The 66,192-nt window shown below is 45.1% G+C and overlaps 1 protein-coding gene across 1 annotated transcript; it reads left to right on the plus strand.

Annotated features, from left to right (window-relative positions):
• The first annotated feature begins 11,270 nt into the window (after positions 1-11,270).
• Positions 11,271-60,355, plus strand: LOC119166853 (dihydrolipoyllysine-residue succinyltransferase component of 2-oxoglutarate dehydrogenase complex, mitochondrial). Its single transcript, XM_037418226.2, has 18 exons — positions 11,271-11,376; positions 14,379-14,412; positions 21,632-21,674; positions 34,419-34,486; positions 34,603-34,677; positions 35,639-35,694; positions 36,029-36,140; positions 37,401-37,565; positions 39,383-39,438; positions 42,450-42,558; positions 44,064-44,213; positions 45,593-45,702; positions 51,426-51,523; positions 52,815-52,945; positions 55,156-55,223; positions 55,815-56,066; positions 58,609-58,805; positions 59,913-60,355. Exons 1-17 carry the CDS (start codon positions 11,287-11,289, stop codon positions 58,741-58,743), a joined length of 1,752 nt encoding a protein of 583 aa, XP_037274123.2. The 5' UTR covers positions 11,271-11,286; the 3' UTR covers positions 58,744-58,805; positions 59,913-60,355.
• Positions 60,356-66,192: the final 5,837 nt, after the last annotated feature.

Consider the following 66,192-nt stretch of genomic DNA (forward strand, 5'->3'; position numbering starts at 1 on the left):
TGAGAAAAAAAAAAGGCGGGGGGGGGGGGGGGGTTGATTCAGGTGGTGGTGAGGTAAAGAAGACATTGATTATGCAAACCGGTTACACCTCCTTCTCCCTTTACCTCTACCGCGAAAGCGTACAAAAGCATTCCTACCAGAACCAGTGAAGTCAGCGCAAGCCAGGTCGGAACAGTGTATTGTGACGGCTGCTAATTGCGAACAATGACAGTAAAAAAAAAACAGAAACGTACCTACTAAATTTTCTGCTCTCTTTCTTACTGTATTTCAGTCTCTCCTTGCCAATCTGATTTGTGAGGACAACCACGTGACTCACTCGCTACGTGTGCCTACGGCGTCACGCACTCTCAAGCTGTCCATACGCATTCCTGACCCACCCCACCCCCTTGTCTCACTCAGGCTGCGTTGACTACGCTGGGACCTCGAGACAATGCGAGGCGGGGAGGGGGAGCTGCACCGCTCACGAAACAACGACGTGACGTCCGCATCCCACGAGTTGCGTGCAGTGCAGGTGGAAGAGGCTGTGTGCCTGAGGCCCTCCTGATCGTCAAGGTCGATAAGCGATGGCCAGCTGCCGACCAAGGTTGCTGTTAGGGCCTGTTGGTTTGCCATCAGCGAGTATGACGTTGCGCATAAAGGACACAAGAAGGATCGACGTAACACACAGGGCACAAACTTTCAACCATTTATTTCGGAGCAGAGAGGCCCTTCTTATATATACTTGACGTACATAAATGCGCATCTTCCAAAGAACACCATCAAATACGTGCACAGGCACTCAAAAAAAGCAATTTCTTTCACTGACAAAGCTGCGGAAGTCTCCAAGCGCGCCTATCTTCCAGTTTCGAGTTAATATGCGCTTCTATAATCAATCGCGTCGTGTCATTTCTGCTTCTTGCGATTATGATGCACTCTTCGAACATAGGTGCACGCCCGCAATCTCTGCAATGGAAGTTTGCGCGCTCTGCGTTGCATCGCCTCGTCTTGGGTCCGTATCTTTTATGGGCAATGTTATGCCCACTTACTTAAGCAAAATGCGCAACTATCGTGCCTATAACCACGTGCACTCGACACATGGACTGTGGCGAAAGCAAGGAGCTTCATCAAGGGGTAAAATAGTCATCTATATTCGTTTTCACCACAAAGATACATAGTGAAAGTCCGGGAAGATTTTGTGGTGTAGAAGCAGCTCAGTTGAATACATATTCTTCCAGCTCCAGGGTCCGAACGCAACGTATTTCTGAAGTGACCACCGACAGAAACAAGCGGTAGCAGCTCTACTTAGTAACAAGTTTAGTTCCAGTGAGATTTCCTAGATACGAACCATGCGTTCTAATCAGTATCACTTCATTGCGTTTCCATTATTTATTAAACCAGCGCGAACAACACAGACGAAGAAGGACAAACACAACAAGCACTTGTTGTGCGCGTCTTTCTTGTTTGGGCTGCTTCAATCAATATAAGAGCTTTACAAACAATCCATTGTCGACCTTGCTGCTCAACCACATTCTTTCCTTCAGTTTTTTTTTAGCATAATACACCAATTCACCTAACAGAACGTCTTGTCATTACGATCTTCTCCCATTTTCGCTTACGTACGCCGGTACAGCAGACTGAATTGAATAGCTTCGTATGCAACCTAAGCAGTAATAACGTTGCACAACTCTAGCAATAAAAAAAAAAGCGCCCTTTAATGCACGGAACTAGAGGGAGTCGCGTGATACTCGATGCGAGTCGGCAAGGTCCCCTTCCGCCCACCATCATTCCAGTTTCGAGGTAGGCATCCCGCTTCTGGAGTCTTTCGGTGGCATCGTCGTTCGGGACGTTGAAGAATAAAAGTGCAGTGATGGTGGGTAACTAGATGGGAGACAGGGGGTTGCCAACGAGAAAAGAAAGGGGAAAAAGGTTAACCCCTCCTTCTACCCGTCGTTCCGTTCATGAGGGGTTGTAGGGGGCAAACGAACAAAAAGGGGCCGTCCCACTGCGTTGCGCTGCCACAGGAGAGATTCACTTACAGTTTTTCTCTTTGTATCTCAACCCCCCACCCCCCTGGTCCTATATTCGTATTCGTGACTAAGAAGACTGAGAGAAAAAAACAGGGGTTCACCCCCCACCCCCTCCCCCTCACCAACAACCCCGTTCCTTTTCTTCGAAAAGCGTGCTTCCCCTCTGAGCAGATGTACATCCCCCGATGCCGAACCTCCGGGGTCCTCGCAGGCTCCGCATCTCGGGTCCCTATCTTGCCGTTGTTCCGGCCGTTAGAGAAAGTATATGAAGGAGGACGCCGTGTAATCACTCACTCTGAGGACGCCGTGAGTTCGCCCTCAGAGTGGGTGCTCGGGTCAGTTCGGATAGGCGTCGTCATATACGGGACGTCCTGCGACGAGCACACGCACTGGAGGCGGCGTTGGCTTTACTACTGCAGTGATCAGAACAGCTCGGTGGCCGTTTTCCCAAGCCTCCGTTTCTTCTCGTTTATGCTCGTATGATGTACAGTGGCAAGGTGCGTGGTATGGAAGCCAAGCTCCGTCACCTGTATTCAAGACCAACGATAGGAATGGAGATCCTGACACCTTGGCGTGTGGCCTCGCATATGCGCAAGGCCACGAAAGCTCTCTCGTGCTTCTTGAGCACCACCGGACTTCAGGAGCGCTTGTGAACAAACAATGTGAGACCGTGTTGTGTAGCTTCAAGCTGTTTATCCATCTATTTATTACTCTCTTCTATCTTTTCCTTCTCCATTATTCCCCTTTTCCCCACCCCGAGTGTAGGGTAACCAACCGAGCGAAAGCTTGGTTAATCTGCCTGCCCTAGCTCTCCACTTATCTCACTCAGTTTTTTTTTTCTCTTCTTTTTCTATTTCACAAGTCCCATGCGCTGCTCCTCGCCTCTTTTGTAAGTTATCATAAAGCAAGTTTTCTTTCATGCAAGCGATACTGAGCTTCTTGCTTTTTTATTGATAAAGCCTAGTAAAATAGAAATATGCACGTAGGACGGGCAACCAATCAGCATTACGCTGTTTCGACACGACATCCGAGTGGTGGTAAACTGCAGGCGGTGGTAAACGCAATGAACTAATAGATAGCCAAAAAAAGCATGCATTTGGTACAAATTGAATTTCTTCGAAAATTGTTGTCAGAGTCATCATATTCCTTTATGGAAAGTAAGCCACGCTTTCAAAGAGAAAAAAATGTATTAGTAGACTACAAGAAATGTTATAAGGAGGGCGTAATTCTAACGTTTATGTGATTTAAAATGTTGCGATTTCAAAATATGATAAGGGCTATTCTACCCGGCGAAGACTGAGGACTAGGGAAACGGTACACATGCGAACGATGAAACAGACGTTGTACAGAATTAAGGAGTGCACACAGAGAGTATTCGTCTGGCTGCATAACCACAGCCCCGAGCTGTTCGTTTGCTTCCATCGCGCACCTAGCGACATCTCATGACGGAAGGCGGCAACACTCGCGGAGCGGGCCCACGTGTGCCACCTGTCGAACTGGCGCCCGCGGAATCAAAGAGGAAATATGCGTGGGTGCAGTGGAAAGAGATTGAGTGATTGAGATATTGGTTTTAACGTCCCAAAACTACCATATGATTATGAGACCTTACTAGATCTGTTTATATAAATGTATTAGAACTACTCTTGTTTGTATATTACAGTAGCTCGTTTTACTAAAGTGATTGTAACTTAAACATACATTGATGTTTTTTTTTTCTTTTTTCATTAGAACACCGTAGTCTACATAACTACTTTTGGTAATCGCATTGTATATACTGTGGCTATATAGACTTGTTAGATGTTTTGCCCTGTCACTACTGCTGTACGGGTGACCAGAGCTTAGTCAAACTGCGCAAGCGGAGCTTTTTTCTCTGGTCCCCTATTTTCGCAGTGACAATGCGCTGCATTGTCTGAAGCGAAAATAAAATTTGATTTGATGATGATGATGATGACGTAGTGGAGGGCTCCGGAAATTTAGACCTCCTGGGGGTTCTCTAACGTGCAGCCAAATCTGAGCGCACAAGCCTACAACATTATCGCTTCTATCGAAAAATGCAGCCGCCGCAGCTGAGATCCGATCCCGCAACCTGCGGGTCAGCAGACGATTACCTTAAGTCACTTGACCACCGTGGCGGGGCCAGTGGAAAAAGAAAGAAGGGAGTGTTAAGGAACTGCTCCCAGAGACATGATCCACCTTCGACAACATTTTAGCGAACTTTCATGCTTTATCTGGACATTTCGATTGCGTGAGTACGTGTGTTTTTTTATGTATTGTGTGGACAGATTTTCGTATGAAAAGTTGAATTCAGTGCGTAAGTGTTGTGCTATGTACATTTGTATAGCCTTGTGTTTGTTACCTAATATGCAATGGCGACTGTTGTGCGAGAGAAGAGGAGTAGCCGGCGCCACGCGTTAGCAGGAACCTCTCGTTATATACATTTAATATTAAAAAAAAAAAAGCAGTAGAGCGGCGTCGCGATCAGCGCGTGGCTCCGGGAGGCGACAACACGGTGATGAAAAGCCATAAATTCCGACCTGTTTGGCTGACAATCGTTGATGGGAGGAAGGGAAGGTCGGGAGAGGCTGAGGCGCGGGTCCTCTGTCGAAGCCACCCGCTGGTTGTTCCTCCGGCCCCATTTGTATGACAATAGGGCCACCGCGACAAGCTTTTCCCCTGCCTAGGCATGGCAAGCGTGCCGTGCGCAACAACCTCTCTCTTTTTCTTTTTCCGTTTCACTCCATTCCAGGCCAGCCCCGCGGTACCTTACTTCTAGAATCTGAGCGCCAGAACAGTTTACGTACGTAAAGTATCTTCTCTTGTTTTACAGGGAAGCTGTCCTTGTCAACCCTGTGCCGCCGTCGTAGTGGTAGTTCTCACGCAGGTCACGTGGTGACAGGAATGGAGGCAATTAATGGTAATAATAACAACACTTTGTGGCGTTTTACGTTACAAAACCACCATATGATTATGAGAGTGGAGGGCTCCGGAAATTTCGACCATCCGGTGTTCTCTAACGCGTGCACTGACGTCACACAGTACATGGACCTCTACCATTACGCCTCCATCGAAACGCGACCGGAATCGAACCCACGACCAACGGGTCAGCGGCTGAACACCACAGCCCCTGATCCACCGAGGCGGACGGAGGAAACGAAATCATGACGATGATCATATTCGGCATCAAGATGGTGGTCACTTTGGTTGCAAGATGTCATTAAAGCAATTACTAACTTTAACTGAATACGTTTATTCGAGACACCAATTGCAAAAAAAAAAACAACTCGTGTGCTCACAGCTACCCTATTCGACGAGTGGTTGGGTTTTTTTTTTTTTTTTTTTTTACCACGAGACAAAACAAATGGCGAGACTTCGAATCGTCCCGAATTAGCAATAAATAGGTACACAATCGATAATCGCTGGATTTAGATCGAAAAATAAACGTTTCGGTTATAACAGTATGCAGCCGTTAAAAGAAGCGAGCATTAGACAGAGCGATCATATCTTCGCTTGTACACTTTATTGCACACGGCGGCAATCAAAATATTTATGTGGAGAACAGACCTGTAGCCGGTTGTTGTTGTTGTTGTTGTTGTTGTTGTTGTTGTTGTTGTTGTTGTTGTTGTTGTTGTTGTTGTTGTTGTTGTTGTTGTTGTTGTTGTTGTTGTTGTTGTTGTTGTTGTTGTTGTTGTTGTTGTTGTTGTTGTTGTTGTTGTTGTTGTTGTTGGAGGTGTAGAGAAGTGTCAGAAAAAAGGGCTCTGCACACACCCCCCTCACCTTTGGCTACGGGCCCGGTGGGAGAAAATACATGGAAATAATACATTTTGTGGGTAATGCACAACTGGTTGATGATTTATATGCTTTAGGGTCTGGAGAAAGAGGTATTTATGGCTACGTGAGATGATACTGGTGAACAAGGACACAGACAAGAGAAAGACGCTAACACCACCAGATGGTGTCATGCGTTATAAGTATTTCGATTATATTATTATTATTATTATTATTATTATTATTATTATTATTATTATTATTATTATTATTATTATTATTATTATTATTATTATTATTATTATTATTATTATTATTATTATTATTATTATTATTATTATTATTATTCACGTAAAATTGACATCGCTATAGCTGTGTGCGACTGTTGATGTCTGTTGCATATACCACAAAGTAAAAACTGAGTGCTTCTGAAAAATCAGTAGCAGTAATAAAAGAAGTGAGAAGAGAGGATAAAATGTGAAGCGTCAAAACCAAGCAAGCGTCACGTGTTGCTCTCTGTATGGTCCTTCAACGAGTGTGGTCTCTCGGCAATCGCACGATGCCAAATCACTCCCCAAACGGGTGAACTGCGAGTCCGAACTCGGCTTTAGTGCGACTTCAACTAAAATGTAGCCGTATGTGTTCTCGAAGCATATACCACTAGTTGACACATGTCAAGTAATATCGATTCTAGACAGATTTCGATCCGAAAACGAGTAGAGGATGCGCTTCGGAAACCCGCGTAAACACTGCCAACTACGGACACACAAAAAAAAAAGACGTGCTATAGGCCGCAAAAGCTTTCTGGACGTTGGATCCTCAAGAAACGTGAATTCATGCTATATCAGTGCCTAATGCTTGTAATCAATCGGGTGACTTTACACGCTGGAATGCCAAGTGCGATATGGGACATTTATTTTCGAAATTACATTCGCAGACAGATCGGGAATCTAGCTTTATCGAACATTTCGCGTCCCGCAAACTTTTACTGTTGATAGTACGTCACTCAACGTTTTCGCTAACTGGGCCCTGCACTTCGCAGAAACTAACAGCCCCTCTTTGTCTCCTCGACTTCCCTACGAACCTCCCGTTGCGAAGGGGGAAAAAAGAAAAAAAAAGCACGGCTCCCGCTTTCCCACAACGTCGTCTGGGGAAACGTCCCACGCCAGACCCTCTAGCTGTCTCGTGCCTACCGCCGCCACCAGGGGGCAGGGAGGACACCGTGCGACAAAGAACACCTCCTCCCGTATGGGGAAGCGAACCTTCACGGCGTCCCCCCACCTAAACCCACGCGAACCTCCCTCTTCCCCCACGTTCAGAGTCCCCATCTCACGGAGCCTGTATCCCGACTTCCCTTCGGAGCGACCCCTCAACCCACCGGGTGCGCATCTGTTCTCCTACGGCTAAAAAAAGGAGCCGCCTTTCACCTCTGCGCTGCACTTAGGGAAGCACGTGGCGGTTGCTCGCCTGGAGCTCCGAGAACGGCCCGTGTGTCAAGGAAGCCAGCCGCGGGACGTTTGGATCATCGCGCCATCACAGCGTTCCCGACCACCCTCCTTTCCCAATGTTCCCCAACTTATCACCCCCCCCCCCCCCCAATTCCTTTCCCCGCGAGATCTTCGGCACCCGGCGTCCCACCGTTGTTGGGCTTCGCCGCGTCGCCTCGATGAGTCACGACGGGAAGACCGACTTACAGGAATACGGCGGTTGGTGGATGCGTCAGAAGGAGGTGCTGGAAGCGGCCCATTCGTTGTTCCTGCTCTATGATGTGCACGAGCTGGGAGGTATTGGAGGGCACGTCATTGTATTTTTTTGGTAAGAATGAAAAAAAGAAAACATAATGAAATCAGGTTCTCTCAGATTTCGTTCCGTGCGCATAAGCAGTTGTAGAATTTGTAGAACGGGGTTATGCGATGTACATAAACTGATTGCTACGTTTTTTCTCTTTTTTTTAGGTGACCACCGAAAGTGCCCGCATGATCAGAGAATATGCCACATCCGATAACAACTGCATTAAACCAGCCTGAAACGAGGAGATTCACGTTTCAATGCAGAACTGCCGGAATAACCTGCAAAATGGATTGCAGAGTAAGAGAGAAGGAAATGATGCCGCGTTTAAGTGAGACTAATTTGAATAACAAACTATGGTGAAAACTGAATGAGCCAGGACTCAGCGTCGTATGAACCCGATTTAACGGGACCTTTGGGGTGGCGTTTGTAAGTGATGGCGGGGTGGCGTTTAAGCACGGTGTAAGCTTTTATCGGGTTTTTAAGATGGCGTGAAAACGCAACAGCTGCGTAAAGGTGACATAGAATTCCAAGTACATCAACGGAAGCACTTCGTGGGTGCTATTCGTCACATGTTGCTCGTGTCGTGGTGAAGCTAATAATAATGTAGGTATTATATCCAACATATGTACAGAGGGGTTATGTACAGAGGGTGCTACTATAGGGTACCTATAGGGTTTATGGCTCATATAAACATAGTAGCTTATATTTTCATCAGGCTACTTCTGGTTGACTGTTCTGACTTCTTTTGATGGACCAGGGCTGTGCACGAACAATTTTTCTACGTCTACCAACAGTTATGGGGCATTTATTGTGACATGTGCTTGTTAGAGTGTTCCCTTTAACAGTGGACGGTACTGTACGTCACCCTCGGAAGGGAACATTTTCCACCAGCGTTATAAAACTTTCCCACGCGGCGTAATTGACGTAATCTTTTTTGCACATGTCACATAGGAGACAGCAGTGCTCTTTAAATCCAGTTTATCTTTGAATATGTGTGTCGCTTCTGAAAAAAATTATTACAGAGATAAGAAATTGGTATGTCCAACTCGTTCGGACTCTTCCTTTCAGCAGTTTCTATCTTTACTGGGAATCCATCACAGCGTAAATACTGTTGTGTTCCTCAGGGGTGTCACTAATTTGCAAATGAGTTCTGCAGAAACCCGCAAGATGGCGGAAGGGTTAAGAAAGGGAAAGAAGACAACCATTCCATTTGTAGCACGAAGCCAAAAAGAAATCCATACTGATTTCCGTCAGTCAGATGGGAAAAGGTTCTTTGTTGCCGAAAAATTCGTCCTGGTCCGGGGTTCGACAACCACCCGTTTGTATAGCACGGAGCCACAAGAAAATCTATGCGGATTTCCGTCCGAAAGAAAAGCTTCTTTGTTGCCGAAAAATTTGTCCTGGATTTTCTTGCGGCTTCGTGCCACAAATTGGTTGGCTGTATTCTTTCCCTTTGTCTGTGCCACTAATTTGTTATTCAGCAGTTTTACAATCGCGATAAATTGGAAGAATTAAAAAAAAATGTACTCGCTACCACACATCTGTTTTAGGTGCATTTTGCTGCGCTAAGCTTTTGAAAGAAAAGGCTTGAGTGGCTGGTGCGTACTCGGCTTAAGCCCTGAAAAGGAGGGGAGGGGGGGGGGGGGGAGGTTGACACACGCTTTGGAGCGACTCGATCGCCCCTACAGCTCCCTGGATAAGCCGCTGACAGCAGTTTCGATAGGGTGGCTACTGCATGGTATGCGTGAACGCACACAGTTGACTGGGACAATTGCCGATACTCACAACCACGTTGATTAATTCGTCGACTACAAAATTATGTAGAAAATACACACCTCGCAATTGCTTCGTTAAAAACGCCTAAATGATGTCATCAAATCATTATCGAGAACGCATCACTTGTAACACACTTCACTGCTTCTTATACGTAAGAAAAATGGCCACCAGCAAGTTTCAAACACACAAAAAAAAACCTGCGCTTAAAATTGCTATTATATGTGCACCTGGATGCATCTAGTGAGGGGGTGACGCACAATAAATGTAGCGTATATATTACTCAGAAAAGATATTGTTAATAAATATATAACTTCTATTACTTAGTGTCATCAAACTAAAATAAATTAAGAAATATGGAAAGGCATGAAGTGGCACATACATGCAAAATAGTGACCAAGTGTTGTCACTCGCAACTATTGGTCTAAATTATTCAGGCGAGCAGAAATGATATCGTGTGTGCCCCTCTCTAGGGAGAGCCTTGCCCCACTGACCACCCCCACCCCTACCACACGGCTATGTCGGATACAGAAATACGTAAAGCCGCACGATCAGCTGAATGTACTAGTGCGTGGCCTCAATGGTCTAAACATAGCCTCAGAGATGTTTTAACCATGACCTACTACACTCCTGACCTGTTCAGATAGCGGGGTTCCTATGGGAGCGCGTGTCCCCGCTCTCGTTCAATCGCTCGCCGTAGGTGGCGCTACCTATAACCTGTTCGTCTGCTACTTTACGGCTGTTTGGACGGCGCTAGAGTAAGAACGGCTGCATTCCGTGATGAACAGCCGGCATATATGTGACTATTTTTTCACTTAGATGACTGGTCAAGTAAGCTGTTCAGTGTGACGAAAAATTTATTGCACACTGGTGGACAAATGCGAGAATCCGTAGACTTACATAGTGTAGGACAGCATATGTGATGTTGCGTCCATTTAATTGCAAAGAATTTGTGAATGACTTTTGAAATATTTGTTTCAAAATTATTTTTCATTAGTGCATAATAATTACGCAATATGAGTGCTCTGTTGGCCGAAATATGACCACGAACACTCAAGCTGACGTCAGCGAACAGGTGCTGACTAGCGCCACAGTGCTCCTAAGTTACGGCCCTAGCGGCAGAAGGTATGAACTAGAACGTGGGCGCTGGAAGAGGTGCTCTCTGGGCAGGTCAGGAGTGTAGTAGGTCATGGTTTTAACAACCCGTGCCGCGGCGCTAGCGGCGTTGAATCGCCAATTTCGGATACTGTGCAACAGTTTCAGTTGAACTGCTTCTGGTGCTTCCTACAAACTGGACTGATTCAATGCTACCAGTGATTATGAAAGCGTGTCAGCGTCGTGGTGAATAGAGAGGTTCAGCTACAATTCAATAGTTGCCAGCTAGAACCACTGAAGCGTATTTCAGCGAAGGTAGCAAGCGCACACGACACTTCTCGCTACTCTCTGTGCTACGCAGATGGATCAAGTTTGATTACCTTCCTTGCAAAGATGTTTTTTTTTAATGGTGCGTGTTAACGTGCGCATCTCTACCTGTTACTGTTCTCATTTATCTACACATTGTATCGAAATGAGTGGTGGTATCGTTACAAAATTATGAAAATTAGGATTGTGGTTTAGGTATATATTTATGACTGCTGCCACCAGTGGAAAATATCAGTCAAATCTGACACATACCTCAGCGTGCCGCAGTGCCAGTATTGTTAGGAACGGACAAATTCAATCACACCAAACACCTACTGTACTGTTGCGATGGTAAGTACCAGACGACAATTTCTGAATCTCATGTTGCTTTTAAGTTCAAATAAATAATATTCTTACTCTATTATTTTAGATTGCATACAATAATAATAGATATAAATTTGCTTATTTAAAGGTTTATTTTGATTTTTGAAAAAGTAGGAGCATGCGTTTACGCAAATGCGGCTAGCACTAAACCGTAACCTTTAGCAACATGGCGGCGTTCTTGGCCTTTCTGAACAGAAACCCTCTGCGGGTTATTTATCGGTTAAAAGTTGTGAACGATTGTCACGACGCTTTAAAGGTAAGAAACGGCGATGTCCTATCTCTAACCTCTTGTACCAGCACTTCCATTGCGACTGCGTAATCTCCTTCAAGCAGCTGTAACGGCGCGGTGCCCTCCTATGCCGCAATGACCTTAGATGCTCGCTTCAGGTGTCCTACTTGGCTGTTTTTCGTCAAACCCCGGAAAAAATTAGCGTAAGCCTCGATTTGACTGCTGAAATTTACGACTGGCTTATACTGCGTGCACTGACTCTAAGTATTTTACAGGTAATTTGACTCGGTTTTGAGCATAAAAATGTAGAGATGCCGCTTTGGAAACTCGACGCCCATGCTCCCACTTTCACCGCAATGCTGGGCGATCGTGTATGTTGTCCGAAAGCAATGCAGGGCTTGGTGTTCAACGTATAAGCTATTCGATAATGTGCACACGTATAAAATATAACGTAGCTTGGCTTGTGCGCGACACTATCGAGCTGAACCAATCAATACTCCCACCTGCTGTCGGTTCCAGTCCGCTGCTCGCCAGATGCCCGACGTTTTTAAAGTGTCTTTGCCCATTTCTGTCACTAAACAACGCTGCATTCACGAGCCACATTTTATTTAACCGCGTTCTGACACTGCTGCGCGCCTTGATATCGCGGTTCCGCAGTTACCGAATTGAATCAAAATACCCGCATTCTCCTACGAAACGGAAGGGGGCAACCTAGTTATTTTCTGAATTTATAACTGTAGAACTCCGCGTTATTTCGCACAAGCTGTCCCAACTTCTTAAGCACGATCATCTCGCTACGAGTGTATACAACTAATCCTTTTTCATTTTTTCCCCACTTTAATAAATGTGTCGAAACTAACTTTCGTAAACTTTTCTCTTTCTTTTTTAATTACGAAATAGCTAAATAAGACTGCTGTGACTGGTTTTACGCACGTACCGCAGTGTACGCAATGTTAAATATGCTGACATGAACTTTCGGCAAATGTAACCCTTCAAATAACTGTTCCCTGACAGCGGTATGTGTCATTGAAATGCGGCGATCTGTTTTTCTCTCTCTCTCTTTTTGCATTCTTTCCAAACCATTGTTCGCGGCAACAGGCCGCCACTTGTGTACAAAGTCTGCGTTCAAACGGCTTAAGTTATATGTTTTTATAGATATCTAGTACGATCCTAGATATCTGGTACAATTCGGTGCAGAGTGCAAGGTCACCGGTTCGATTCCGACTTGCAGCGATACTGTTATGAGACCATAAGGCAAAAACGCCTGCCTAATCTGCATTGTGACAGACATAACGAAATGCCTTTGGCAACACAAGTATGAATTTTTCACTTCCAAACATCCCGGCGCAGCACGGCTCACGGCCCAGCTGTTCATGAGGTTAAAATCCCAACACACAAAACTGAATTTCTATCTAACAGCAGGTGCTTCAGTGTATGGGCTAGCCTTTTTTCAACTCCTCTTTTGGACCTCCTAGAGCCACAACTAAGCTCACTGTATTGTTCTAAGAGCTCTGGGAAAGCACACACGTTTCAGGTCTCAACACGACCTGCTGTCTTTTAAGCACGTGTCTCGCATTCTATAGTTGGTTAAAACCTAAATTAAGACACAATCTGAGCTCTGCCCAATAAACCGGGTTTGTAAAGTAGTGAGATATGATCTGGCAAAAAAAAAATATCTAGAGCCCATTTATGAGCCTGGCACACTTATTCCCATTCCCAAAGCTCGACAGAATCATGAAAGGTCACTGTTTGAACGGTGTTTGACCGTTAGACAGGCTGTTGCAGTCTCTGAGAGAGGTCTTCGAAGCCAACTTTGCCTAAGTGGTTTATAGACAGCCAGGGAAATTATGCAAAAGAATTTTAATAGCATGTACTGATAGACCAATACATCATTTTTCCTAGGCCCAGTGTCTCTATTTTGCCGACAGACCTTGTACATAATGAGGGTTTGTCGGTCAGAGGGCTACAACAAACATTTCAAGTGCTTTATCGCAGGTACCAATAGCACACTTGTGAACAAAATGTTGCACAACAAGCAGGAGACGTGTGTTCCATAGCTCATACAATGTATGTGTTGTAGGTTCCTCAGAAAGGCCCGGTATTGTTGAGTGAACCTTCAGAGAGAGACTCGATATTTACCTTACTATGTATATTTCGAACACCACGAAATTTTTTTCCTCAATGGCAGACTCCCCTACGGGTGTGTATTCCAGAATGACGTCATGAGCTGTATTGTTTGTACGGTCTTTGGAAAGAATTGCCGAGGGCATGAGCAGAACTCGTTTCTCAGTCGCAGAGCCAGTTGGTGGCCACGCTTTGGCCGCGTAGGCAAAGGAGCCTCTTCGGATGTCTCAAGTTATAACCAACTATAATGACGAGCATGTTCACCTTCGCTCGTGACGGTGCTCTTGGGGAAGTTCCAAATCTGTAGTTGCCGAGCAGTGTCGTAAAAGGCATCGCCCATAGATGTTGACATGCCCTTTGCTTGTACCACAATTTCTTGTGGTAGTGGCTTCTAAAATGATTCGTGAGAAGTACCTCTACTCGTATGTTGATTTTTTTTTGTTCCTTGCATAGCTTGCATAGTTTTGCCTTGAATGAAGTACCTGTAAATGTTAAGAGACTTCACACCGGTACCTATCGATACAACACTGCCAGGACATTCTCACGCTACCAGGGGCGTAGCTTTAGTTGTAAGAACACCCCGCACTTCAACCCCTGAAACTTTTGGAGCGCTTCATACCTCCATATCCCCCTTCTTTCCATTCATATATTTAGGTAGATATTACTGTGAACGAAGAAACTGACCTTTCAGCTTCTTGAAGCAGAAAAAATGATTAAGATATTGTCAGGGTGCAGGCTCTATTTTTCTTTTTCGGTGAATACCAGCGTGTTTAACTACCGCCTAATATCTCTGCCAACGACCACTCTGCTAACACTGTGCTAACATTCTTGGATTGCATGCTCACCTGTATCTGCAGTGATTGATCTGTATTGTAAGAACTTTTCATTTCCTCCATCTCTCACAGATTCAACAACTGCGATATTTGACCTCATGTACAAGTAAGGCTTTTTCTTGTAGTATATTTAGAACTCTTTATTTAGCAGGGTTATTTACAGTGGCAGCTCAATGCTTAAGGTATTGTACTGCTAAGTTTATGAACGCAGTTTCACTTCCTGGCCATGGTGGCCACGCTTTCAGCAGGAGCGAAACGTGAGAATATCAGTGTAATTATATGTAGCTGGATCTTAAGGAACTCCAAGTGGTTGAAATTAAGCCAGAGATCCCCCTATCATGTGCCTCATAGCCATATCATGTTTCGGAATGTAAAAACATCGTAAGTTACTATTATTAGTATGTTTAAAGATTGCAATTAAAACTAGTTGATGTCACATGTGAGTAGTGTTGTAATTCAAAAAACTTAACGATAAAGAATTGAAAATGAAGAGATTTGTGTCACTTGCTGCTACCACGTGTAATGTCGCGCAGTTTTTTCTGACGTCACTTTGTTGAATTTATTTGGCATAGCTTCGCTTGTGGGGGAACGTATGAGCTAAAGCTTACCTAGTGCTCTATTACTAGTCAAAATGGTGGCAGATATAAGTCTGGATAAGTGTACCGCAACAACTTTTCTCAAAGTTAATCATCAAGTTGTACTATGAAAAGAGTCTGTCTACTTTAGGGCTGCTGGAGCCATGCAAGTAATTAGTGGGCAGCTTTCTTTTGACGGTATCTGTTGTAGATTGATATGTTGCTTTGCTGTGGAACCTGATCTTATTTATGAAAGACAAAACACAGTTTGAGGAAAACTGAGTGACCATTGTTCACTGAGAACTGCATGCACATTGAAGAACCTGTTACTGTCAGGATTAATCGAGAAGCAGCTACTGCAGTGTCCCTTATAGCACAAATGTTCGCATCGACCTGTACAGCACACGTAAGGTAATTGTTTCATTGTAATGTCTTTGATGAACAGAGTCTAACATAGAGGCATAAAACCTGCAGTATCATTGCAGCCTGCTACAGAGTTGATGCTATATATGTCATAGAAATGCTGATGGAGGTTTTCTTACTTTTGCTTGGAAGATTAATGGTGGAATTTTTGGACCTTGTGGATGCTGTAAGATTTTTACCGAATCACTTGTAATTTGGGGTACTGTAGACTTTCTGATGCAGTTTACTCAGCAGGTTGCCTCAGACCCCAACACAAGTCCAGCATTCTTGAAGGCTGCAGCAAACATGTGATATTCTGTCTTTTGAGAAAGCTTATTGTTTGACAAAAATTGCAAGGTTTTTTTTTCCTTTCAAATGAATAATGAATCATTTTGCTTATATGAGTTATTATTTGTCAGAAACTCTATCGAATAATGCCCAAACAACATTCAAACGTGAGCATTAAATGAAGCTAGGTGTGGAAGCGGGACAGTTAGTTTGTGCTTGTCCTCATTGTCCCTTTCGTCCGTTGTCCACATTTTTTCGTGCTTCAGCTGTAAAAAAAATGAACATTAACACCACTTCATCACATTGTGTTGTTTATTCACAGTAAAGAGCCCTAATATTGTGTCCTGTAGAACAGATGAGACTCGTGAGCTGAAATGATCAAGAATGTTGCACACAAAGGAAAGTGAGGAGATTTGTGCAACTACATATAAAGTATAGGATATGGAGTGCGTGGTGACTGTGTGATATATTAGGAGCGTTTCTATTGACTTCAGTGTGGTTGTCATGACAACAAATTCACATAGTGACCCTCGCCATCTCAGGTCCTTGTCGCACATTTTAGAAGTTGTGTTTCGTGGACGCCTTTAGTATCTCCTGTCCTGGCACTTGTGTGTTTTTACATGAGCTGCTACTGTGATGTACAATGGTAGGTAGAAATATTGGATATTCTGCCAGTAGTTTTTACTGGCACTAGCACAGAATCGCGCACTTGTTTCTCTTCTATGCACTTTGGGTAAGGCACATACTTCCGTTTTTCTGCATATTCAGTAAAATGTCGTCTACAAAAAAAAATCGATGGTTCTGGTCCAAGCTAACCGTTACATTGGATACATATTACGTGTGACCATGACTTTACTTCAGATGATAACCAATAAACTGTCAGGATAATTTAAGAAATTTAGTTGACTCAATTCCTTGAAAGAATGTGAGCAGCTGTGATTGTTGCAGCACTTGGAGAAGCAAATCTCAAGCACGATGCCCAAGTCAATTACCAGGCAACTACCAGATGCCCAAGTCAATTAATAAGCTCGCCTAATTTTTTTTTGCTTTGGATGACTAAGGTTTGGCCATTGTTTATACCACTGGCACATCAAACAAGGTTAACAGAACACGTTGGTGGGCTAGTTAGTTTGCATGCATGAAGAGTGAGTTAGCGTGATAGACAAGGACATAAAAGAAAACCGACAAGGGCACAGCGTCGTGACCTTGTCTTCTGCGTGCCTGCCCCGCCGTGGTGGTCTAGTGGCTGAGGTACTCGGCTGCTGACCCGCATGTCGCGGGATCTAATTCCAGCTGCGGCGGCTGCATTTCCGATGGAGGCGGAAATGCTGTAGGCCCGTGTGCTCAGATTTGGGTGCGCGTTAAAGAACCCCAGATGGTCGAAATTTTTGGAGCCTTCCACTACGGCGTCTCTCATAATCATGTGGTGGTTTTGGGACGTTAAACCCCACATATCAATCAATTTGGCTTCGTGCGTCATTGTCTATCGCGCCTCCTCACTCTTCGAGGTTAACAGCCAGTATTCCGTCGATTGCGACGATCAATGCCTAAAATGTAACAGCATTAAAAAAAGTTAAGTATTTCAATGCCTTTGCTCGTGACAGCAGTACGCATGTCTGGCGTTTTACCCTCAACATAAGGTACAAAAGAAACTATAAGCAAGGGTAATAATTTCTACGTCTGGTGTCACAAAAGCGTCACCCCGTGAAAGCGGCAAACTGCCCTGTCGTAAACCAGGTCGTGCCGCTATCAGCGGAGAGCTCCTCCTCGGCCTTTGGTGAACAATAGCAGGGCAGGCCGGACGATAAGGTCTCGGAGGTGTAATTCCTAAACCGTTATCAGTAGTGGTGTGACGTGCATAGGTCGCACGGACCTTTCGTTTCTTTTCTGTGACGCGTCATTCGGGCGAGACACGATGCTGTTGCCACCCTCTCTTTCCACTCCGGAGGCCCATGATTGCGATAACGTTCACCCGGTTATATCGATCCTGTCGATGTAAAAGTCGGGCACGCGTGAGATGATTGGGGCTGATGGCAGGACACTGTTCGACTTCGCTAAAGTAACGATATCTGGGGGGGGGGGGGGTTACTTGCTTCGACCAACATACGATTATGAGCCCGGAAATCTTGGCTGTTTGGTGTTCTTCAACGTGCACTTACATCGCACAGTACTCGGGCCTGTGCCATTTCGTCTCCATCGAAATGGGACCGCCGCGGACACGGGACTCGAACCCGTGACTATACGGAGCTTTAGAATAGCGTACCGCGAGCACTTGCGGTGCGGTCGTTGCCACTGCGCATGCGTCGTAACGCGAGTCGGTGTTCCCGGACCGCACGCAAAACATCAGAAATTGTGTGCGGTGATGGCGGCCCGCATGTGTGTGGCCCGCAAGCGCTGGTTTCGAGGTTACGGTGCCGCTGCGATCGTGCGTTGCGGTTCGCAGCAGGGCAAACGCTATTCTAAAGCTCTTTACGGCGCCCTTAACGTCCGCAGCGCTTGCAAACGGTATTCTAAAACTCCCTTATATCGGATCAGCAGCCGAGCACCGCGACTATGCACGGATTCATTACGGCGAATGACTTCGCTGGAGGATACTGGTAGCCTGAACGTGACGTCACATACACTGCTCCCTGACGTATACCGGTGCTCCAACACGGACCACGTGTCGGCTAAGCCGCTTCAGTGTGATAACGGCGCCGCTGGAAAGTGGCCGGCGTCTCTGCGTGAATAATTAAAGAATGCACGTGCCACGTACTGACGACATTCGCCGTTAATATCAGAATACTTCGCATTCAAGACCGCGAGACCTTCTTTGACGTATAACGTCAGCTTCGCACGTTACGCGTATAGCGTAATCTGTAGACGAGTGGCGCAGGCCAAATGTTAGCAATTCGCAGTGAACCGCGCGCGGCGACCCGTATTTTGTGACCGCGCGTCTAATCTGCCTAATGAGCATATAAAGCATGATTCTGTTATATATTTTTCTCTTCGTCTTCGTTAAGTATATTTTTTTTCCCGTATCTGCTCGTTTTTTGACTGCACGAGGTTACGGATTCACCACGTGAGTGCCTGAGCCTGGTCGTGGGACGGCCATTGTCTGGCGGCCGCGCGGTCCGGTTTCTTCCTCTTCTATCTATCTATCTATCTATCTATCTATCTATCTATCTATCTATCTATCTATCTATCTATCTATATCTATCTACCTATCTATCTGTCTATCTATCTATCTGTCTGTCTATCTATCTATCTATCTGTCTATCTATCTATCTGTCTATCTATCTACCTATCTATCTGTCTATCTATCTATCTGTCTATCTATCTATCTGCCTATCTATCTATCTGTCTGTCTCTCTGTCTATCTATCTATCTATCTATCTATCTATCTATCTATCTATCTGTCTCTCTATCTTTTCGCACTTGCAACGAACACTTGCGACGTGACGTTAGCGAAGAATTAAGGCTTAGTCGGGCAACTTTTTGCGCCTAGATTGATGAGGGTAAAAGGTGCGACGACGACACTTTCTCAAGAAGCCACGCGTGCGTATGCAGACCCCGCGCGGCGCACAACTTTGTGTCGAGCTCGCGAGTTGCTCGGACTCGGTGCGATGGTGGTCGCGAGGGGAAGGAAGTTTACTCTGCGTCGGTCAGCGCGTAGCTATAGGGTTTCTTCTGTTTAGCTTCGGGGCGTAGCAGAATAAGGGAAGGGGCTCGGTTTTTGTTGTTCTAATTACCGCGGCGACGCTAATTTGAAAGGATGATGCAGCGTCGCCTCTCTCTCTCTTTCGTCTGCATGCCTAGCGCGCGCCGCCGCCCTGGGGTGGGCAAGCTGCGCCCCCTAACGAGAATGAATCGCGTCACACCGATTGCAGCGCCGCTAGGCGGCTGGTGTGGCGCATCCTGTGTCAGTATACGAAAAAATATGTATATAAGGAAGGATGGCACCGCAAGAAAGTTTCGTGTGTGTGCGTGTCGTGCGGGTAGGAAAACGGCAGTTGCTTCTTGCGTGATTACACTTCTCGAGTCATCGCATCTGCACTTTTTAACTTCGTTCGTATATTTTGATAGCTTTTTTTTTTTCGCTGATACGTGTCGCTTCATTTTTTTTCTTCGAAAGCTTCTTCTTCTTCCCCGCCCCTTTGACGTCATATTCCTTTCCAATCCGTCGTCTCGGTCCTTTGCCCATCCGTCATCGTTAGCAGCGTTCGCGGTCATTTCGCGACTTCGTTTTCTCCTCCTCTCTCTTTTGTTTGCTTGTTTGTTTTCACATTCGAGTCCTTGCCTGCACGTTCGTGCCGTTCCGCGTCGTGCCTCGTTATAAGTGACGAAAAAAAGCGCGTTGGGTGTAAGTATGTCACGGCAGAATCGCGAAGTGCGCTACCAGTTCCGCAGCTTCCAGTATATACCGAGCTTTGTTGCTGCGCTTCTTGAGATAACAGACCTCCATGGTCCACCCCTAAGCAGGACCCAGAATTAATTCTGGGGGACGTGGACGGCTCCAAATAAGTATCAGGGACTTAACCCAATTAAATATCTGAGACTTGTACCCTCCCTTTTCTGTTCTCTCCTTGCTGTTTTACTACCGGCTCGCACTACCACTGCCAGCGCTCGTCGTGCTTGTACAAAAGTTGTACTTGAAGAACAGCAGAGCTGGCACAAACCAGGATTTACAATGAACTAGAACGGCAGGAGCGTCTTTCTTTGTCACTTTTGATTCTCCTCGGTGTGACGCGCTAACTTAAACTAAATAATAATAATAATAATAATAGTAATAAACGCTGTGTGCATCATAACGTATGCTGAACGCTGTAGCTGTCGAAATCAAAGCTATATGTTACACCATTTTGCGTGTTTCGCAACAATGAATGTTGGTGTGAGTCATCAAAAGAGGTATCCTATTATCAGTCGCAAGCTGTTGTAGCCAGGAAACTTCTGAGGCGGAGGCTCGTTGACGTTGTCGGTCTCGCGTAATTCCGACTCGTTTCTGTTTTGTTTTTTTATTGAAGCGCAAGCGTTCGTGACTACCCTAAAAGCTGTTACCGCGTTTAGTGAATCCCAGCGAACACGCACTGCAGAATACGCAGAACCGCACTGGGCGACCGCTGCGTAGTCTATCTTCGCTGTAGCCACGACGGCCAGTGCAACCAAACTACAGTGTACTAGAAGACTCTTCTAGTACACTGTAACCAAACCAAGCGAGAAAAGAAAGTACACTACACAGGCGGTGTGTCAGCGCCCGTGTCGTGCGCGGTTTTCCGTCGTTATCGTTATTAATGCATTAATTGTAACGCATTTCACGACGTGCTCTCAGTTATTTTAGTACGTACATAGGCTCTATGGTGGTTATATACAAAACACCCAGATTTACGAGTGCCCAGCCAAAGCTACGAGACCCACTGATGGTTAAGAAACCGATATGTATTGATGAATTGACGATTACGATGACTACGATGAAAAGTACTGAGTGGTTATGATTGATATGTGGGGTTTAACGTCCCAAAACCACCATATGATTACGAGAGACGCCGTAGTGGAGGGCTCTGGAGATTTCGACCACCTGGGGTTCTTTAACGTGCACCCAAATCTGAGCACACGGGCCTACAACATTTACGCCTCCATCGGAAATGCAGCCGCCGCAGCCGGGATTTGAACCCGCGACCTGCGGGTCAGCAGCCGAGTACCTTAGCCACTAGACCACCGCGGCGGGGCTACTGAGTGGTTATGTGGGTCCGATTTGCGCCGATAGTAGATCGAGGAAAAGTGCTAAAGAGACATATCGACGAGTGTGTTGTCTGATCGAGTTTGGTGGTAAGGTTGATAAAGTTCGATAACCGTTGCACAACGGGTCCGACGAAGGGCCGATAGCCATCGGATTCGTCCGATGAAGTTCGTGTCGAGCTCGGGTTTTATTCGGTGAATGTGCGATTGCGTCCAATAAGACTTGAGAAAGGTGTACTACTTCCTCAGTTGCATTGCGTAGAAAGTAAGAATGGTTGCGCAAATTTAGACAACTGCTCTGGAAGTTCTGTGTGTGTATGCTTTTTTTTTTCTTTGTAATTACAGCTGCAAGAACGCCGAAGAGGCAAGTTCACAAGCACACGTCACGGTGAGTGACCTTTTGACTGATTCGTCCACATGTTTTTTTTTTTTTTTCTCGGGAACTTCGCCGCGTTCCCGACGTCAGAATAATCTGCTGCGCTTGGACGGTTCTGGCATAATAGTGGCTTGTTGCTACCTCCACCCTCCCACCCCGCGCGCGCTATCATCACCCAAGTTTTTTTTAGTGAGATAAATAGAATAAATAAAGCGCTAGTTCCTCTACACGACGCTATTCGCAACAACGATTCTTCCGCTACGCTCTAAGCACAGTCTTTGCAGTTCTCATAATCGCCTACCTAACGCGTAGGCTATGCAGCAGAACAATAAGGTTTGTGGTGAAGCCTGCTCTACATGTTTGCAACTGTTCTGACTTATCTCTATTACTTTAGCGTTACTTTTACTTTTTAACGTTTACCGAAGCGCCGAAATGGCGCGGCTATACTTGTCATTTTCTCAATTCTGTCGTCGTTTTCGTTACATCTTTTGGTATCCTCTCTTTTTTTTTTTTTTTTTTCGCCTTTATGACGTTGTGCAGACTTTGCCGCATGGCTTACATGCGTTTGGTGAAGCAAGCTTTACAGGGTCCTGGAAACTCTTCAAAGGCGGCGGCTTTAGACGAGCTCCGAACTCCGCCGCGTTCTCCTCTCCTACGTAGACGGTCGCGTACGGCGGGCGCGTGGGGGCGCTTTGTACTCACGCTGTTCGAATTGATGAAAGGTGTGCCGTTGGATGACAAAAGAAAAAAATCGAACTTGCTAGGTGTATCCGAATGGCCGCGACCAATCTCCGCACTTGTCGTCCGAGGAACGCATTTGTCATTGCTCGCCAAGAATTTCACTCCAGTCTACCTCACCCTTCAGTTTTGTTTCTTTGTCGTGCCTCGTCGCTGCTGCTGCTTCCGTTCGACCGCGGGTTTCCGAAGAATGCCACGGAATGAAATCTATCGAGGAAATAGTAACCTGTACGCTTTTCTACCTGACGCTCGTACCATCCGTCTCCTTCCATCCATCCATCTATATACCTCTCCCTGTCACTGCCCGCGATGTCATCGTCGTCTTCTGTGTGTTTACAGTTCCGTATTCTTTCGCACCTACTTCGCCTCGGTGCGTTGTGTCGGGTCTGGAGAAGAAAAAAAAAATTCAGGACTTGAGGCATCCCAAAGTCCTGAGCGCTTTTTAAATGTTAGCTGTCGTTTTACGAAAGCGACTACTTTCGCGCCATATATATATATATATATATATATATATATATATATATATATATATATATATATATATATATACGTGTTATGAAACCTTGTCACCGACCCGGCGCGTATGAATGAACGAAGTCGTCGAACAATGCATGGACAAAATATATAAAGGTGGACAACTGGAAGATTCGCGCGGGGAAGGGGGGATTTTTTAGGTTGGAATTCGAAGAGTTCGCCCCGTGTGCCGGGGTGTTTCGTCCACGAAGGTGCTATAGAAAAGAAGAGGAGATAGGTCTTACAACAGCCGATGTAGTCGCCGTTCTCGTTTCTTTCTTTCTTTCTTTCTTTCTTTCTTTCTTTCTTTCTTTCTTTCTTTCTTTCTTTCTTTCCGAAATCTGTAACTCTGGAAATAAGTACCAAGCAAAAAAAAATTATTTCCTTACCAAAAAAAAAAAAAGAAAATGACAAAGCTAGCAAACAGAGATTGAAAGTGGACCTTTTTATTTATTTCCGTTTCTCCGCGGATATCATATTTTAAGGGAAAAGTATCAAAGAAAGCGTCGTCCGGTGGAACGACTCTCAGTGGCGGTGACTCGGTTACAAAATGCTTTTTGAAATATTGCGCCGTTGTCTCCACATATAGAGGGCGTTTCTTTATTATTTTTTCCTATACGTTTTCAGCCAGCGTTGTCATTTAGCTTCGCTCGCGAACCACTTTAAAGTGGAATGTCGCCATTTCTTTTTTTTTCTCCTTCTTAGAAGCGCTTTCAGCGCACGCCCACCAACTTCCGCGTATACCGTCTATAACATTATGTTGTTTACGTTTACTTCTTTTTTTTTTTAAACTCCTCTCGGAGAAAGCATTCTCCTTCTTGCCAGGTATACGCGATACGAGCTTCGGCATCCCAGCTTTCTCGGTTCTAGGGAAAAGCGGGCAAAAAAAAAGAAGAAAAGATGAAGTCGAGTCTGTGTACATGCTTCAGAGTAAGAACGAGTGAAAGAAAATAGACAGAACTGCTTGGAGAACGTGTTCAACTGGAAGATGTTGAATAATCGGGAGGGAGTGGGGACGGAAAGAAAGAAAAAAAATAAAGGAAGAAGGTTGTCTCATCTCGCGGCCGCCACGTCGCTTCTGCATAGTCGTTTACAAACTCTATACGAAGGCAGGGGCACAACTTGTTCGCAAGGTGGAATGCAGCGCCCTCTCGCGTGCTCTCCGGGCGCGATGTAATGCCAGCCTCGCTCGCAAGGCGCAAGAATCTTTTGGGAGTGAGCGAGCGCGTTTGTCGTATCATATAGCTGCTGGCGGTATTGACAATTTTGCCTTCGAGAGGTGGCATTTTTCTGAGAGGGGGGGGGGATGGGAACGCATGTGTTTTGATGGGAACACTCGCGTCATATAGGGAACACTTTCGCGCACGGTATGTGTCTCGATTTTGTTCTCTTGTAGAAAAGTCAAATCGCCTATAGGCAGGTGACTTGCGATTGGTTGTACCGACTCCGTTTTGACAAAAGGAGTCAGAACAGCCGTCCGTCTCGGTCACGGCGTTCGGCCCTCGACCAGGGGTGGCACCAGCGCAAAGTTCGTCTTGGTTGCACAGTGCGCATGAGACGACGACGAAGTGAAAGAACACAGACGGGCGTAAGGCGTGAAGGGCAGCTCTTAAGATTTGGTCTGGTTAAACTCCCTGGCTTTTTCCTTTATCTCTCTCTTTCTCTCTCTCTCACACACACACAGCTCCGCCGCGGTGGTCAAGTGCCTAAGGTACTCGGCTGCTGACCCGCAGGTCGCGGGATCGAATCCCGGCTGCGGCAGCTGCATTTTCGATGGATGCAAAAAGGCTGTAAACCTGCGTGCTCAGATTTGGGCGCACGTTAAAGGATTCCAGGTGGTCGGCATTTCCGGAGCCCTCTACTACGGCGTCCCTCATAATGATATGCAGGTTTTCGGACATTAAACCCCACATATCTATTTTTCATGCATTTCTCTCTCCCTTTGCCTCTCACCAAAGAGCAAATATATCCAAAGCGCCCCAAAAAACGGAGCGTGCAAACACAAGGCCAAGGAAGAAGCCAAAACACCTCAAATGCGGACTGTCAACTGCAAGGGCGCACAACGGCGGAAAAGAAGGCAACATAACTTATCCGCGCTCGCCCATACAATAGGCGAACCTATCGATCCGTCGCGCCTGGGGGTCCACACGAAATATAACTGTTAAGGCATCTGATTTCATGCTTAGGCGGGTTAATTAATCTACGGTTGGGTCACGGATGCGCTATACCACTGTTATCGATATGCCATGCCTCAAAATCATCAGACGCGTTTCCTCACTACCGTGCCGGTACAAAAGTGCGCGTTCATCGGATTGCGGCGTGTTCTTGCATTCTCGACCATGTGAAGATAGATAAGAAGATATTCAAAACGCAGCGCAGAATTTCCCGGCTCCTCCCCACCCCCAACCTCTCCCCATCTCGTGTAGGGAAAAAGTTGTGGTTTGGCTCCTGCTGACGACCCTATAGTCAATCAATAAATCAATCAATCAATCAATGTTTTTATATTAGCGTCAGAAATGTACATTGTGAGTAAGTATGCAGGAGGAGGTCCCAAGGTAGCAAACCGCAGGCGGGACCTCCTATGTTAATACGAAGAAAAAAAGCTAAAATACAAATAACGAATCGTCGCGGCTTCGATGATCGATCCCGGCCTTGACGACCGCACTTCACGGGGAGGCGAAATGCTGTAGACGCACGAGTGTGCGTGCACGTTAAGCTGTATTCACTCTACGGACGGGATCGCGGACGGATCAGCCACGTGATCAATCACGTGACGTGATTCTGATCCCTCCGCGACCAGCATTCACACAACGGGGGAGAATTCGTGGAACACACAAGTGTTTCGTTGTTGCCTCCCCGAGGATCCAAAGTGGTTCTGAGAGAGAAAGGAAGAGAAAAGTGAGACCCGTAACTGTCTGCTTCAGTGAGCGACACTTCAACAGTAGCTCACAAGGGATGGGGGTGAAGAGGGATAAGAAAGGGGTAGGAACAAAGGTGTAGAGAGAGAGAGAGAAAGAGGCGTGAGGTGGTAAGCCAGAGAGCGACGACATATCGAGGGGATATGTCGGTCACACGGTCACAGGAGTCCGAGGACGGGGCACCACTTGGACCCCCCCGAGGATCCCAACTGCAGTGATTTGGGCTTGCGTCGTGTTTCACGAACCGCTCCTTCGCGCGCACCGAAGCGGCGACGCGGGAACGGGTGACGTATGTGGTGACGTGGCACGCGAACCGTGGGGTCGAGTCGCGATTTTCGTCCGTCGTGTGAATACAGCTCTAACAAAAACACTATGTGCTCGAAATTTCTGGAGCCCTGCACTACGGCGTCCCTCATAATCAAATCGTGGTTCTGGCTCTTTAACACCTATTATTATTATTATTACCGTTATTATTATTATTATTATTATTATTATTATTATTATTATTATTATTATTATTATTATTATTATTATTATTATTATTATTATTATTATTATTATTATTATTACTTGCTCGGGGTTCGCGTTTCGCGACCGTAACAATGATTCTTACTCAAAAGCGCTGCGGTCTCGCGTTTTTACCGTTTCTGAACCCTCCCCCATAAAGGACCTACGCCGTCCCACCCCTTCGCCGTGGTTTCGTCCGTTTGCTCGCGTCACGTGTTTACGCGCTTTCGTCGTTGTGGGGGAAAAATTAAAAAAAAAGGAAATGCCTCATCGGAAACAGGGAATGTTGCGGCGCGCGCGCATGCGCGTAAAGAACAATTTGGGGAAAAAGAAGATACGAACGTGGCTTGCGGGAGGACCGCAACTTCCTTTTCGCGTTCGCGGCGTATCGCCCCGGTTGGTTCGCCGTTTTCCTCGTTAACCAAAAGAAATAGTTTGTTGGAGCGTTAGAGTTCTCCCTTATCCCTGATAGGGCAAATCGTTGCGGTGCGTGAGAGCGAACGAAGATTGCGTTTACTGCGTTTGCTGCCGTACTCTTTGCGTTTCATCGTATACACAGTGTGCACGAAAGCGTTCCGGGCGCCCAGATTCTGTCGCACCGTCGCTGCAGAGATGAGAAAACAGAGAATGGAGGACAATGAGGGGAAGGTGTCCCGCCCGCCGGTTCTGTGAGCTTATTGTTTGTCTTGCGTTTTTCGAAGGAAAACATCCTCGTTCGCCCGCAGCTCGTGCCGGTGTATGGTTTGCCGGCGGCCGTGCGGTTTCTGGTCGTTGTGCCGTACCGCTTAATCGGGCGTGTCGCGGTATACGACGGTCGCCAACTTCCGCGCCTTCTGTGTTTTTTTTTTAACGTGTTTTGGAGGTAAAGCGCCGCGTATTCCGGGAAACGGTAGCACTCGTTCGCGCGTTATGACGAACCTGATGCTTAACGACAGGCCACGGGCGTAGCCAGGGAGATCGCAGCTGAAAGTTGAACCCCCCCTCCCCTCCCCAGCAAACAATTTTTGGCTACGCTACTGTGTCAAATGGAGGATGGGGTATCTGAAGCTTGAGGCCTATTTTCCTCATATTTTCTCTGTTCACGCATTGACTTTTTCTTCTTTTAAGTGAACTTTCATTACTAGAATATCGATGGGGGAGGGGGGTCGAAATCATCAGCCTGACTTCGTCCACTGCAGGACAAAAGCCTCTCCCATGATCCGCCAATCAACCTGGTCTTGTGCTTTTCGTTGCCATGTTATACCTGCGAACTCTTATAGCGATAGCAATTATATGACACTCTCGGCTGGAGTTTGTTGCTGTCACTCAACGTATATATATATATATATATATATATATATATATATATATATAAAGACTCTGGAACACGGAATCAAACGTCGGACCTCTGAATTGTGAATGCGAGGCGTTAGACACAGAACCACGAAGGAGCACCTCCTTCCACGTTCGAACGGCCAGCTATTTATATCTACCACTTACCGCTGGTGACGGGCATCTCGGGGGGAGCTATCGTGTTTTCAGCATTACCATCAAGATGGCGCAGTGAGCGCGCGTCGCCACATCGTAACGACGCGGCGGTGCGCGCTCTTATCAGCCACGCGTACTTCCCCGCGGAGAGGAGGTGGGTTTACGCTCACTCGCACGCCCTTATCTTGCCGTGGGAAGGATCGTACGTCTTTGCTGGCTTTGGACTTTCACCGGAGTGATTCTGTTGTAGTTACCGGGCGCACAAAAGTCACTGCAATCGTTGCACAGTCCGTTTGCGAAGAAGGCGCGCTCTTCAGACCTGGAGAAGTAAAAATGAGACGCTTATTCGCGTTCTTCTGTATTTGTGAGTACGTTTCGTGCGTCATTTGTGCGAGAGAAACGCTGTGCACGTTTCGATCTGCTTGTCATTCCGCGCGTGACCTTCCAATTTGTTGCTATCGCGTTCATTACTCCGCCTTTGCGGCAAAGCTGTGACTTTTGCAATCTGATCGGCCCACCTGACTTTCTGTCTCCCCTTCGTGCGTTTGCCTTCTCTGGGAATCCAATCAGTTACCCTTAATGACCGGCGGTTATCCTGCCTACGTGCCCGGCCCATGTCTTCTTGATTTCGACTATGATATCCTTAACCCCGGTTTGTGCCCTGACCCACTCTGCTCTTTTCTTGTCGTACGCGAAACACCGGCACAGGTGAGCGTTCGCTAAAGGCTGGGGCACACCGGCGACTAGCAGCGGTCGCGCGACCATTTGCGACTGGCGACCAAAAAGCGACTGATGCTCACACCGGCAGAGGCTGCATGCGAGAGACCGGAAGTCGCAAAAGCGGAGAGTCACGTCCGGATCTCGTTATCAGCGAGAACTTTGGAGACCGGCGCCGATGAGCAAACCGAGCTCGCCATATTTCTCTTTTTGATCCATTTTCGCCAGTGCAATGAAAAAAAAAACAAAAAATTGAGCACTGCTGATTGGTTCCAGCAGCTTCGCGACCGCAGTCGCGCGACTGAAATTGGTCAGGAAGCGACTAGCCCACCGTGTGCGACCGTTCGCGACCAGGCACAATTGGTCGCGCCACATTTCTCTTTTTTATCCATTTTCGCCAGTGCAATGAAAAAAACAAACAAAAAATTGAGCACTGCTGATTGGTTCCAGCAGCTTGGCGACCGCAGTCGCGCGACTGAAATTGGTCAGGAAGCGACTAGCCAACCGTGTGCGACCGTTCGCGACCAGGCACAATTGGTCGCGCCACATTTCTCTTTTTTATCCATTTTCGCCAGTGCAATGAAAAAAACAAACAAAAAATTGAGCACTGCTGATTGGTTCCAGCAGCTTGGCGACCGCAGTCGCGCGACTGAAATTGGTCAGGAAGCGACTAGCCAACCGTGTGCGACCGTTCGCGACCAGGCACAATTGGTCGCGCCACATTTCTCTTTTTTATCCATTTTCGCCAGTGCAATGAAAAAAACAAACAAAAAATTGAGCACTGCTGATTGGTTCCAGCAGCTTGGCGACCGCAGTCGCGCGACTGAAATTGGTCAGGAAGCGACTAGCCCACCGTGTGCGACCGTTCGCGACCAGGCACAATTGGTCGCGCCACATTTCTCTTTTTTATCCATTTTCGCCAGTGCAATGAAAAAAACAAACAAAAAATTGAGCACTGCTGATTGGTTCCAGCAGCTTGGCGACCGCAGTCGCGCGACTGAAATTGGTCAGGAAGCGACTAGCCAACCGTGTGCGACCGTTCGCGACCAGGCACAATTGGTCGCGCCACATTTCTCTTTTTTATCCATTTTCGCCAGTGCAATGAAAAAAACAAACAAAAAATTGAGCACTGCTGATTGGTTCCAGCAGCTTGGCGACCGCAGTCGCGCGACTGAAATTGGTCAGGAAGCGACTAGCCCACCGTGTGCGACCGTTCGCGACCAGGCACAATTGGTCGCGCCACATTTCTCTTTTTTATCCATTTTCGCCAGTGCAATCAAAAAAACAAACAAAAAATTGAGCACTGCTGATTGGTTCCAGCAGCTTCGCGACCGCAGTCGCGCGACTGAAATTGGTCAGGAAGCGACTAGCCAACCGTGTGCGACCGTTCGCGACCAGGCAGAATTGGTCGCGCCACATTTCTCTTTTTATCCATTTTCGCCAGTGCAATCAAAAAAACAAACAAAAAATTGAGCACTGCTGATTGGTTCCAGCAGCTTCGCGACCGCAGTCGCGCGACTGAAATTGGTCAGGAAGCGACTAGCCAACCGTGTGCGACCGTTCGCGACCAGGCACAATTGGTCGCGCCACATTTCTCTTTTTTATCCATTTTCGCCAGTGCAATCAAAAAAACAAACAAAAAATTGAGCACTGCTGATTGGTTCCAGCAGCTTCGCGACCGCAGTCGCGCGACTGAAATTGGTCAGGAAGCGACTAGCCAACCGTGTGCGACCGTTCGCGACCAGGCACAATTGGTCGCGCCACATTTCTCTTTTTTATCCATTTTCGCCAGTGCAATCAAAAAAACAAACAAAAAATTGAGCACTGCTGATTGGTTCCAGCAGCTTCGCGACCGCAGTCGCGCGACTGAAATTGGTCAGGAAGCGACTAGCCAACCGTGTGCGACCGTTCGCGACCAGGCACAATTGGTCGCGCCACATTTCTCTTTTTTATCCATTTTCGCCAGTGCAATCAAAAAAACAAACAAAAAATTGAGCACTGCTGATTGGTTCCAGCAGCTTCGCGACCGCAGTCGCGCGACTGAAATTGGTCAGGAAGCGACTAGCCAACCGTGTGCGACCGTTCGCGACCAGGCAGAATTGGTCGCGCCACATTTCTCTTTTTATCCATTTTCGCCAGTGCAATGAAAAAAACAAACAAAAAATTGAGCACTGCTGATTGGTTCCAGCAGCTTCGCGACCGCAGTCGCGCGACTGAAATTGGTCAGGAAGCGACTAGCCAACCGTGTGCGACCGTTCGCGACCAGGCAGAATTGGTCGCGCCACATTTCTCTTTTTTATCCATTTTCGCCAGTGCAATGAAAAAAACAAACAAAAAATTGAGCACTGCTGATTGGTTCCAGCAGCTTGGCGACCGCAGTCGCGCGACTGAAATTGGTGAGAAAGCGACTAGCCAACCGTGTGCGACCGTTCGCGACCAGGCAGAATTGGTCGCGCGACCGCTGCTAGTCGCCGGTGTGCACCAGCCTTATGCGGCCGTCGAGGGAGCGCCGGTCACGCGCATGTTTGTATGCTCGTTTTTCCGATAACTGATGCTCTTTCGATTGTGGGCTTGCCAGCGATCACACGTGTTTGATATGGCAGTTTGATCCTTTATCAAGGTCACGCCATTCCACATTCGCATGTTCCATTGTTGCCTGGGTTTGAGCGCGTGACCGTCGTTTTTCCCTGAGTTGACTGAAGTGTTTCGTTGCCAAGCGCGTGAATGGATGTCCCATTCCCGGCATGGAGAGTAAGGAAAAAGTTGGGAGGGAGCATTGTGCAATTCGACTCGAAGTAGGGAAAGTTGTACGCGACCAGGCACAATTGGTCGCGCGACCGCTGCTAGTCGCCGGTGTGCTTTAGCCTCATGCGGGCGTCGAGGGTGCGCCGGTCACGTGCATGTTTGTATGCGCGTTTTTCCGATAACTGATGCTCTTTCGATTGTGGGCTTGCCAGCGATCACACGTGTTTGATATGGCAGTTTGATCCTTTATCAAGGTCACGCCATTCCACATTCGCATGTTTCATTGTTGCCTGGGTTTGAGCGCGTGACCGTCGTTTTTCCCTGAGTTGACTGAAGTGTTTCGTTGCCAAGCGCGTGAATGGATGTCCCATTCCCGGCATGGAGAGTAAGGAAAAAGTTGGGAGGGAGCATTGTGCAATTCGACTCGAAGTAGGGAAAGTTGTACGCCAGGCATGCACGCACCACGCTTCAACTAGTTCACGTTTTCTGCCTAGTCCAGGAACACCGAATTTATTTCATTTGCAGTGACAACAGTTAAAAGCTCGATTTTCCGCTTACGACTATCTCAACAAGACGGCCAGATGGGCTATAATAAGGGTTGCAGCGCGAGCACGAATGTGCTAGAAAAAACAGACGAAAGTCGAGGTACGGAAGGCAAAGAGGACAACACGAGCGCCTTTCGTCTGTTTCTTTCGACTTTCGTCTGTTTCTTCTAGCACATTCGTGCTCGCGCTGCAACCCTTGTTATCATGAATTCAAACCAACTAGCCCAAATCGCCATTCTTCTCCAGATGGGCTAGTTGGGGGAACATTCATGTTTAAAGCACTGTCCTGTCAATTTCTCAGTTTTTGTGTCCTCGTATTATGTGCGCTAAAGAAGCTTTTGCTTTAAACATGTACGACTATCTCCCGCCCGCGGCGACCGTGAGTGCTTGAATTTAATACGCTGACGTCATGAGAAGCTGCGGTAAGGTGGCTAGTGGCAGTGAGCGGATTCATTGTGGGAGCGATCGCTTTAGCGCGCTTCCTGAACGGTTTACCCGACTTCCGGCGTTACGTGCGGGCGTCCAGGCGCGTCGGAGTTCTCTCCTCCACGAGTGCACGGGATCACAAAGGCGCGCGAGGAGACGCGTTGCTTGTGCGTGCCGCTTCAAACCACCAGTCTTTCCGACTCGTCGCTGCAACCGCTGCACACGACGCTCAAGCCTCTTATTCTAGTCACACTTTGTATTTTTTATGGAACATTACGGCGTCATCGAAATTCACGTTGATTGTCCCGTGCAATTATTATAAAGATGGTGATTACAGAAGACTTGACACATGTGAATCACTTCATCAGAGATAAACAGAGTGCAAGTTTTTGCAACCAGCTGCTGCACCTAATGCAACGAGCGTTAAGGGACCCTGCAACAGTTATCTGAGTTGTAGTAGAATAGCGTCGCTATCAATACATGACGCTTCTCAAATCACACACCATTAAAGTATTTTGATCTGCCAAGTACGAATGGAGTCGCAGGGATTTGTCACACGCTTCAAGGGCTTCTTTTTTTTTTGTTCTTTCGTACCAGTGAGCAGGTTTGTCAGGTTTGGCTACTTTGCACCAATTCAAGCAATTTTCTAGACCTGTGGGGCAGAAAGAATGTCTTCACTACGTAGCTACTTTTTGGTTAGTTGCTAATTGACTCAATTCATCGCGGTGCCCCGCCGCGGTGGTCTAGTGGCTAAGGTACTCGGCTGCTGACCCGCAGGTCGCGGGTTCAAATCCCGGCTGCGGCGGCTGCATTTCCGATGGAGGCGGAAATGTTGTAGGCCCGTGTACTCAGATTTGGGTGCACGTTAAAGAACCCCAGGTGGTCGAAATTTCCGGAGCCCTCCACTACGGCGTCTCTCATAATCATCAGTGGTTTTGGGACGTTAAACCCCACATATCAATCAATCAATCATCAATCAATTCATCGCGGTGGTCTAGTGGCTAAGGTATTTGGCCACTGACCCGCAAGTCACGAGATCGAATGCCGGCTTCGGCAACTGCATTTTCGATAAAGGCGAAAAATGCTGTAGGCCGGTGGGCTCAGATTTGGGCGCCCGTTAAAGCATCCCAGGTGATCAAAATTTCCGGAGCCCTTCACTACGGCATCTTTTATAATCATATGGTGGTTTTGGGGGTGTCAAACCCCACATGTCAATCAATTGATGCAAATCAAACCTAATTTTCATTATCTCGTGGCATCGCCGTCACGGCTGTTCAAGTAGCGGTGAGAAAACATGGCGAGAGAGATGTGTTTCCAGCTACTAAAATTGAATTTGTGTTTGCATTACTGAAAAGAAGACTTTGAATAGGTGGCCGGGAATCGAGGTTGGGGGGGGGGGGGGGACTGCTGCATGGCACATAATTTCGCAGACCACCTAATTTCTGAATGTGACATTGAGCAGTAATTGCAAGTGAACAGGACAACCTTGAGTACTTTGCGTCCGGCACGCTCCCCACTAGCACAAATAGAATATCTGTTGAACTCCTTGTGTCGTTCTTTAAGATGATGCACAAACTGCATTTCGAAAATATTGATAACTCTAACTTCATCATCACGCGAAAAACAATTGTAAAAGTGGCTACAGTTTATGCTTCAATCACAGTAATTATAATGTTGGGCATACTGGTGCAGTACTCATTTGCAGTGTCACTAGTGCTTCTAGCCCTTTTACGAAAAGTCACGCTAGAGGTACGATTGTCATTTCTCCTACAGCTCAATTCATCATCCTGCACAAATTGATTACCAAAGTCAACAATTTATGCTTCAACTTTGAAAATTATAATTTTGAAGAGCTCTTGCATTACTTGTTTAGATTTCCACCAGAAGTCAGAAGGATAAAGCAGGATGAAATCGTTTGCATAAGTGTGTCCAAGAAATCCCTGATTGCAGAACAGCATGACTTGTGCACTTCAATGTGGTAAATTTCGTACAGTCTTTAGAGTATCCTCTTTATAAGTATATTTATCAGGAGAAGAAAAGGTGTTTTTTTTTTTCCTGATCGGTATACTTCAAAAACATTTTCAACCATCTCTTGTTCCCAAATATTGCCTGCTTTGAAAGCAGTGCATACTGTTAATTTTCTCTTTCTGATTCACGAAACCTGTCTGATCTTGTCGCAGATGCCTAACCAGTCCCGGAGCCTGGCATGTGCACTACCTGCGACACATTTCGACAACATCCGTTCTCGGTAAGCAGTTACTTGTACGTCACGTGTGTCGCCAGTTTTTTTTATAAGGAATACCTTTGAACATTGTCAGAGAGCAACGAAAACGGAAACAAGCTATGGCCACTTGTCTCTTTCAGGCGACGACTTTCGAGTCATCAAGTGCCCGCAACTAGCCGAGTCCTTGAGCGAAGGCGACATACGGTGGAACAAAGGTTTGTGGTTTCATTGCATTGCCCTTTTCCCATTGCATTCTCGCCATGGCAAGAAGGCAGGTTAGGTAATGAAAATGTACACATTTACACTTCTGTCTTTGCATGAAGCATTAAGCATGTTGTGCTCACCAAATGCTGTGTGAGCACTCTTCTGCAGGCCTTTTAAGATGACATTCAAATCACAGGGAGGTCGAATAGGCATGATGATAACTATTCAGCATGAGGCTGAAAGATGGTGGGTAAACTTATCAACGAGGTGGCATACCAACAACGTCCATTCGCGCGCCATTCCCATGGTCAGTGGGGCTTTTGCAAATTCCCTGCTGTTTTCTGCCACAGGCTTTTCCATTAACCCTGTAATGCACACTGTATCATATTTGATATATTGAATATAATACCTCAATAAAGCTACTAAAAGCTACTATAGGTGTCATGATAAGCAGCAATTGCAGATTTGACATGTTATGAAGAAGGTGCAGTGGCTTACATATTATAGTGTGGCAATTATTTATTTCTAATTATCACTAGTTAAGTTAGGTATGCCTCAAACAAAACTTTATTCATGTCTTTCCTAAAATGGACTCTACAAGAAGAGTAAAAACAGCGTTTTCTCACAATTTTTCCAAAGACATAACTGTTTGTGGGCATTACAGGGTTAAGCTTTTCTACTGCTCATAAAGCACTGGCTCATGCACTTTCCCTGACATAGGTGTTTAAACATCCCAGAGGTGGTCCTCTCTAAAAACAGCAACTCCTAAACAAGGCGTATTTCGAAGAAGATTATTATTACATCAGGGCATTGTGGATTTTTATCTCCCATGTTGATGTTAAGGCAGCCACAGCCATCCCTACGAACACCATATTATGGTGCTAATTACACTTCAAACTGTTTAATAGATTGCCTTGGCTAATTTTCTGGCATGCATATTAGTGAGGTCCATATGCTTTGTTGTTTTTCTAGCCGTTGGCGACACTGTAAAAGAAGATGAAGTCATCTGTGAAGTTGAGACAGACAAGGTAATGACTGTATCTAATTGTCTTAACCGACGGCTGCTGACCTACGCCGTAATTCATGCGTCATGTGTTGCAACTGTTCCAGGAAGGTTTAACGGCCTAAACTTTTTTGCCTTGCACACGAATCGCTTTATTATTGGTTAAGTTTTTAGTTATGTTCTTTGACAATTGTCTTACCCACCCCTGTAGGCTTTGGCCATGTGGTGCTGAGCAGCGAGGGCCACATATGTGGATTCAGGCTGTTGTGGTAGCAGCCTTGATTAAAGACAGACGAAAGCGCACTTGAATGTACTGAAAGATTTATGTCCTGTGAAGCATAGATTCATTGCCTTTCCAGACTTCAGTGCCCATTCATGCACCTGCCGCTGGAGTGGTTGCCGAGCTTCTCGTAGAAGACGGCGCTACAATCCAGCCTGGCAAGGACATCATGAAACTCAAAGTTGGACCTGGCAAGTGTTCACTTCACTTTTGTAGTGTTAAGCGATGTCACTGGATGTCACGAAAATGCGGCCTCGTGTCCTTCGCCTTTCAGAGCACATATAATGTGTGCCCTGGAAGAAGTTTGTCTTTCGAGTCGCAAATAGTGTTTGGCTTGCGTTTTTGTAGTTGCAGTGATTTTACACAAGATTTGTTGTGTAATAAGTTCAGCTAGCCCATATGCCAGCTAGAGGGAAGAATTGTGAAGTTGTTGCTGTGTCATTAAGTGTTAAGCTTCCAATGAGCTCATTTGCTTACACATTTTGAGCACTACTTTTATTGATGAATGTTTACATGCAGTTAATTATTCTGTTTATTTCTTCATTTGTTTCTACTTACTGCAGTTTTCTTGGGGCTCTAACATGAGTGCGGATCATACATCGCACGTCAAGTAGAGACAAAAAATCACAATACAGCAATTCTCAAACACGTCCTGGTAAAGAATTGCAGTGTTCGACTATCGAAGAAAGAAAACTGTTTGAACATGTTAGTTCCCACTTGGAATGTTCAACGAATATGTTGTCAGTTGTGGGGTCTGAAGTCGCGAGTGCCACGCTTTTAGAGTGAACGGACACAGCTGACATGGTCGGACCGAACCAAACTAAACAACAATCATTTATTTAACTGGTTTTAGATCGACGATATCGTCAACAGAATAATCGTACATAAGTTGTGATCAAACCGCTAAAAACCACCTTACACAATATTACACAACACTCAACAATATAACAAACACAAGAATCGACACAAGGCGGCTTCGCCAAAGCTTGACTTACCACGAGGGCCCACCGCAGACGGCCCGTGGTGCTGCCTTCGGCAGGCCCACTGCTAGAGACTACCGTTTGCGCCAACCGCCACCCGCCAAACAAAACCGTTCATATTACGTGCGCCACCACCCAGACTTGCCGCCAGGCATCACCACCGGTGCTCTGCACTAACCATGATGATGATTGGAATGACAAACGCTCGCTAGCAAAACGCCACCTACCGCTTAATTGTTTTGACCTCCTAAGTGCGGCCTATGTGCGAGGCACGTGCGCTACGCGAGCACAAACAACTGTACGGGGGTGTCAGCACGCCTACACAGTGAATGCAGTTGCGTCGTTTTCAGTGTGCCTCCACCTCTTTTTACATACCTAAACTCGTTGCCTCTTGAATTGACCACAAACTATCTAATATTTTCACTCAAATGGAGCTTTCATACTCTGACAAGACGCATTCTCGTGTTTTAGGGGGCAGCGCACCGTCTGCAGCTGCTCCACAAGCAACGGCGCCGGCACCAGCAGCAACGTCACCACCACCGGCAACAGCCGGGTCAGGCACGGGCGAAGTGCGGACAGTCAAGTGCCCACAGTTGGCCGAGTCGCTGAGTGAGGGAGACATCCGCTGGAGCAAAGGTGCGCTCTTACCTCGTTATTATTTCCAGCAGGATTCCTTCTTCATCGCCTACGCCACAAAGTTTCATAACACTATACCCGACCACAACTTTTCTTGGCCCTGAGGGGAAAGTTACAAAGACGGAGCAAGAAATAGTTTGTTTCAGTGCGTCTCATAACGGAAAGTGATAGGGATGCTGTGGAAAGTGATAGGGATGCACCATCGGCATTTCATGTAGACGCAGATATTGCTTAACGTTTGAGGTACACGTAAAAAAGTGGGGCTTTCTCGCTCATTCAAGAATGTGAAGTCACAATCAATTAGTTAAAAGAAATACAGGTATTTCTAAATAGCTTCACGTAGAAAATGAAGGAGGACCTTTCATATTTCACATTTGAAAATACGAGCACCATTGTGGAACTACATTCATTGGGCTAGGATGCACTTAATTCGGCTCAGTATCTCTTGTTTTAATGCCAAGAAAAGTTTTCGCCGAGTATATAGAAGGAAATCTGGCGCTATTGTATATACGAGCTTCAATGCATGGCACTTCAGTAGGCATGGAAAGGATCGGCAGTGCATGGATTTGCTTAAGCTTCGTTCTTTCGACTCACTGTGGCTCTGTGTGGCTCGCAGTCCCTCTGTCACAAGGTAAAGCTCTGCAATAGTTCAGCAGTTCCACTTTGCCACCCTGGCTCTCCAGTTTGAACCACTGCATGAGGTTCGCAATGTTTTTTTTTTAATTAGATGCCAAAATTTTGGTCTGTCTGTATGTCTGCACATTTGTCTGTTTGTCCGCCCCTAATGGCACCTCAAACGACACTAGATGATACCCCAAATGACAGACCGCATCCGCAGCGCCCACCAATATTGCTCAAGTTTAAGCGTTCATACTTGTGCGATTGCCAATTCGAAAGCAATTACTGCGCATATCAGAGGCACCATAACAACACGTCAATGTTTTGTATGTGTGCCTTTATGCTAGAGAAGACACACGCAAGTAATTCTAAGGACCGTAGCGTTTATCACGCTGCGCTGACAGTGCAACGCGATGCTCAAAAAGGCAAGTGTTTCCAACACTTTGCTAAGACGACATGGTGGTGGCACCTGCTCGTCACTTTGCGTTCTACTCCTTATCGCCTCCGAGACAGGCGCCTGCGTCTTTCATAATCATATGGTGGTTTCGGGACATTAAACCTCACATATCAATAAAATCCGAGGCAGGCACATATCTTTCTCTGCTGGTGCGCACACCTACCTTTATAATCGAAGATAACTGCCAGACAGCGCTCATGTCTAATGTGCCTCAATGTGCTCGTTCGCCTTGGCTGCGTGAATCGAGATTCTCTATAGCACAGCGCTTCCAGAATACAATTCAGCGATTTTCTCGCACAGAACATCAACTAAACACTTTGTTCACTCTCTACATGCAAGACTATAGTCTTTCGACGACATTTGGAGTGAAACGTGCAGATTCTAGGCCAATTTTTTTATCCGAAACAAAAGCCAAAACACAACAGTTAACAAAGCCACAAGTGCATCTGAAGTCGCAAGTGTGAAGGCAAATGTGAAACAAGTCCATGTTGTACTACCCATCATTCCTATCGTGGCTGAATGATCGCAGCCCCACAGTTCTCTCTAGTAAACATTTCAGGAGGCTCTATGACCTACACGTCGGTTATATTTGTATAGTTTCAATATTTTTTATAATTACTTCTTCTGAAGAAATGTATATTGTGAATTAGAAATATGCTGCCAACAATGGGGAGATCTTACTTTTTTTTTTTTTTTTGCATAGTTTCAAGGAACTGAACTTTGGCATTTTCTTTTTGTCTAGCTGTCGGCGACACTGTGGCCGAGGACGAAGTGATCTGCGAAGTAGAAACTGACAAGGTATGTTGGCGGCGTGCTACTTTGATGGGACTAGCAATTAACTTTCATCAACCAGCTAAGTTATTTGCCAATGTACTTAATAATAATCGTGCACCAGGCATTTTAACTTGACTTTTCTGGCATTCCATGAACTGTGGATCTATGGAATGAGCTTGACAGGTCTCTGCGCAACCTCGATGCTCAGCAATTTGAAAAAAAAGTTGCATAATTATGTATCTTGTTAAATTGTATTTTTTTTCTGTGCTGAACATTTGTATCCACTCCTGCTATGTTTTAAAAAATGAGACATCAGTATTTGTAAATAAAATGAATAAATTACATGTAAATAGTGCCACATTCAGTCGTTTTAACTTTCCCACATTTTCTCGTGCTAATGTTGCAAGAGTTTCAGTAATGCATGTGGGATTGCGAAACCTATTATTCGATTGCAAAAGATGCAAAACATTCAAATAGAGCCAAACAGACTGCTGGTGATAAAGCAAATTTAACTTCAGGTGCTTTGTTTTATAAAGAAAAAAAGGGTGGCCAACTAGGTGCATTACACTGACATCTGTGCATTGTGCGAAAGAATGGTTAAAAGATTATTGGATTTGAAATGGGGGGTATTTGTGTCAAATGGCAGGTACTTCTGCTGTCTTATGTTTTTTTTAATGTTTTCCACGTCTTTCTCTATCATAAAGTTACCTTGGCCAGATGAGTGTTTTCAAGCTTCGTTAAACGAAAACAGTATTGCTGTAGACTCTCAGCAGATGAAACTCTTAAACAATATCGCTGCTTAATTGGAACGACTGCCTCCAATATGATTGGTTTTTTACTTGATTTCTGCCCTCATGCATGTCTCTTTGTTAACGAAACTCCTGTTAAATGAAACACATTTTCTTGGTCTCTTCAGGTTTCTTTTAACAGGGCTCTACTGTATGTAGATTGATATTACTACCTGTTTTATTATGTATGCATTAACATGTTTTGCATCAGTGTGATTTTAGTGTAAAGCTGCATCTACCCACTGCTACAATGTATTTTTTATTTATTTATTTATTCATTTATTTAGTCATACTGTTAACCCTCACTTGAGGGTCATTACAGGGAGGGTGCACAAGATTACATAATTATTTAAGTAGCATTTGTAAGATTGATTCCATAAGATATAGCACACTTGTATAAGACACATAGTAGTGCGTGCTTTTCACTCATAACATTTGCAACATATTTATGACATATGGAACATTTATAAGGAAACAAATACATGAACACTAATAATTTATACATTTTCAACAAAATACCTGTCAAGAGCAACCTCATATTCACTAAAAGTACTTTTTCGCACCACATCATTCGGTGATTCATTCCACATTTTAATAGAATCAGGAAAAAAATAAAATGGGAAAACATCTGTTCGAATGCGTATTGGTTGTATCAATGTACTGCGTGTTGTTCTTGAAAACCTTTTGTAAGAGCACGTCAAATAATAATCTTTGTTTATTTTCACCCCTGCATGTAAAATCTGGAAAAGCGTTTTCAATCTCTGTTTTCGCCTTCTTAATTCTAGCGTTTCTAATTTGGATATCTTCAACATTTCAGTTACAGAATCCTTTCTTCGATATTTTGAGCAGATAAAGCGAGCTGGCATTCTCTGAATGCGTTCTAGTTTATTTTTTAAAACCCTTTGATGTGGACTCCACACAGCGCTAGCGTATTCCAACTTTGGACGGACATATGTTTTGTAGGCAAGCAGCTTGATATCTTTCGTGGTTTGGCCTATTTTTCTTTGTAGGAAGCTTAACTTTCGATATGCTGACCGACAGATGTTTTCGATATGAGTACGCCAGTTCAATTTATCTGTTATAGTTATGCCCAAGTATTTAAAACTACATGCTTTCACCAGCATATTATCACCTATGTTATACGCATATGAAAGCACTTCCTTCTTTTTTATAATGTGTGTGTAAGTCGATTTGTTAATGTTGATTTCCATACCCCATTTAGAACACCATAAGTTTAAGGTTTGTAAGCACTGATTGATTTTAAGTTAATCTTCTCTGAATGATACCGGACAATAGATTAGGTAGTCATCTGCAAATAGCTTAATTGTAATCACTATAGATGTCTAAACTTCATATTTGGGCTATACTTGAGGTTCCTGGTTCAATGATGTATTTATTTCATGTTTTATATATCTTACTCTTTTTTCCCTCACATGTTTAGCAGTTGTATTTCGTGCACTTGTATTGATCTTTTAGTGGTGAAGCTACTTAGAGTGCGGGTCTGTCCATCCTCCGTTGGTGTATGTAGCCACCAGTGGCACTTACCCGTTCTAGAGAAAGTATGTGCCACAGGGGACGCGAGATTGGAGATGGCGGTACTTGGAGTGTTCACTAGACGAACGCACGGACAGATGCACGGACAGGCGGACAGACAGACTAGCGGACGGACGGCCGCGCCGATGTATGGACGCACGGATTGACGAGTGGACGGACGCATAGACAGACGTACGGATGCATGAATAGTCGTACGGATGGACGGAAGCAAGAACAAACGAACGGACGGGTTGACGAACGTTTCGCCCCACTTATCATCATTCACTCCGTGGATATGCTGTGATTTTTTTTATATTTTCATTTCTTTTTTTAATCTACCCACCTCTCCATGTAATAAGTTTAAACCTCATTATAACAAACTTGCATCTTACACAAAAATAAGTTCATTATATTCAAAAATTTTTATAAAGGAATATTCATAACACTATACATATCATAACACTTTCTTCATTTACTTCGTTATAACCAATATTTCTTTATATCGAGGTTTGAGTGTATTGTTGTAGAGGGCCCTTAGGGATGTTGTGCGCAAATAAACAAACATTTTAATAGGAACATTCTCACATTGTGATAATACGGTCAGAATCAGGTGGCACACAGCTACGATGGGTAAGCCTTTTAATTGTGTGCTGTACTTTATCTATAGCAAACACCTTTAGCATATTCAAAGTTTAACAAAAGGAACTATTTCAGACCTCAGTGCCAATTCATGCCCCAGCCAGCGGAGTCCTCCTAGAGATTCTGGCCCCGGATGGAACCACAGTACAGCCGGGCAAGGACATCTTCAGGCTGCAGGTCGGAGGTGAGACTCCCTCGTTTCACGCCTTTACAACAAAAGTTGCTCGCTTCAATTGGCACTGCGCTGACACTTCTTGAGGGGTCACTGAAGTGTAACAACGACTTGATTTAGATCGACCAACTGCACTCGGAAAACTTTAATGCCTCGTGTTTCACTATCATATATTCATTATTAGTGGAGAAAATCGAGGTGGAAGTTTCTTCTTTAATTTTCGCGTCAAAATCTCCGTGTGAGACGTAGAAAATTTGGAAATGTATGTTTAATTTTTTTGTGACACGTCTATTGTTCGTCTGTTTCACGTTTTTGTGGCTCGGTGAAATATCCTGAAACTTCGTATGCTAGGAAGGTCTCTGGCACACACAGATGACGTTTTTCATTTTTATCGATTAGAGGCTACATAGGACCCAGTATATGCCTTCAAGATCTGTGAATTCACAGTGTTTGGTGCGGGAATTTCAAGGTGGCTTCTCCACCCACATTTTCTTTTCACGTGTTCTCTCGTTTACCAAGTGTCATGTCCCCACATGAGTGGTGTTATTGGGATTGTGAAATTGTACTTTATTAGTATACACGAAAACTCGTTTTGCTCCCTAGTGTTTCTTTAAAGCGAACTTTCAAATGGCCTTTCAACACTTTTGTAGGATAGCATAGAATGACCTTACTGCCAGACTCTTTTGCCTCAAGAACGTTGTTTATATCAATCAATATTGTGTTGGCCAGGCACTTTGTTTTACACTTATTGAAATCTATGCGAGGGAGTGTGGCAAAGAGGGCAGTGTGCTGTCAAGAAGTTTCACCACTGTGCTTGATGGCCTTGGAACACTTCCTCTACTTGCTCATTCAACCATATCGACTGCCACTTCTTGTTCAAACATGCGCAGCAATGACACGAGGCAGCACCATAGGTAGCAAGTGTGGGGTTCGGGGTGTTGTAAATCAGAAAATAATGCGAACAAGTGCAATTAGTGCTACTAGGTACATTGGTGTAGCTGCATACATTGGTGCAAGCTACGTTCACAGCAACTTTGGCTAGGTGTAACAGTCGCTTTTTTGCCATCTCCCACTCCTTAACAGACAACTACCAGAAACACTAAAAGACAACCGAACAAAAAACAGACAACTACCTGTATGTGGCACAAAGCCTAGAGAAAAACCGTCTGTATTGGTGGTTGGCTATTTTCCCTTCCTCAACACTTACACCACCTTGCAGGTTTCCACAATACTTATTTACATTACTTGTGTCAATGTGATTCGGGTTGTTGATGAATTCACTCTCATGCTGCCAATTGCCAACTTCCTGGTTAGCTCAGTTGGTAGAGCGACCGCCCTAAATAAGCGTTGGTCCTGGGTTCGATACCAGGACCAGGAAGAATTTTTCGGCAACATGGAGGCTTTTCTTGTAGCTTCATGTCACAAACAGGTGGTTGTCTATTTTTCCCTTTGTTAACCCTTCCGCTAAATGGCAGGTCTCTGCAGAACTCATTTTCATTCCTTAACATTGTTTTCAGGTGCCGGTGGTGCACCTGCCGCGGCACGAACAACAGCTCCGGCACCAACGCCAGCTCCAGCACCAATGCCAGTGGCCAGCACACCACCTCCAGCCGCATCAGCGGGACCAATACCAACGGCGCCGCCTCCGACGCCAGCAATGCCCTCAGGTCAGCAAAGCACGCTCATGAAAGGAAACACTGTTCGAAATGCTTTTCAGCAGAACTAGTTCATTCATGACTAACAGTGGTTTAAGCGATGGAACTGAAAATTAGGAACAAGAAGAATACGGGCAAAGACATCACTGTACTAACTGAATTTTATTTCTATGTGCATGGCTAAATCGCTAGCCAAACATGCCTGGTCACTAACAGATAGTATCCAGCAATAGTACTAATTGGTGCCCAGTTTCATTTCCACTAACTGGTTTTTAACTTCCAGAGAGATAGAAAAGTTCTTTGAAATGAACCTTCATATCTCCCTGGCAGGTAAAAACCAAGACTCTGTTATATATCTAGTGTTCAAGTGGCCAATAGTAGCATAGACATGTATTGCATGCATTTTATGAATGCAGTGCACGCGTTAAGTGAGTGCCTCCAAAAAGTGCACGACCCTAAAAACCAGAAGACAAGCAGTGCACGGGCAAACGAAACAGGGTGAAGACAATGACGAGGAACATCGGCACGAGGGCGCTACATCAACAACATAAGAGGAAAGTGGCACAGTCAGCAGTTGCCATGGAGGTCTGAGGGGCCAATGACTTGTGAACACGGCAACCCAGGAAGCCCCAATGGGAAACCGATGAGTCAACCCGAGGAGTGCCACGGCACTTGGCAAGGTGCTCTTGGTTCGTTCTGGCAGAAGCAAGGTGGAGGCAGTTCACCAGCGTCACGGTAGTAATTTCCCCGAGTGCCTGGCAGAGGTCAAGAGTCGGAGCGGCATGCTTCACTTGACCTGAAGCTTTGCCGGTCTGCGGAGCCAGTGGGAAGCTACCGCAGCCACCAGGTCCACTGTCGGGCGTTAGCCCGAGTGCTTGGCTGTGGCCCCTGGGCCGCGCGTTCGAGTCTGCCTTCGTCGGCCCTGTCTTCGGCACCTACCTGCTCCATCGTGCCTACATCTGAGTGTCGCCTTGCTGTTTGCCGAATTCCTGCAGTACCAACGTTCCCGTGTTTCACCTCCTCTATGTAGACGAACCTCATATAAGCTCCAAGCACTCATCGGTGAGACGCTCTCCTGATAGGACTCGGCATGTGCACTGATTTTTCAGGGTTTTTCTGTGTTGTATTGCGTTGTGCCCTCGTGTAGCATCGTTATTGTGTGCCTATTTTCGTGTGTTGTTTTCGTAAAGTGGGGAAAAGAACTGAAAACAGCCCAGCCATTTTATTACCGACATTGTCGTCATTGACACAACAAAGTCCGCAAAGTTTACATATTCCGAAGAACCTCATCACAAAGTAGGTCTGTAATGATGTTCACCAACAATCTAGCCCACTTTACAACCTTTGTGGGTACACAAGCTTGATGATAACTCCCCTTCCCATATTTGTAGGACCGATGGCCTCAATCCCGGTGTCCAGCATTCAAGTGCCAGGTCCCAGTGCGCATGCCACTGCAGCGGCAGCCGCAGCACCAGGGGTCGGAGCAAGAACAGAACAAAGAGTAAGGAGCCATTTTTCAAAGGAAACTGTACTCTCTGCAACAAAAGTACATATACAGAATGCGAAATTTTCATTAAAGAGATACTGGACGAAATTTTCTCCGCCGAGAGAAATGGCCCAGTTGAAAGATTAGGGTGTGAAATGTGTCCAAACAAACTTTATTTCAGCCAGAGACTAGCAGAAAATAATGAATTTAATGGATTTTCTGCCAATTATTCTGTGTAGCAGCTACGCCATACAGTAGATAGGAAGTTACGCGACACGCACCGAATATACTGACACTCCAACCCCGCTCACTGCACAGTTGCTTACCAATCAACATTGCAAGTCGCCACCCCCGGCGATTGCAGCTACAATGTACTAGAATATACCGGTATATTCTAGTACACTATACAGCAGCGGCCCCAGCTATGGTGGCTTCGTAACCCCAGCCACCCACTTCTGCGTATCTCTCTCAAAACGTGTTTAAGCCAGCTGATGACCAGCAGCCAACGACGCCATAACCATGCTGTAGCTCTTTGCCCTATATTTTTCTCAAGCAGAGCTTGTGTCGTCTACAAATGTACCATTAGTGTTTTGTGCTGCTACGTAATGTGAACGGTGAAGCACCCTGCAGAACACCTCAACGCTGCTCTGCACTGCTCTGCGCTAGAGTATGGTTAAAGCTGCGTCGGGAGAGACAAGCCATGTCATGCCTTTCACACAGAGCCAAAGCATCTAAGTATATACGGATTCATGCTGCGCACCCATCGCAACCAACGTGGGTGCCTTGAAAGCGTGCCTTTTGTGCTCTAAGCACATTGAGGATAGCGACTATGAGATGAGCTATTCAATGTTGCTGAAGCTCGGCATCTTAGTGAAATGGCAGTCCGTAAAGCCTGGTGGTGTCCTCTCTATTTTTCTCGTCACTCATGGAACCGCTATCAAGGCCGAGACAGATAGTATGATTTTATATACGATGCGACGTGCCACATCGGGTGGTCCAGCTGGCGGCGCACCATAGATCGGCACAGATGGGGCGAACGAGCACTCAGCCGTAGGCTCCACCTACTCATGGTGCCTCGGCACGCACACTCAGAAGACTTCGTATCCTCGCAATGAAGCACAAAACAAACCATTTTGCACGCCCATTTTTCGTTCTATTAAAAAAGAATCAATAAAACGGCTTCGTGAACGACGAGCACATCGCAGCAGCGGCAACAGCGCCCCATCACCATACCGATAGGTAGGCATGGTGGATGCCGGTCGTTGCATATGCCATTCGCAATCACATGCAAACTCTTTTGACAGCACAATTAAGCTTTGCACTCGCATATAATGCCATTAACTTTCTCAACGTCATCGACGTGAAGAATGAAGGTGGAAGCGAAGCGGGCCGGCTCACCGAGGTGCCGTCATCGCTGTGTTTACCTGCGAAATAGCGTTGCATCACTGCTCGCAATCACACTAGCAGTTTTAAAACAGGTGCTGTCTTGTAGAAATGGCACACTTCAAGCATCACTTTATTCAATTCAGAATTATTTGTCATCACAAGCGAAACCAACGTCTATCTAGCCACCGCCGGCGGCGATGTCGGCGAATGCTCCGAGCTTTCACTCAATCAACTCGCCACAGGGGACGCTGCTCAGCGCTGCTCGGCACACTCGGTGTTGTTCTTGAGAGGAGATGTGGAGAAAGGGAAGTAGTCAGGCGGGAGAGAGTGCACCGGTTGCCCACCTCTTGCTGGTGAATGTGGCATTCATGGCCACCATTAAGCACACTTGCATGCAGCGACCACGCGCTCACATTCCACTAAACATACGGCCTTCTGCTTGAAAATGCGTGGAATAAGCTCTGTTTATAGCAACAGTTGCATTATCCCAGTTGAACTTGAGTGTTTTCGTAGTGTTTTCAAAATTTTGTTCAGTATCTCTTTAAGGGTTTAGTATATTGTGTTTGTTATCCAGCGACACTTTTTACTGATTTTCACTGCATGTTTGCATTATAAATGCCGCTCGCTGGTAGTTATGGTACTTGACTGCTGGCTCAAAGGGTGTGGGATCGAATCTTTCTCAAGAGGAAGGTATATAACAGCTGTATCCTGCCGGTACTTAGCTACGGAGCAGAAACCTGGAGACTCACAAAGAGGGTTCAGCTTAAGCTGAGGACGACGCGGCGAGCAAGGGAAAGAAAAATGGTAGGTCCAACCTTGAGAGACAAGAAGAGAGCGGAGTGGATTAGAGAACAAACGGGGGTTAAGGACATCATAGTTGAAATCAAGAAGAGGAAATGGACATGGGCCGGGCATGTAGCGCGTTGACAGGATAACTGCTGGTCATTAAGGGTAACTAACTGGATTCCCAGAGAATTCAAGCGGTTTAAGGGAAGACAGAAGGTTTGGTGGGCAGATGAGATTAAGAAGTTTGTGGGTATAAACTGGCAGCAGCAAGCACAGGACCGGGTTAACTGGCGGAACATGGGAGAGGCCTTTGTCTTGCAGTGGATGTAGTCAGGCTGATGATGATGATGAGTGATGGGCGCATTTTCATTGCAAGCAAAAATGCTTTCAGCCCGCATTTTCAGATTCAGGTACATGTTAAAGAAGCAGATGAGGTTGAAATTTCCAGAGCCAACTACTACAGCGTTCCTCATAATCATATCGTGGTTTTAGGACATTAAAGCTCTACAATCATTTTTACTATTATCCGTTCCCTGCTTATTGCATCTTTTTTTTTTCATAGTCCCACGAAAAGGATAATGAAAGGGTTGTAATCTATATGGGGCTTTGTGTGCCAAAACTATGGTGTGATGAAGCGTGGAAACTTCGGAAAGTTTCATAGGCAAGCACCACTCGCAAGCCACGCGTGAGATAATGGAAGACTGTCACATAAGTAAGTTTGACGGTGCATGTGTAAGTTTCCCATCATTTGCGCTATTGCGGAAAGAGATTGCATTTCTCGATCATTATTAAGCTATGTATTTGTTCAATCAACAAGAGTTTTGCTGACATTGTTTCCAGAACTCTTTTCTATCCTTGTTTCTTTGCTTCCGTAGTTACACTGTAACTACTTTTAAGCTGCGCTGTTCGTATATTCAGTTTTGGTGTGATTGTGAGGCTCATCATGGGGGAGTAGCCCACGTTAATTTTGACTGCCTGGGGTTCTATAATGTGCACCTTAATTTAGAAGCACTCGGGTGCCTTGTCAATTTATTCTCATCAATATGCATAAGCCGTGGCTAAATATTCAACCCACATCATCACACTTCAGCGTATCTGCAGCACTACAGTGTATCTGCTCAGTTTCTACAATTGGTTGCATTTGTAAGTCACAAAAATTAAAAAAAAAAGGTTCCTTGGGGACGGTTTTAACAGAGATCCGTTCTTTTTTTTTCTACTCACTCTTAAGCACACTCTGTGTGTGTTTCAATACTCACCTTAGACAGTTAAGTGGACAGCAGTTATCTTTAGTTTATTTATTTATTTATACATACTGCTGTCTCGATTTCGAGACATAGCAGGAGTGGGTACATATTTTAGTACAAACAACAAAAGAAATAAACCCTAAAATTATACAAACACATGAAGATATGATGTGCTTACATAGCTGTACAACAAAATCTTTCATAAGGTGCGAGTACAGATGTTGATGGAAATACAGAAAAAAGACAACTGCTAAGTAAATGCAAACAGATTAAAACAAGATGGGTATTCGTAGTTTTTCAACGAACTCATCATGAGACAATGCGCGAAGCGAACCATCCAAGTTGTTCCAGGTTTCAATAGTGAATGGAAAAAACGAAAATCGAAAACAGTCAATATGTGTACTGAAAGGAATAATGTTCAGTCTGTGGGTTTTTATAGTGATATGTGTATTAGCGGGTACAAAAACGAAAGGTGCCTGAATACCGGATGGGGTGTGGACGATCTTGTGCAGCAGAATTACGCGTTCACGTTTGCACCTATGTTGCAAAGTCTGCAACGATAGGATGTGAGCATGTGATGAAGGTGAGAAGCTGCGATCATAATGACCGAAGATGAATCTGATAGCTTTTTTCTGGATTGATTCTAGCTGCAATATGTCACACGTGAGGTGAGGAGACCATACAGTTGAAGCGTAATCTATTATCGGACGAACTAGTGATTTGTAGGCAGTCAGCTTACATTCCAACGTTGTATTTTTTTAAAGTTCGCTCTATATAACCAAGTTTTCGAAGCGCTTTTGCAGAGATACGGTTGATATGGGCATGCCCTTTTAGGTTATGTGAAAAAATGACACCCAGATATTTGAAATCACTAACTTGGGACAAGTAACTACCATTGGCATTGTAAGAGTATTTCAGCGGCTTCTTTTTGTTACCAAAAGTCATGGCAACTGTTTTGGTAAAATTTATTTTCATTTGCCACCTATCACTCCAATCGCAGAACATTGAAAATACCTTGTTTAATTCTTGTTGATCACTAGCATCAGTAACAATGCGATAGAGGACACAGTTATCTGCATATAGGCGCAACTTGACGTTGGTGTTATTAATAACACTTACTACATCATTAATGAAAATGACAAATAACAGAGGTCCGAGCACTGAACCCTGAAGCACTCCAGATGTGACTGTTAGCGATGAATAATGCGTGCGATTAAAAGTAACGAACTGAGATCTTAAGTGTAGATAGTCAGTGATCCAGTCTGTTCTGTTCTGTTTTAACTGTTTTGCTGTGGAGAGGTTGAGGTGCCTATTGCCTCGGCTACTCCATATCACAAAGTTCTGCAGCGAAAAATAAAATAATAATACAGAACAGTACCCAAAAAGTAATAATACGGGAAAGAAAAAAACATAATAACACACTGAAACCAGTTCAAATATCATGCTAATACACAGTTTTCTTCACCCAGTTCACACAGTCTATTCATTTAGACCTTTTTATTATTGCTCGCAGTTTACATAGAAGCTTTCGTGGCAGACCATGTCAAAAGCTTTTGAATAATCAATGAAAATGGCGTCTAGTTGATCGTGACTATTGAGTGTACAAGCTATGTCGTGTGCAAACTCAATGAGAAACCAGAGCGAAAGCCGTGCTGGCTTTGTGAGAGAAAATTGTGGAAAGTTAAATGCTGTACAATATGCTTGTGAATAGTGGGCTGAAGAAGCTTACAGCAAGTCAAAATAAGAGATATTGGTCTATAATTTACTACAAGCTGCTTGTAACCAGATTTAAATCCCTTTCAATTATCACGTAGCCGGAAAAATAGACAGCTTCCAGAAGACAGCATCGGAGACAGATACGATGTAGGCTGTTTTGCTGTCCAAACTAGATGGGGGCTCAGCGAAATTGTCGGATAGCTCGAATTCTGCTCATGTGGTCGTCTGCGCACAAGCAGACGCTTTTGCAGGCGCTCAATGTTAGCTAGTACTTTAAATTTTCCATACAGGTCAATTGTTCAGGAACACAAAAGAAGCTACAAAATTAACAGTTACATTTGTTTTCTGTTGGCTTCTTCTTCAGGATGCAAGGGGGCATCAGGTCACATAGACGTCTTTTAGACGTGTTTTGTTTCACTGACAACATTGACTCGATGCGGTCTTCTAAGCTGTCAGCGTAGCCTGTTTACGATGCTGTCCGGAATGGAAACACAGCCTCTGGTGAAGCTATCTGCAATTCTCAAAAAATCGCTCTGTGCTGTGCAACCATCTGGTTGTGCCATGCTGTTCTTGTCGATCTGACCCATCCCTCCTGTTTTTGCACAGGTGAAAATGAACCGAATGCGGCAAAGGATCGCACAGCGTCTGAAGGACGCACAAAATACATACGCCATGCTGACTACGTTCAACGAGGTTGACATGACGTAAGCACCTCTATTTCTGTTTTGCAGTTGAAGGGTTGCTACTAGAGCTGTCCTCTCACAATATATCCAAGCAAGCCAGATAGGCTAGCAAACGGTCCATTTGTTGGCAGAGAAAAAAAGTTGTGGCGCGTTCCTTAATGTAATCTCTGAATTTCCTTGTAGATTTCTGTTGCTTTTTTTCTTACTTATGTAATTACCACACCCAGAACTTGGCACCGCAGCAAGAAGTGATTATTTCGCATGTCCACCATTTTGGCAGGTGACCACTGAACCAAAGGCTTTGACATTGCCTTGCCCTTTGCTACAGCCTACAGGTTGCATGGCAGTTGTCAAAGAGCCAGTAAACAACCCCACGGTCTAAAATTTCGTTTTATAAAGGTTCTCGAGCATAGTATCTCCTCTTAAAAGACAAACATCAATTCACTTCTGTTTATACCGCCACGGTGGTCTAGTGGCTAAGGTACTTGGCTGCTGACCTCCATTGTCGCAGTATCGAATACCTTCTGCGGCGGCCCCATTTTTGATGGAGGTGAAAATGCTGTAGGCCCATGCACTCAGATTTGGGTGCACGTTGAAGAACCTCAGGTGGTCGAAATTTCCAGAGCCCTCCACTATGGCGTCTCACATAACCATATAGTGGTTTTGAGACATTAAACCGCACATATCAATCGTTATATCAATCAGTCATCATGCACCATTAGACGTAAATCTTCTGACATACAAATCCCTCATCATATCTAAACTAGAATATGCTGCACTCGTCCGGAGCCCGCACCAAGCACAAATTAACGAACCAGAATCGGTACAAAATCGTGCAGCTAGCTTTATTCATTCTTCATACTCGTACAACATCCCTAAACATTCAACTGATGTTGCTAATCTCTGTGTGTGTGTCGCCGCATGGCCAGTCTCCATTTGCTTCTTAAATTCTATCAAAGATCTCTCATTCAAGCACCCTGCATCATCCGACCGACATGCATATGCCACCGCACGACCCATTTTTGTTCAATCGCACGCGTACGTGCTCGGGCGACTACTTTTGCTGCCACATTTTTTTCTTCGCACAGCAGGGGACTGGAATGGCCTTCCCTGTGACATTGCAGCCATTACATGTTGATCAACTTTTGCGGACTGTGTACTATTGCTCACCATGAAGACCGCTCTCTGTAACATATATCTGTTAACTGACCCCTTATGTAATACCCCTTAACCAGGGTCTTTTAAGGTATTCAAGTGAAGTGGATGAGTGAAGTCACTCCCGTTACAATGTGGCGTACATACTGTTGCTCAGGAGCGTCATTCAGATGAGGAACAAGTACAAGGATGCCTTCACCAAGAAGCACGGCGTCAAGCTGGGCTTTATGTCGCCATTCGTCAAGGCTGCCGCATTTGCCCTGCAAGACCAGCCGATCGTCAATGCAGGTAAGTGCTGATTGACTAAACAAGTTTTTAAAAATATGCACAGCTTATGCAGAGAATTGATAAAGGAAAATATGAAACAGGTTGTGCGGCTGTAGCGACAATTGTGAGATCTGCTCAATGTATCCTCAGTGTTGCTAAAGGAGTCTTTCTATGATAGTGAAATTTCTAAGGTCAATTTAAAATTCAACATTTTTATACTGGTGATCATAAGCATGTGCAGGGTTTCGCCTTCAGGGCGGCGGGGTGAAGGTTCATCGGAGTGCTCCCCTCCTTATTATGTCAGTGTATGGGGCTGACTTTCTGCCCTCCACCCCCTCCAAGCTGCTACGTCCCCCTCCTTATTATTTCAATGTGTGGGGCCGATTTCGCGCCCCCTTAGGTGACGGGGTGGAGGCACCTTCCTTGCCTCCTTCCTGCGCACGCCTATGCTAGTGATAGTTTTCTGTTGTTTTCGTTTTTTTACATTAGCTATGGTGGTTCAACTTGAAAGAAGCACATAAATTGTGCATACAATTGGGAAGTAAATCATGCCCCCATCGTTAAACAGGGAAACATTTTGCAATATATTTTTTGTACCAGCATTCAATATACCCACTTAAAATATACAGAAGACTGAACCGTCCTACGCTTTCATTTTTGATAGATAATTATGTGACAGCACCAAACTTACCCACGAGATGACACATGCTGCATCCTGCTACGTTTTTTGTAAAACTCATAATTTGCATCGTACTGCACGAAGACATTCTTATCATCTTTTGGGGAAAAAAAGAAGATTGTACATGTTTGCAAAGCATATTTAGGCTACCACTTAGATTTTAGCTGATTATACGAGCATACTGGCAGGCACTCTGAAGTATTTGCTAGGCACAACCTTTCCAGGAAGTTCAGACTAGCCCTTGCAGCGTAAAGAAAATTTTCTATTTTTTAATCGACCTTACCACAAAATTACATTATTAAGTTCAATAAAATAGCTTCTGTCATCTATTGCGAACCAAAATATGTAAAAGTAATACGTACTCATATCGAAGTTTTTTTGCTGCAGTTATTTTGTTAATAGCAGTAAGCACGCATATCTATGTTCTCCGATGGACCATTTCCGTATAGTAGTTTATTTTACAAAAAATTGTAGCACTATTTGTTGTGTATACTTCCGTGAAAGTTTGCGCAGATTTCTTGATATCTAAGTTCAGTCTGATCATACAATCACCAGGCTTTATCGACACACGCGCTGCAATGGACCCTCGGATTTTTCTGAGGAAGCGTAGTATCCCAACATCCAAGTGCCTTAGTTCAGTTTCTTGGCAGCAGCAGCAGGTCATGCTTCAGATCTTGTCAAGATTAGTTATGAAGCCTCCCATTATGACAAATTTAACTATAATACGTGGGTTTTAACGTTCTAAAACCACAATAGGATTATGAGAGACCCCGTAGTGGAGTTCTCTGGAAATTTCGACCATCTGTTCTTTAACGTGCACTGATAATTTCATGTAGCATGAATCAGATTTCAGCCGTAAAAGGCCAACTACTAGGAACTGTATTTTAATAACCACCCATGAACAAGGATCCTAATGCCTTTCCTCATAAAGCATCCCTAGCCTCTGTATCACTCTGAATGCCCAAATCTTGTTCTGAAAGCACGAACGTCATCAGATTATTTTTTTTTTCTGTGTAGCAAACAGAATGTATGGAAAATTTACATGGCTTGTGCTTCCAGTTCTCTAACTCAAGCATCAAGAAAAGACATATTCACTTACGAATATAACGTATATTTTAGAGAAATTTTAGGTGGCCCGAGGTCATTGGACCTAAGAAAGTTAGGGCTGTCCACAGAAAAATGAGTACTTGTGACTTGATTTCATCTTTTGATGTACTCTAACATGCTTGCATGTGTGTAAATCTAGTATTCTGTTAAGCATGTGGTACAACTGGTGCAGCCTAGGAACAAACAGTTGCTCTTTAAAATGTAAGCTTGTTAACAGCTTCAAAAGGTTGTTACGCTGCTCTGAAACAAGGTTTTAGAGCTGCTCCAGAAGCTGCAGAAGAGTGGCTTCGGACGATCGCATCACCTATTAGTTGTAAAGCACTTTTACCGGAATGACCTTGTAAGTAAACAGGTACACTTTTTGTACCTTGTTGAACGTGATAGTGATTTTTCAGCTCCGTTATCTTGGCATCTTGTCATTAACATGGTGTGGCTCTGTTTCCAGTCATCGACGAGCAAGAAATTGTGTACCGTGACTACATCGACATCAGTGTGGCAGTTTCAACGCCAAAAGTACGTTCTTGCCTGATACGCATCTTTTGCATTAGTATCTACGATTTCTTTTTTTGTTTTTGTCTTTAGTGGCCCGTAGCCAATATCGCACTCTGGCTTCTAGCGGAAAAAAAATTCTGAAGTAGTTAGCATCAGGACAAATCATTCAAAAACGTCAGCGGCAACATAATATGTCTCATGACATCATGTAGTTATGTCATTACAGCGACATCATTGCCACACTAAAGGTGCACTAAACTCGTATGCATTCCCATAAAGGGTGAAATGTCGGTAGCAGTGGTGGTGGTAGTAAGTGCCATGCAGCTCACATAACTAAAGGAAGGACTGGATAAAGAAATGATTAAGTTGGAATGATGATGATGATTATTATGCCCGTTAAAGTGTTGCCAAAACTTAAGATCAAGATTTAATGCCTGAAGAATGCAGCAACAGTTCCACTGTGCAACGGTTTTCACAGCATGGAACTGGCTAGAATTTTTTTACTAATCTCTAATCGTAATTATAATGTCAACACAAAATAACCCCATCACACCATTTTGTCTTGTTTTCACACACATTGTTTTAATAGCTCCTCCGACGTTCTTCTTTCAGGGCCTCGTCGTGCCTGTAGTTCGCAACTGCGAGCGCATGAACTACGCCGACATTGAAAAGGCCATCTTTGCGCTGGGCGAGAAGGCACGCACGGGAAGCCTGGCCGTTGAGGACATGGATGGTGGCACCTTCACCATCAGCAATGGTGGTGTCTTCGGCTCCATGTTCGGCACGCCCATCATCAACCCGCCCCAGTCGGCCATCCTCGGCATGCACGCCATCTTCGAACGGCCCGTGGCCATCAGCGGAAAGGTTGGTTTGGGATGTCTGCCTTCTTTAATTGGCTCATAGTTATTTTGCCTAACTCTTTGCAACATGGCATCTTTAAGTGGAGATACGACTTACCTTTGCTGCGTACTATTGGCGAGGACGATACCACGAACAATGAACTACTGTAGGCTTTCAGAAAACTGAAATCTCATTAACGGAATTGCTGCCTAAATGGAATAACTGTCTCGAACATGTTTGGTTTTGTACTTGATTTCTGACCCCTTTCAGCTCTCATTAAACAGAGCTCCTGTTTTCCTGGTCCTTGTTTGCAAACAGGACCATGTTTGCCTGGTCTCTTCAAGTTTCTTTTAAATTTACTGGAATAGTAAATGAAAGATTCTCCTGGCCTAAAGGTCCTTTTTGTCAGTTCCTGTTGAATTACATGGTTACACATGAATGCTTTGAAAAAGGCAGTATCATGTCTAATAAGGTGTTGGATAGGGGTGTTTCGTCAGAAATTTCTAAATATATATATTTTTTTCCCTTTTAGGAGTGCTTGCTGCCAGCCCATAACTATTGCATGTAATTTGAGAGCATTGTTGCTTTGGGTTCATAAAGGAATATAGCATGACTGACTGTACATTAATTAGGTAATAATTTAATGTCTAACTACATTTGATTGCTATAAAATAGCCATAGTTTAATTCTAACACATCCGCTTGCTTTAATTTTGGTTGGTCTTGAAAACTTTGGCATGAAAATATATCAATTTCGCATGTTTATACAGGGTATATCATAATGCATGTCTCAAAAGGATAAACGGTCTCTAATGAAAACTGTTTAGTTACACTTCTGCAATACCAGGAACCGCTTGCTGCAAGATTGCAAGTTGGTGAGCCAAAAAATGTGTGAAAATAATATGTATGCATAAAACTAAACTAATGTGCAACACTCTCGAGAGACAACAGTGCTCTGCTAATAATAGCGAGGCATTGAAAGTTGTGAAGGAATACGTCTACTTGGGACAGGTACTAACCGTGGAGCCGAACCACGAGATTGAAATGGCGAGAAGAATTCGGGTGAGGTGGAACACATTCGGCAAGCACTCTCAAATCATGAATGGTAGATTGCCACTATCTTTTTCAAGAGGAACATATAACATAGCTGCATCTTACTGGTACTTAACTATGGAGCAGAAAGCTGGAAGCCCACAAAGAGCCCACACTTAGATTGAGCATGACCCATTGAGCAATGGAGAGAGAAATGACTCGTGTAACTAACCATAAGAGACAGGAAGTGAGCTGAGTGGGTCAGGGAACAAATGGGGGTTAAGGGTATCATCATAGATAGCTGAAATCAAGAAGAAGAAATGGACATGGACCGCGCATGTGACGCGTAGGCTGGATAATTGCTACTCCTTAAAGATAACTGACTGGATTCCCAGAGAAGGCAAATGCACGAGAGGAAGACAGAATGTTTGGTGGGCCAATGAGCTTAAGAAATTTGCAGGTATAACATGGCAGAGGCACAGGAAGGGTTGATTGGCGGAACATGGGAGAGGACTTTGCCCTGCGGTGGTCATAGTCAGGATGATGATGTTGGTGGTGAAAATAAATCTGCGAAAAAAAAGAAAACATGTGCATAAATAGTGCCTTAAAGCTCGCACACTAGGTAATTTGAAGGTAATTTTAAACAAGTTGTGTAAAGTCTGTGGTTACCAGACTACTGCATTTTCTAAAGGAGCCAGTAATTTAACGTGGTGAGCTTTGGGAATACGTTTTTACAACATAGCCAGGTCATGATGCTGTTCAGCTCCCATTGTAATTTCGGGAAAAATAGTACAATATTAAACCTGTGATTTCAAAGGTAAAAAAAAATGGAGTTTAAACTGATACATTAATTTTACTGCAGTTCCCTTTAAAGGCAGGAGAAGCAACAGCTCAAAAGAGAGGTTTTTGTCATGCAGAAGACACAAAATAGGCTAACGGTGATAGTAATGCACTGATGCAATGACTGCAAATGCCCATGCTTCATGTCCTCTCCATTCACCTCTCAGACAATCTGTACAGGTAAAATGCGCGACCCCGTTATTTATAGCTTGCTGGGATCTCATCTTGTACGTAGTTTATTTCTCTGTCACCACATTTAATAAATTGTACTTGAAACCTTGCCGTTGGTAATGTTAGCTTGAAGGATATTAAAAACACCTTAAAGATTTTATGGGTAACAATTAATGCTGCATCTGGTGTCATCCCTAGCTGTATACTCACATTGACAAACCTTGAAGAGAAACTAGTGCAAGTGTAGGGGTGATTCAAGATAGCGTATGCTACCTTTGTTTCTGCTTTATAGTCTTTACACTTACAGACTTGCAGGTGGACTTTTACAGAGAGCTATATTATAAAATGTCCTTTATCAATGGTGTTTGAGAATTGAACTGTACGTGTCGAATATTACTTCCTGACAAAACGAAAAGCCATAAGATCTTGCCCCCTGTTTCTTTTGATGAACGATGTCACGTCTCAGTGACTCCAGCGATGCACTCTCACCATCTCAGCTGTGAATCGCCTGCCCGTTATCACAGATCGAGATCCGGCCCATGATGTACATCTGCCTGACCTACGACCACCGGCTCATCGACGGCAGGGAAGCTGTCACGTTCCTCAAGAAGGTCAAGTCCGCCGTTGAGGACCCTGCCGTGCTTATGCTGGATGTCTAGCACTGAGTCGAAGCCCCACCTCGATGCACCCAACGCAGAATTGTTTAGATAGAATTAAACGCGTAAGTAGCTTGCTATCTGTGGTCACTTACTGTGCAAGGTTCACTTCAATTAATTTTTTTTCCCTGTCAAGGTACAATGTACAGTAGTGTTATGGGAAGTGAACAGAAAGTATCTAAAATGAGCTCGAAAACATGAACTCACCATAAGATTTGGTAGACGACAGCACAATTCTGAAAGTTGTACGTTATGAAATTCCGTTCAATAGTGCAAAAAGGTAATCCAGAAGTAACAATGTACAAAAAAAATTCATGCTTCTGTTTTAATATGTTCTGAACATACAACATTTTAACGAAATCATAAATTCAGTCATGGCACAGGAGTTCCAGAGGGAAGTGTAGAATGTAAAAAAAACATGCTCAAATTGGCTCTTTACTTATGTGTTGCATGCAGCTACCTTCTGTGGCTACAATTTACGGTTTCAGGGAGCATGTCATTAACTTATATGTGAATAAGATCCTTGGTCAAGCCGAGGCTACATGCTGCTTGCCCTGCTGCGGTGGTCTAGTGGCTAAGGTACTCAGTTGCTGACCTGCAGGTCGCGGGATCAAATCTCGGCTGTGGCACCTGCATTTTTGATGAAGGCGAAACTGCTGTAGGCCCATGTGTTCAGATTTGGGAGCACGTTAAAGAACCCCAGGTCGTCAACGTTCCCAGAGCCCTCCACTAGGGCATTTCTCATAATCATATGGTGGTTTTGGGACGTTAAATCTCACATATCAAATAATTAATTAATTACATGCTGCTTAAACTTCGATAGATTTCTCATATTCTAGTATTGACAAACTTTTTCATAGTGCTGTGTCCTAATGACCCATCTAAAGCTCGTAGAAATTCAAAACACAACCAGAGCTCATTAGAATGTACTAAACCACATCTTGTGCAAAAATAGCTTTGTTGTGTCCAATGATTCCTTATAAATGTGTTTTTACTACTTCTTCAAACCCAATATGGCATCTTATCATTATGCATTATATCGGAAGTAAATGTTATATAAGGCAAGCTATATAAGTGGCAAATGTGTAGGTGATATTCTAGTGTACTTAGCTGCTTAGTATTACAAACTGAGCACATAATTCTTGTTTTTCTCTCACTCTTTGTATTTACAGGGGAAGCCTGCCTCACCACAATGGACTGTACTTGAGAAAGCGCTCTTCAATGTCTCGACGATTTTTAATTTAGGTTTTTACAACCGTTTTGAGGAAAGACATACGGAAGCTAGGCATAGTAAGAAGTGGGCACGGCCCACAACAAGCGGCGCTGCAGCCCTGGTGTTATTGCTTTTCGTTCGTGTACAGGCTAGCAGCTTCTTATTATTTTTTTGCCATCTGGTAAGCAGATATCACCCTCACTAATGCAGAAAGCTACTACTCGCAAAGAGACGTCTTTGTATGATTGTTTATTGATTGCTTTTACTAGAATGTTTCGAAAGCAGTCTTCTTGAAGAAAAAAAAAAACTGGAAAAAGAGTTTGTTTTTGTTTTTACCTTTTATCACTCTTGCCAGTTTTGAGATAAAAGGGCACGATTCATTAAACCATGTTACAAAGCTTTTGTCTTCTGTCTCGTGTTGCCTTAGGAAATAGGCCTTGATTTTAAGTGCATGTTAAAAAGTCATAGCTTTGTTGCAAAGGCGAAGCAATGAATGGAATAGCAATAAATTGCAATGTCACGCGAAGAATGAAAAGCAGATCGAAACGTGCCGCGCTTTGCTCGTGCACAAATCACGCACAAAATGTACTCACAGGTACAGATGAATGCGAACAAGTGTATTAGTTGCTACTTCGCTGTTTTTGAAAAGAGCGCTCTTTTCGCAAATGGGGGCTGTGCAGCGAGTCAGGGACCTTTATGCACCCGGTAACTACAACAGAATCGTTCCATTGAAAGCCCAAGGTGTACGATTCTCCCCACTGCGAGGTAAGTGCGTGCGCAGGTGTGAGCGTCTGCCCCCCTCCCCTCCCCTCAGTGGGACAAAGTACACGTGGAAGACGAACACATCAGCGCGCGTCGCCACGACATGACAATCTGGTGACGTGCGCTCATTGCACCATCTCACTGGTAATTCTGAAAACATGATAGTTCCTGCGAGGTCGACATCGCCAGTGGTAAGTGGTAGATATAAATAGCTTGCCGTTTCAAAGGTCAAGGAGGTGCTCCTTGGTGGCTCGGTGGTTAGCGCCACACACTTGCAAGCAGGAGGTCGGACGTTCGGAGACAAGTTTAAGTGTTGGGAACATTTCGCGCTCGGGCTGACCTGTACCAACACATTTGACAAAATTCTTTTACTACTTAATTGTGAAAGTTTTGCATCCCACAACCACGACGTAATTAAAAGATGCTGTAGTAGAGGGCCCGGAAAATTCGACATGTGGGGCTCCTTAGCGTAGAATTATAGCTACCGCAACCGAGATTCAGTCCCACAACGCTTGGGTCAACATCCGAGCGCCATAACCACTATACCGCTTTGGTAGGTAGCCTTTGACTAGCCAATATCATTGTTCTTGAAAAATCTTCTCATTAATATTGCGATTGCTATTATATGAACATTCTCTGCGGATTTTCGCCGTTGCCGCCATGTCCAGAATATGTGTGTTTATGTATACATATTTACGAAAATCACACAGAAAAGTAAATCGGAAGAAAAAATTCCGAAGCACCCGACCAGGGGAGGGGAGGAGGGGGTGCTATGAACCAGCGAACCCTCGCTCGGCAGCGCGCTGCTTTAGGCAACTCGCACCTAGGCACCTAGCATTGATATACACCAGTTACCGCTGGTCGGGCACAGACCGCAGATTAGCTTGAGCGAATTTTCAATCGTGCAACGCTCTCACATTTTCAACTTCCCTGGAGACCCGCATGAAAATAAGGAGCCCCTCTCTGTACCCAAGGCCCGCGAGGCGGCTCAGGAGCTCGGCATCTCAGTCCCCACGTGGGAGCTGCCCGCAACACAGTGATCTGTGTTTTTGAGGACCAAATAAAAGTTTATCCAATCCAATCTGTACCCAGTTATGATGTGGAACGAAAAAGAAATGCCGGTTTCACCTAGAGTTGCTCTACGTGGCGCATTTGGGTGTCAGAGTTGCGGTTCTGTTCTCCACGTGCCAGTCCTCTGCCATTCCCCAAGCGCGGTCAAATGAAGCAACTCCAAATTGCTGTAGGGAAGCCGACATTCTGCAGATGGCGCAGCCGCCGTTTTACATTTTGGCCTCGTCGGTTCCAACACCATCGCGTCGCATATTTCGGTACGGTGGGTCCCACGTGGCAGCTTTTCTGTAAACGTCTTTTATTCGCCAGGAATCGCTTGCCTTAATGTGTGAGTGCCCGTCACTAAGCTCTTCCAACGTGGAAGGGCGCAAAGAACTTTACTGCAGGAGTCACAGTAGGCCTTGTTCTGGCCCCGCCGTGGTGGTCTAGTGGCTAAGGTACTCGGCTGCTGACCCGCAGGTCGCGGGATCGAATCCCGGCTGCGGCGGCTGCATTTCCGGCGGAGGCGGAAATGTTGTAGGCCCGTGTGCTCAGATTTGGGTGCACGTTGAAGAACCCCAGGTGGTCGGAATTTCCGGAGCCCTCCACTACGGCGTCTCTCATAATCATATAGTGGTTTTGGGACGTTAAACCCCACATATCAATCAATCAATCAAGGCCTTGCTCTGCATAATGTGCGCGCATTCAGAAGTCCGACGGCGACTGCCATGGATTTTGCGAGTGGAATACGGCAATCCAGCGTCGAGAAAGGCTTGATTGTGCGAGGTAAGTCAACGGCTGAATAATGGCAGTTTTACTTGTTCCTTGCCGAGCATGCTATCTGGTAGTATGTTTTAAATGTTCTTTGAACACTCGTGAAGTAACGTAGGCGCACTTGTGTGACCTGCTAGCGTTTATTTCGCGCCTATGACTGCACCTGCTCCTAGAACTGGGCACTAAAGAGAAACAATGACTGTTTAGTTTGATAAACGGCTCTCTAAGAACTATGATGCCGTAAGTTTTACTGTCGTAAGTTAATTGCTAGCAGAGGAAATAGAAGGTTGGAAGTGTGGCAGGAAGATTGGAATCTCATTTTTTTTTAAATTTCGCGCCAAAGTCGCCGCGCATGACGTCAGAAATTTTATAATGTATTTTTTTTCGTATTTTGGCTACATGGGTTCGATAAATATTTATGAAAACTCGCGTGTTTGGTCTATGCGATCCCCATATCACAATGTGCGTCGTTTTTACGGATTAGAAACTACGCAGGATGCAGTATAGACATGAAGACGCCATCAAAATCTATGACGTCATGATGTTTGGTGCGGGAATCTCAAGGTGGCGTCTCCGCCCGCATTTTCTTTTCACGCGTTCTCTCTCTCTTCATGCGTCGTCTAGCGGCAAGAGTAGCGTTTTCAGGACTGTGAAATTGCACTTTACTATAATACGCGAAAAAAAAAAAGGGTGAGCGGTGTTGACACAGGTGTGCATACATTACTTCACGAGTCTTGACAGAACTATGGACAAAACCTTTAAAATATACAATCAGATATATCATATTCATCAAAGCACAAAGCAAAGAAAGCTGGTTACGTTAATAAAAGAAGAACGCGTCACCGCCTACACTGGTTATTGCCGACACCGGGCTAGAACTTCATTTCAAGCACTTGCTACATCGACAAACCGAAAGATATCGTCGAATGCCGCGTCGAATATAACACAAATAGCGCACCCGTGGCACGCACAATCACATCTTTTTTTTTTTGTTCACGTAATGTTTGTTCAAAAATAATAATACTGCTAGGGTCATGCACAATTTTTTAAATGTGTACCATCAACTATAAAGTTGACAAAAGAGCGGCCCCCAGCGTCAATGAGAGGTGTCTCAACAGCGCCAAAATGGTGTGTAAGATGGCGGACCTATGAATATGCGCTGTGCGCAACTCTCCCATAGGTGCACCATGGTGAGAGGGGTCTCTCCACGGGTCGCACTTTAGAAGAGAAGTAAACTTTATTTACGACCAGGCGTGCCTTCTTTTCGTCCAGAGGTGCGTGACTTCCTCATTTCAGGTTGCCATGGCTAGCCGCCGACGCCCGAGCCCTTTCCATGGACCAGCCGGAGCTGGTCCTCGGGGTTTACCGACGTCAGCAACGCCTCCCGCTCGTTTTCTGGATTTTCTTGTACGCTGTGTACGTCGACGTGCGGGACACTCGAGTTGTTTCAACAGCCCCATACCATGTGGTAGAGGGTGTTTGCAGAGTCCGGGCCTTATGACAGTTCCTGGTGTAGTTGCCGGGGTACATTACGTGTAGTAGCGTACCGTGCGGGCAGGTGCCTGCCTGTAGCCTTCTCCAGGTCACCGCTTGTTCTCTACTCAACGTTTTGTTAGCAGGTGGATATCGGTGTAGTTACTTCCAGTAGTGCGCGAGTACGCCGGAGTATTTGTTTGGCATCGGCTCCTCTTCGTTTTCAGAGTCCGAGTGCCACTGTGGAGAAGTCCTGTGTATATGCTATCGGGCTGCGGCATGCTTCACTCGACTCCCGCTAGGGATTCGTGCCCCGGTGTCCAGAGAATACTTGCGTCTTAGAAGTCGCACTTCAGGAGGATTCGAAGGGCTGCATTGCCAATTGATCCCTTTGGAAACCTGTGCCATGCTTGTTGTGAAGAAAAAGAAATATCAGGAAAAGCGCCAGGTTCTGCATTGGGGACATTCGCCGTGCGTTGCTCAAACACAATGGCGTAACAATTGTGACAGTCCTTAGTTCATGCTTGTCCTGTGTGTAACTGTACGTTCATTTCGAGCGTCCCTCTTTGTTCTGCAGAGGCGCGCTGCAAGTATCGAGCTGTTGGTCGTCTTTGGAGTGACATTTCAATTTCTTGGTATCGCATTCATTGCTTTTCCCTTGCGCTGAAAAAAATTGGTCTCCACTTTTAACAGCTAGAATGCACCAAAACAACTCTTTTTAATTGGGCATCATTCCATTTCTTTTAAAACGAACAAACCATACACGATTATTCTTTTTTTATGACACTTTAACCATGAAAGCCGTATAGTGTACTGCTATTGAAATAAAATTACAGCATAAAATTACAGATGTTTGAAGCGTGATGTATGGCTTTATTTGCCAGAATAAAAAATACAGATCAAGCATTATAACTGCGAATGTTGCGTGCATGTTTGCGTTCGTGTGATCTATGCTGTGTGCTTCGATGCTTATTTAATTAAACTTAATTCCGTGGCGAAATGGTACGAGTGAGAAAGGCATTCTTTTTTTTTTTTTGATGACGTAGACATTTACTTCCATACACACCTGACAAAGTTCCCCCATGAATGTAAATAGGTACTCTCCTAAATCTATCCAGAAACACTGCCTGTTAGGGGAGTAAAGTTTTTACTTCGTTTGTACGGAGTATGTAAAACCCCTATCGGGGAACACGCTAAAGGACAAATCGTTTGCTGCCATCTCGGTTTATTTTGCTCACACTGTGTTACTACAATTGCGGCCTTCTCTTGCCCCCACAGCAGGCGGGAGCTTCTACGGGCTGCGCTCTCGACATGGGGGGAGAAAAATACGGTGCCAAAAGTGTACCTGGAGTGGCCGTTCACATATGGATGCGCTCTATACATAACAAACTGCCACCCGCGGCGACACACGACGGCCCTTAGTACCAACCAGCATGCGCTGTCTACGGGAGGCGCTTCTCATCAACGCCGTCCCTACGCACGAGCCTTGATGCGGTCATCTGCTGTGGCCAAGCTGCAGCAAACTTGGTTACATTGCCAGCGCATGTCGACTACAAACAGTATAGCTCCTAAAAATTCTAGCCTTGCTTCGTAAAACGTTACAGATCGCATTCATTGCTTCGCCCTTTTGGCGAAACTGTGACTTTTTTTTTTTCTTTCCTCGCTTTTCAGTTTGGTTTGAACCACGTGATTAATTAAAATCTCGAATGGCGTGGCTGTGAATTCAATTGCATCGGAGGAAATTACCATGTCTGAAGGTCACTTTAACAGTGCGTCCCTGCCAAAGAGGAGCCCATTAGTGATTAGCGGTGCCACAATGTTGGTATGGTATGGTATGGTATGGTATGGAGAACTTTATTGAAGTCCTGAGGATCAGTCCAGGACTGATGCTGGCTGCTCCCACGTCGGGACAGAGAGGCCAAGCCCCTCTGCCACCACACGGGCCCTCTGGACGTGAGTATCATTCTGAATTCATTAAATGTATAATTTAACTTCATAACTCGCAGAAGGGGGGGGGGGTCGGACAGACACCCTGACCACATTTTTCAATGAATTTGCTGAGTATGAGCGCAGATGCACCATACTGAGCCTTTTCATTACACGGAGCACTGCATCAGGACCAAAACCGAGGGTTAAGGCACGAACAGAGCGCCAACTTCCAACTAAAAGCTTGCTTTTGT

Source organism: Rhipicephalus microplus, chromosome 6, assembly GCF_043290135.1.
Source record: "Rhipicephalus microplus isolate Deutch F79 chromosome 6, USDA_Rmic, whole genome shotgun sequence".
NCBI lineage: Eukaryota > Metazoa > Arthropoda > Arachnida > Ixodida > Ixodidae > Rhipicephalus > Rhipicephalus microplus.

What these genes read in the sequence shown, in the direction of transcription:
- LOC119166853 (XM_037418226.2), top strand. Translation starts at nt 11,287, where the DNA reads ATGGCGGCGTTCTTGGCCTTTCTGAACAGAAACCCTCTGCGGGTTATT. An exon ending in CGACATACGGTGGAACAAAG is followed by an intron (nt 34,678 to 35,638) that starts GTTTGTGGTTTC and finishes TTGTTTTTCTAG; the next exon opens with CCGTTGGCGACACTGTAAAA. An exon ending in CCGTGGCCATCAGCGGAAAG is followed by an intron (nt 56,067 to 58,608) that starts GTTGGTTTGGGA and finishes CCGTTATCACAG; the next exon opens with ATCGAGATCCGGCCCATGAT.